General features: G+C 36.0%; 8 protein-coding genes across 13 annotated transcripts; 3 read left to right on the top strand and 5 right to left on the bottom strand.

Annotated features, from left to right (window-relative positions):
• Positions 1 to 5,650: 5,650 nt before the first annotated feature.
• On the bottom strand, positions 5,651 to 7,743 carry LOC119069363. The gene is made up of 2 exons (XM_037173436.1): positions 7,402 to 7,743; positions 5,651 to 7,321 (listed from the first exon to the last, which is right to left on the bottom strand). The coding sequence occupies exons 1-2, from the start codon at positions 7,564 to 7,566 to the stop codon at positions 5,783 to 5,785; spliced, it is 1,704 nt and encodes a 567-aa protein (XP_037029331.1). The 5' UTR covers positions 7,567 to 7,743; the 3' UTR covers positions 5,651 to 5,782.
• A 4,023-nt stretch (positions 7,744 to 11,766) lies between these two features.
• LOC119069051 (alpha-1,6-mannosyl-glycoprotein 2-beta-N-acetylglucosaminyltransferase) lies at positions 11,767 to 14,687 on the top strand. Its single transcript, XM_037172918.1, has 10 exons — positions 11,767 to 12,143; positions 12,345 to 12,427; positions 12,768 to 12,899; positions 12,964 to 13,080; positions 13,141 to 13,454; positions 13,528 to 13,616; positions 13,682 to 13,827; positions 13,895 to 14,061; positions 14,131 to 14,345; positions 14,415 to 14,687. Exons 2-10 carry the CDS (start codon positions 12,421 to 12,423, stop codon positions 14,659 to 14,661), a joined length of 1,434 nt encoding a protein of 477 aa, XP_037028813.1. The 5' UTR covers positions 11,767 to 12,143; positions 12,345 to 12,420; the 3' UTR covers positions 14,662 to 14,687.
• Positions 14,688 to 16,012: 1,325 nt separating this feature from the next.
• Positions 16,013 to 24,294, top strand: LOC119069053 (alpha-tocopherol transfer protein-like). 3 transcript variants are annotated; one of them, XM_037172923.1, is made up of 7 exons: positions 16,013 to 16,387; positions 22,635 to 22,806; positions 22,897 to 23,059; positions 23,133 to 23,194; positions 23,262 to 23,455; positions 23,511 to 23,721; positions 23,794 to 24,294. In XM_037172923.1, exons 2-7 carry the CDS (start codon positions 22,638 to 22,640, stop codon positions 23,994 to 23,996), a joined length of 1,002 nt encoding a protein of 333 aa, XP_037028818.1. In that variant the 5' UTR covers positions 16,013 to 16,387; positions 22,635 to 22,637; the 3' UTR covers positions 23,997 to 24,294. The 3 variants fall into 3 exon arrangements, with proteins under 3 accessions (XP_037028818.1, XP_037028817.1, XP_037028819.1); XM_037172922.1 differs by lacking the exon at positions 16,013 to 16,387 and adding an exon at positions 18,646 to 18,876 and having other exon boundaries at positions 23,794 to 24,291; XM_037172924.1 differs by lacking the exon at positions 16,013 to 16,387 and adding an exon at positions 22,278 to 22,568 and having other exon boundaries at positions 23,794 to 24,291.
• LOC119069052 lies at positions 24,195 to 30,488 on the bottom strand. Of its 2 annotated transcripts, none has more exons than XM_037172920.1 (8): positions 30,301 to 30,488; positions 29,072 to 29,142; positions 28,899 to 28,990; positions 27,964 to 28,055; positions 27,376 to 27,898; positions 26,202 to 27,313; positions 25,993 to 26,133; positions 24,195 to 24,498 (listed from the first exon to the last, which is right to left on the bottom strand). In XM_037172920.1, exons 2-8 carry the CDS (start codon positions 29,119 to 29,121, stop codon positions 24,352 to 24,354), a joined length of 2,157 nt encoding a protein of 718 aa, XP_037028815.1. In that variant the 5' UTR covers positions 29,122 to 29,142; positions 30,301 to 30,488; the 3' UTR covers positions 24,195 to 24,351. The 2 variants fall into 2 exon arrangements, with proteins under 2 accessions (XP_037028815.1, XP_037028814.1); XM_037172919.1 differs by having other exon boundaries at positions 29,912 to 30,301.
• A 5,831-nt stretch (positions 30,489 to 36,319) lies between these two features.
• On the bottom strand, positions 36,320 to 40,746 carry LOC119069054 (zinc finger protein 239-like). Of its 2 annotated transcripts, XM_037172927.1 has the most exons (5): positions 40,683 to 40,746; positions 40,411 to 40,558; positions 39,785 to 40,337; positions 38,013 to 38,241; positions 36,378 to 36,849 (listed from the first exon to the last, which is right to left on the bottom strand). In XM_037172927.1, the coding sequence occupies exons 2-5, from the start codon at positions 40,490 to 40,492 to the stop codon at positions 36,613 to 36,615; spliced, it is 1,101 nt and encodes a 366-aa protein (XP_037028822.1). In that variant the 5' UTR covers positions 40,493 to 40,558; positions 40,683 to 40,746; the 3' UTR covers positions 36,378 to 36,612. The 2 variants fall into 2 exon arrangements, with proteins under 2 accessions (XP_037028820.1, XP_037028822.1); XM_037172925.1 differs by having other exon boundaries at positions 36,320 to 36,849; positions 40,411 to 40,686.
• A 4,770-nt stretch (positions 40,747 to 45,516) lies between these two features.
• Positions 45,517 to 48,428, top strand: LOC119069056 (dorsal root ganglia homeobox protein). The gene is made up of 3 exons (XM_037172930.1): positions 45,517 to 45,913; positions 47,917 to 48,031; positions 48,096 to 48,428. The coding sequence occupies exons 1-3, from the start codon at positions 45,707 to 45,709 to the stop codon at positions 48,419 to 48,421; spliced, it is 648 nt and encodes a 215-aa protein (XP_037028825.1). The 5' UTR covers positions 45,517 to 45,706; the 3' UTR covers positions 48,422 to 48,428.
• On the bottom strand, positions 48,428 to 54,189 carry LOC119069055 (chitooligosaccharidolytic beta-N-acetylglucosaminidase). 2 transcript variants are annotated; one of them, XM_037172928.1, is made up of 11 exons: positions 53,908 to 54,189; positions 52,137 to 52,248; positions 51,882 to 52,064; positions 51,610 to 51,815; positions 51,308 to 51,419; positions 51,018 to 51,236; positions 50,830 to 50,948; positions 50,437 to 50,753; positions 50,221 to 50,351; positions 49,925 to 50,160; positions 48,428 to 48,660 (listed from the first exon to the last, which is right to left on the bottom strand). In XM_037172928.1, the coding sequence occupies exons 2-11, from the start codon at positions 52,211 to 52,213 to the stop codon at positions 48,479 to 48,481; spliced, it is 1,782 nt and encodes a 593-aa protein (XP_037028823.1). In that variant the 5' UTR covers positions 52,214 to 52,248; positions 53,908 to 54,189; the 3' UTR covers positions 48,428 to 48,478. The 2 variants fall into 2 exon arrangements, with proteins under 2 accessions (XP_037028823.1, XP_037028824.1); XM_037172929.1 differs by having other exon boundaries at positions 52,137 to 52,246; positions 53,904 to 54,189.
• Positions 54,190 to 67,204: 13,015 nt separating this feature from the next.
• On the bottom strand, positions 67,205 to 69,357 carry LOC119069058 (cytochrome P450 4d2-like). Its single transcript, XM_037172931.1, has 6 exons — positions 68,995 to 69,357; positions 68,440 to 68,896; positions 68,068 to 68,374; positions 67,768 to 68,008; positions 67,533 to 67,710; positions 67,205 to 67,465 (listed from the first exon to the last, which is right to left on the bottom strand). Exons 1-6 carry the CDS (start codon positions 69,152 to 69,154, stop codon positions 67,297 to 67,299), a joined length of 1,512 nt encoding a protein of 503 aa, XP_037028826.1. The 5' UTR covers positions 69,155 to 69,357; the 3' UTR covers positions 67,205 to 67,296.
• Positions 69,358 to 70,039: the final 682 nt, after the last annotated feature.

Genomic DNA, 70,039 nt, shown 5'->3' on the forward strand with positions numbered 1-70,039 from the left:
TGTGTAGGTTGTCCTTGAATTGTTTACAATACAAAGTGTTTTTGTTTGTACACCATCTGGTGATATTCAGCTGGTGCTCATTCTGCAAATAGGAAACTTTTAGCAATTGTAATAAGATCAAACGTAAGATTTATATCGTTACAAATGATCATCGAATGATTCGTCCTATGTTTGGGTTTAAGTTGTTTCCACATTTTCTTTGTTTGCTACTTGTGTTTTTATCAAATAATTATGATAACCAGGTAGTATTAGTCCTAATTGGAACAATTCGAAGGAATTCATAGTTGGCACCCCCATGTTTGCATTGCATCTTAATTCATTAATTTTTTTTTTAAATATGAAAAGCATTTTCAGCAATGAACTTGCGTGTGCGAGTTCACTTTTTACTTAGTTTAAAAGTGCATTCTTTTGGCACCGTGTGCCAGATTCCCCCATACCTTCTTGACGAAAAGTTCAGTCTCCGGACCGATCGCACCGAAAGTCTCGAAAGCGTGAATATGTACTGTTGTATTAGGTCAATATACTTGTGACGTACCTGCTTTCGTACCTTTCGTAGATTGCGAACTTCATACAGAACTGATATAATTATTGGATCTACTTCGTCTATATAAGAATTTTCAGCGGATTATTATAAAATCGTTTACCTCGTTAGTTTTAACAGGAAGATTTGCCTATGCATTAGTCAGACTTCATTTATTAGTTTTGTCGTCCCTCTCGTTTTCCGGTCTGTGCTTGTGCCACCTAAAAAAATGTATTTAAAAAAACACCTAAATTTGCTGCGCCTCCAGCTCCATACAATTATCATGAAAACTTGTTTGCGTTCAGAAAATAGAGTGCCATTTAGTTTAGCCGTTTAACGCGTTTAACTCTCAAGCAATTATTTATGCTAATTATTCTCAACCCTTGGCAGTAAATTAGATTAGTTAGATGAAGAGTAAAACATTACTCAAATCTCCTTGGAATTGTTTTAATAAATTGAATGGACATGGTAGGTTATATATTTAGAATCATAATGTCCAATGTACATTTTACTATTGGAATTAATGAATTCTGTTTTCTGAATTCTGTATTTTTGTATGGTTGTACTCGTTCTAGAGTAATCGAATCTGTATACCCATTGAGTCAAAATATCTTCTAGTTCTTCTTAATTCATTGATGATTCCCTCGATGATTCGAAAAAGAAAAGGTAGCTCACTTCGGTGATACTCGCTTCAAACTGACCTTCAAATTCATTAAAACAAAGCACTTCAAAGCACAAAGTAAAAGTTGTCCTCTTCATTTATTGATGTGTTTTTTTTTTATTGAAAATATAGTTTTCTGAACAACTTCTTTTGGACCAACTCTGAGTAAATATTAGTTTTGAGAAATGTATATTGCTAGTAACATAGAGATGAACGTTGTTTTAAAAATACAAAACAAATAAATGTACAACAAAGGTCTCTCATTGTAACGTTGACTAATTTATTTAAATAAATAATTTGTGACTTGTTACTGACTGAAAATGAAATATTAGTCGAGGTTCTTAACAGTTACAAATAAATTCTTATGAGATGAATCAACTCTAGCCGTAAACACCAACACATCGTATCTTACCTTTGACTTTAGTGATGTAACTGAGCAGTAAACCAAGCAAGTTACGTTTTCGAATTCTACGGTTTTCTCAAGGACCTTACGCCGATCGCAGGGGCAAAAAGTCTTCTGTTTCTTTTTTGTGTAGTATCAAAAGTAATAGAAAGAGACAATACAAAACGAGCCATCAGAACAGTCGGAGCGTTTGCTGCGACTGAGCCCCGTACAAACCCGTATATCTATTGCGTACGTGACCCTAGTGCGTCTGTCACCCTACTTTGACCGTAAGCCTATTGCGCCGGTTAATGTAGTTAAAGTAAAATTATTATGTAATGTGTACATCTTAGAAATTGCGCATAGCGCAATTACGAAGCCCCGAACGACGTTCCTTTCAAATGAAACATAAATTTCAAATCGCCCTAAAAATTTTATTTTTTTGAAGGGCCTAGTATCGGCCTCAGTCCGAGGACCCAAATTTAAAATTTTTTTCAACAACATTCTATTCGGCCTTTGATTACCTTCCAAATGAAACAAAAATTACGAAAAACGGATGAAATTTGCTCGAGTTATATGTAAAATACACATAGGGCCCTAGTAGCATTTCACTTCTAAGGCCCTAACTCACGGTCCACTCACCCGATTTTAAAAAACTTTTTTTTCCTGGAATGGTATTGACAATACCTATCATTTGCCGTGTCATTTACATTTCCATCGTTTATTTTGCCATAAATATCACCAAAAGACCTTAAATCACTTAGGTTGCCCTAACTCACGAAGGGCCGACCCGAATATACCCATCTACGAACCTAGCCTCACTATTTCGACTATGTTTCAGGGAAAAAAAAAATTTGAAATCGGATTTGATTTACTCAAGATATCGACGTGACGGACAGACGGACAAACAAAATTTTTATTGCAGATTCGTCATCTATGAACATAGGCAAACACTTTGCCCTTACCGTCTGCTTCGAATTCAATCAATTACACACGGCATCGTAATCCTATAAGCCCCTTTGTACTTCGTACGGGGCTAAAAATCAATGCAGAACTTTGAACGACTACCGTATGAATGTAAAAAATAAAATAAATAATGAACCCAATGCTCCTAGTCAAAAAGATTTTTAGCCCCGTACGAAGTACGAAGGGGCTTATAGGATTACGATGCCGTGTGTAATTGATGGAATTCGAAGCAGACGGTAAGGGCAAAGTGTTTGCCTATGTTTATAGATGACGAATCCGCAATAAAAATTTGGGCCGTCTGTCCGTCTGTCCGTCTGTCCGTCTGTCCGTCTGTCCGTCACGTCGATATCTTGAGTAAATCAAATCCGATTTCAAAATTTTTTTTTTCCCTGAAAGATAGTCAAAATAGTGAGGCTAAGTTCGAAGATGGGCATATTCGGGTCGGCCCTTCGTGAGTTAGGGCCACCTAAGTGATTTAAGGTCTTTTGGTGATATTTATGGCAAAATAAACGATGGAAATGTAAATGACACGGCAAATGATAGGTATTGTCAATACCAATCCAGGAAAAAAAAGTTTTTTTAAAATCGGGTGAGTGGACCGTGAGTTAGGGCCTTAGAAGTGAAAAGCTACTAGGGCCCTATGTGTATTTTACATAGAACTCAAGTAAATTTCATCCGTTTTTCGTAACTTTTGTTTCATTTGAAAGATAATCGAACACCGAATAGAATGTTGTTGAAAAAAATTAAATTTGGGTCCTTGGACTAAGGCCGCTACTAGGGCCCTATGTGTATTTTACATATAACTCGAGCAAATTTCATCCGTTTTTCGTAATTTTTGTTTCATTTGGAAGGTAATCAAAGGCCGAATAGAATGTTGTTGAAAAAAATTAAATTTGGGTCCTCGGACTAAGGCTGCTACTAGGGCCCTATGCGTATTTTACATACAACTCGAGTAAATTTCATCCGTTTTTCGTAATTTTTGTTTCATTTGAAAGATAATCGAACACCGAATAGAATGTTGTTGAAAAAAAAAATTGGGTCCTTGGACTAAGGCCGCTACTAGGGCCCTATGTGTATTTTACATATAACTCGAGCAAATTTCATCCATTTTTCGTAATTTTTGTTTCATTTGGAAGGTAATCAAAGGCCGAATAGAATGTTGTTGAAAAAAAATTAAATTTGGGTCCTCGGACTAAGGCCGCTACTAGGGCCCTATGTGTATTTTACATATAACTCGAGCAAATTTCATCCGTTTTTCGTATTTTTTGTTTCATTTGGAAGGTAATCAAAGGCCGAATAGAATGTAGTTGAAAAAAAAAAAATTGGATCCTCGGACTGAGGCCGATACTAGGCCCTATGTGTATTTATACTCAATAAATTAAAATTTTAGGGCTATTTGAAATTTTTGTTTTATTTGAAAGGAACGTCGTACGGGGCTTCGTAATTGCGCTATGCGCAATTTCTAAGATGTACACATTACATAATAATTTTACTTTAACTACTTTAACCGGCGCATAGGCTTACGGTCAAAGTAGGGTGACACACGCACTAGGGTCACGTACGCAATAGATATACGGGTTTGTACGGGGCTCAGTCGCAGCAAACGCTCCGACTGTTCTGATGGCTCGTTTTTGTAATGTGACTTGGAACACATTAAAAAGCTAGAAGCTTTTCTCATATTCAAATTCATTTCAGTCGAATAAAATTAGATCGATTTGTCCCTGACTGTGTTTTCTTCCATCGAAATTGCGATCGGCGTTACCTCATCATATACAACCTTGGGTATTCCATTTATACTGAGAAGTTTATGGCAAACTGCATTAACAGACAAAACAAACGTTGAAGAGTTTTCGTGTGAATTTAGTTCATTTGAGGCGAAGTCGAGGTCAATATACACACGAAAAATATATTGTCGATTTTTATCCCGAGTTAAGTAATGGAATTTACATACTACATGCGTCGAAAACTGTACTTTTCATGTTTCAAGCACTTCTTTCGATGTCCTCAGAATGTAAAATCTTCCGAAGCCCTCAGCATGCAAAATGCATTACATAACTTAGAATAAAAATGAAAAGTCTTGTTTTCGTGTGTTTTGCCTTGCCTCGGATCAACAAAATTCACCCTACTTTTCATCTTTTTATTCGTAGTTATGTAAAATACTATTACATGCTTTTGAAATCTCCACAAATTTCCATGTTTTCTGCAGTTATGTAATAGGTCACTTCTGACCCTAGGGAAAACGAAAACATGTAATATAGTACATTGTCAGTGAAGGAACTTGATATATTGTATCCAGATGAGTAAAAAAAATTCGAAAGGACGCATACTATGATCGCGTGTGCGAGATTCCCCGACACCCTTAAGCATGAGGTGCTTTTACTCATCTGGATATACGAGATATTAAATCATTTCAGTGTTAGTGCAGCGTTTTACTTTAAAAGCGAAAGAAAGACTTTTTTTACTAATTATGATTCAGCCTTGTTCTTTTTAAAGAAGAAGTCAATATAGAAATTAAAATCAAGACAGGAGTCAATTAATTTATTTAACTATTGACCTGTTTTCAAAAACAAACCGTGAAACGGCTCGAAATGTCAAATTCGTCGTTAAAAAATTCTAAATAAATTTTAATTGGAATAGTAGGTACAGTCGACGCTAGTGAAATTCGTCGGAACTAACAGTCATCTTCAAGAAAGTTTAAAATAGAAACTACGCTTCACGGTGCTTGGGAGTTTCTCATATTTCTTTTATCTTTCAAAAAGTTTTCTCACCTTCCGTAAAGACCAACACCAACGTACTTCAAGCATAATTGGTACTCTAAATATGCTACTAAGACTTGAGAGTGTATCACACAACTGCAAAACATTGTCAAAAACCATTTCGTACAAAATAGTACTCTATTGACAGCCAGCGCTGGAAAAAAAATGAGGCGCTGAAATCTTAGGCCACCAATTTAATTGGCGCTAAATGTGTAGAAATGTGCATTTGCCCAGGGGCGCTGAAAAGCTTAATCCACCACTGTCGACTATGATCACCTTTGCTTGGAGTGCGTTTTTCATTTTTCTTTTTCTTTCAGGAAGTCCCCTCATCTTCCGTAACTCTTCCTATTGAAAACAGATTTCGTTTTTTTTTCGTTTCAAATCAATATTCATTTATTCAAACTAAGAAAGCATCGTACGGTTACTCGTTTACGTTTACTAAACAAATCAACAAGAAAAAATTGGACGATGAAAAGTATGAAGTTATTTAAGAAAATTTAATTTTTATCTTCCGACACCTTTGAACGACCGTATCTCAGATCATATCGATCAATCTCATCTGAACTTTCTGGATGTTCTCGCTTGTATCCAATGCACCACATCATTTTGCGAATATCGCCTTCGCTTGCCAACATTGAATTGTTAGCACTGTCTCGTGCCGTTCGCTTCATCACAATGCGAACGAATGCAAATTTCTCGTCACCGATATAGCTGCTACGTCTATGAATTTGAACTTTGAGCGTACAGTCGTTAAACGTGAGTTCATTGTTGATGTAATCCTCAACGGTGTGTTTAAATTTGCTGAGGTCGTCTTTAGTGATGGAATCGGTGAGTTCGTACCAGATTTCCAAAAACGACAAATTCGTCAATTGTCGCAACATATCCATGTACAGTTCCTGGTCGAATTGCAATCGCGTAAATATTCGAATCGTCTGTATGGATGTCAAACCCAGCAGAAAGCTGTAGTTTACGTCCGTTTCCCAATTGTCCATGTTCAAAGAAAGTAATTTCGTGCAGTAAATAGGTATCATGTCAAGGACGTCATTGTGGTAGTGACCATCCGGAAACGAATTTAACCCTAAATGCTTGATGTTAGGATACAATGCCAATTGATCGGGTAGGCCGTGTTTCACATCCAACCAGATTTTGAAAAAGGCCTGGCTCACGTTAGTTAGTCGGTTTATAGTGCTCTCGTCAGCCACTGGATCTTCGTAGATCACAGTGTCGATCAGTTTGAAGAAACCGCTCAGCAGCTTGGAATGTCGACCGAATTCTTTGCTGAAACTATTCCAATCGGAGCCGACTTTGATACCAAGCGAATTAAATCCGAAGTGCAATTCGAGACCGTGTTCATAAAGAAAATTCTCGACTATTTTAACCGATCCCTTGACAAGTGGAATGCCAAAGAGAAACACTTTTAGATCTGGTCTTAGTTTTCGCACCAACTTATCGAGTCCGGTTCTCAAAAGATCGATCATTTCGTCACGACAGGTTGCAAAACGAACATTCACTGTTTTCAATCGATGGAAATTATTGCTGATGTAGACCAGCGTTTTGAAACTCATCAGATGACAGTCCAGCGTCTCTAATTCGCTTAGCATAGGAGCTTCGTGAGCCATTCTATAGAATTCGATTTCTGCATCAGATGGAAGTATATCAGTCGTGCTAAAGTGTGCCAACTTATTCGTTAAACTGCCCAGGCCCAAATGATGAAAATGAGCTGCGGTTGCCGTACACAAGTAGGCGTTTGACATAAGCAATTTCTTCAAATTGGGTGATTCGAAAATGCTTCGATTCGTAATCCGAACGTTATTCAGTTCCAGATGAATCAATGCTTTAAACTTCATGGTGCAGCTGAATTCCATTTGGTCAAGGCCAATGATCTTTAGCTTGCTGACGTTTGCGAGTCTTTGGACGATGAATTTGTTGTTGAAAAAACGTTCTAAACAAGGCACGTACACCGAATCCGCTTCGGTATAATCATCGTCAGTCATAGAAAACTTTCCTTTGCTGATCGGAGTTCGATCAAAAACGACCTGTGAAACGATCGAAACGGGAAAAGGGTAAATCATTAGCATTCAAACATGCCAGTGATGTGAATGATATTCTCACACACCAATTTCTTCAGCACAAAAGAGTCAACCACACGTCTGAATTGATGTGACACCAAACGACATATTGATTTCTCGTTGAAGTTCAAATGTTTCAAAGCTTCCTCAACGCAATTATCATTCATGATGATACTTTTCGAATCGGTCGTTGTTTCGTTATGGTTTTCCATGACTGAGAATTTCCATTCAGTGAGTCACACGTAAATAATTAAATTAAATTAAACAGAAGAACAATTCACTTGGAGCCGTTATAACAATCAATGTAGGATTGTAGGAAGTTTCGATAAAAATGCCGCCTATGATGATGACGATTTCAAGACACTTTTTAGATTGCCGAGCTTGGTATCACTGCACGTGCAATTCTTTTCATTTTTATTTCGTGGATAGTTGAGTTGGATGCGTGCTTTTAGCGCGGGATCATTTGTTTTCCCCTCGTGTGTGTTGTGTTACAAACAAGAGGCTGGGCACCACTTTATGTTTTGATCATTTTTTGTTCCTCGCGTAATTTATGTGAAAACATGTTCAAATTTGCAGTCAGTTCAGCCAATATGTGTGGAATTTTGAAGGATTAAATTATCGATTAGTTGCCTCAATATCCCCATACAAAGTATACAAAACATCCTCAAAGATTAAAGTCAATAAAGCTCTCAGACAAAGAAATTAATTTTCACTTTATATTTCCGTGCATTGTTTGAATTTCATTGCACATCCAAGGAAATCTGGTGAGAGGGTAGATAAGAAAGCGTATTGGAACATCTTTAGATGTTAGGGCCAGGTTGAGGCGCTTTACATGATAATGTAAACATTTATCTTGGTAATTTTCTAAGACTGCTCTTATGCCTCGACTTAGCGTTACCATATTTTCAAAAAATCCACTCTCTGAGTTCAAGACGTTCTCAAGCAATGACTAACTCGGTTTCGTGTTAATTTTTTTTTTTTTCAATTTTCCAACTATAATTGAATTGGAGAGAGTCTGCACCGTTTTCGAATCAACATTCGACAACGTCTACACACAACACGCTGATTTCATAAAATTGGACTTGAGCTGAGGAAGTTGATGACTGAATATTTTAGTGATAAACGAGTCGGTGGCATACGGGATTGCCCATTTTATATCTCCGAATCTACATTTCATATCTACAATTTTGCAATTTTGTATCTCAAGAAATATTATTGTTGGTTTTTCGTCTGGTCCATACAAAACTTTAAGGAACGTCTTCATTTGGTAATACCACATAAAGACGTATGATCAGTTTTGTTTGGATGAGTTGATTCTTTGTCATTCGTACTAAGGAGATAAAGGCAGACAATTTATTCATTGATTGAATATCCTGTTGCGTCCTTATACAGGACGTTTGGGATCACTAAAAAATACCCCAGCTGAAATGCCTATAGATGAATTGATAAAATATAGATAAAATACAACGAAAATAATAAAAGAAAGCAGCACAAACAGAGCTTTTGCTCTTTCTTACCCACTCATGGCTCACGCATTCACTTGAAATGTGCCGAATCCTGACATTTTGCTAAACCCTAAATGTCAGCCCTTCCAAGTGCTAAGTGTTAAGTGACTTTAACAAAGACGACTAAGCTGTTTCGGCCTCAGCATTCAGTGGCGGTCTGAGGATAGCGTGATCTACCCATCATCAGTTGTTTCCACTGATCCCTTCCCAAGACAGCGACATTAAAACTTTCGATTGAACAAGCGTTTGGAAGTTTACTTAGACATTTTTCATCTGCTGATAGAAATACGGGTAAATTTGGAACTCTGCTAAGAAATTCACAATCCAGACGCAGCCAAAAATCAAGCAAAAACGCATCGAGAAGAAAATCAATTTAACAAAAAATACTAAAGAATCTCACCATTCATCTTCATCCACACAAAATGCATTCATTGAAACTGAATCCATTCAAATCGCTTCATCCAAATTACTTTATCCAAATCGCACTTATCCTCATCCAAATTGCATTCATTCAAATCGTATTCGAGCAGATTCAACATTCACATTCCAATTCCAAAATCACCAAACGCATTGTACGACACGAAAACTTAATCCATAACTGGCAACTTTATGGAACGTCTTCATTTGGTCTTAGTAGTGGTAAGCCCACATAAAGACGTATGATCAGTTTTGTTTGGATGAGTTGAAAATCAGCTCAAGCAAATTCATGTTTAAGTTTCACTGACGTTAAATGTTATGCTATAATAATGATCAACAGTAAGTAGCTTCGAAACCCTAAACTTCGATAGAAAACAAAACAAAAAAATTGATTTGGACTGCAGTTGCTACACTGTCAGTTCTTTGTTTTTATTTGTGTGGATATTCGTAAGCGATAAAAAAACTAAAAATGTTGTATGATTGTGTATATCATCACCCATAGTTTAACCCATATTCTTAAAAGAAAAACATAGCTAACGCCGACCCGTACGAAACACCTGTTCGTATCAAAAGCCTTTACTGTGAAACTCTTCATTTCCCTTAATTCATTTTCTTCTCTACTGAAAAGCTTTTCGCCCTTTAAAATCACTTACATTCGCAAAATCACTCTTTGCCTTGTTATCATATACAAATAAATTGCCGGAGACAATATAGACAGCCCCGTACGAAGTCAACTTTCATAAATTCCTATTTAAACAGCTATGTACCGCTATATTTAACTATATTTCACTATAAATAAACATTTCACAGATGAATATGCTATTATATAGCTCTATATGCCTGTATATAGCTCAATATAGCTAGACATAGATGTCCATATATGGAATGACCAATGACTGAAGCACCTCACACACAAAACCAATTACGTCTATGTTAACAGAAACTAAGTACAATTTATCCCACTTTAAATCACATTTACTAAAATCCAATATGGCCGCTGGCAGCCATTTTGTTATGAGACCGAAAATAATACTCATGAAATTTGGTCAAAATTTACTTGAGATATTGACAAAATACTCCACGTTCACTGTACGGCCCAGTAGCCGGATAAGAGCTCACTCCAAGAGACCTAGCTCACGCTCAGGTAAACCTAATTTCATAAACTTTTTTCCCCTGATTGGTACGGTCAATACCTATCTAGTAAAGCGAAAGTAGTCGAAATCGGTTCAAATTTGGCCGACCTAGAAGCAAAAACTGCTTCGTGCCCTGTACCTGGTTCAGACCAAGGGCTCTAACTCACGAGTCAGTCATCCGATTTCTATAAAAAAAAATTTGTCGATCGGTATTGTAAATACCTTTTATTTGACGTGTCACAAGTGTAGCGTTTAAATGTCCGGAGATATCTTCGAAAAACCGTAAAGCACTTATTGGGCCCCAGCTCATCGGGACAACGTGGAAAAAAGAATTTTAGAAATCAGATGTGTTTTACTTAAGTTATCGTGCAGACAGACGGACGGACGGACATTTTTTTTCGCTGATTTGGCATCTATGGACAACCACAATATGTTTCCACTTACTCAGGGAGTCCAATTCGACATGTTACAAACGTATGCGTAAACCTATAAGATCCCAGTACTTCGTACGGGTCTAAAAACACCAACCTACTGGCAGTGGTGCAATGTAGTATTATATGCTAATTTGTTACGATTTATTTTTTTTTGTCGTACATCAGCTAATTCTTGCCCCCCTGCTGAACCACATAACTGAAGAGGCCATCTAAGGCTTGAAAATGTATTCAAAATTTAGATCTTAGTAACATTGTCGCAGTATCGTTCGGATCAAACGAATTGCGTTTCGAAATCTGAAAGGTAAACGTTCAATCCGCTGTTATTGCGCTGTTTATTGTTACTCGATATCACTATTCTAAATGAGAATTGAAAATTGCCATTGACGATATTACGAACTCATGATCGCAAGAACAATATTAGTTATTTCCAGCAAAATTGTTTCTTCTATCGAAACTAGTGACCTGAATCAATTTAAGGGAGAAACGACAACAGAAAAACCACACCACAAACAACGGTACAGTGAAAAACATTACTCAATTTATACCGGCGCAAATCTCTACCATTTTTCGATCCAAACAAACTGCTATGATTATAAGAAAATTGTATGTCTTTTTCATTTTTGGTTCGGTTTCCAAGGAAGCGAAACTCGCTACCGCGCGTGCATGCATAGAGAAGTTGAAAAAGAGAGTCTCGGCACGACTTTCATTGTGAAAATGTGTTTTCCATTCACAACATCGCCGCACAACTGTTATTGTTCGAATCATAGTGCTTAGCATACCGATAAAAAGACTGTCTTCAGTCGAAATTCATACTTTAAAAAAGAACAAAAGTTTTTAAAGAAAATGTTAATAAAAGTAGTCAAATGAAACGGAATACCCAAACATCGGTAAATGGAAAATACAATTGAAAATAGACAAAACAGTCAACAAACAACTATTTTTAACATTTTCGTATTCTATATTGAAGTTGAACTCTCTCATCGTTTTCGGGTTTTCTCATGTAACAAATAGTTCCGAAACCATTATCGTTGTTTTGTTAATTACTCATTTAGACCAAGTGCATAATTTTTGTCATTGTCATGTCATAATAGTTCGAGTTTAATGCGGCAACTATTTTCAACATAATTTTAGACGAATTATTGCTTTGAATTCTCCGCATTTTCCTTTTTGGATAAATCGATAAAACTTTTTTTTTTATTATTCAAGATCCTTCAGCATTATGTGTATAACGTTGTTCGGGTGTGCTGTTCAATAGTGGTCACTGTTGTTGTATAATGATGCATTTATGCAGAATTGTCACGTACTTATCTTTTTTCCCCATAAAAATATTCAGATCGATGCGGCACTATTTTTGCCGCTGATGAGAAGCACATAAACGGCACTTTGCCTACGTAATGAAATTTGTGAAACTTGAAATTGATTTGTGAAATAGAAATTTTGTTTTCGATATTATCACATATATCGTTACTGTGCGATAAGTAAAAATAATTTTTCTTTTCAGATATTGACGATCGTTGGTATCATTAAAATGTTAATTGTTCAGGTGCACAGTCGTTAACGGTTCATGACAACAAATTATGGCAGGTGAGTTATGTGTCGCATATTTTTAGTAATGCGTTTTGCCAGATGATGTGTCGGAAGTGACTGGTGATGGATACTGTTTAATGAAAAAAGGGGAAGTCAGTGCTGCTACAGTATGTGTATGGTGGTGTCGATATGTTTTATTGGGGCAAATTGTTTCATTCAATTAAATTGGCATCTGTCAGAGAAAATCAAGTCAGCAATCAACTGTAGATCGATAGGGGTCTAACCTTAAAATAATCTCAAATAATCCCTAGAAGTCAGTGACCCCTCTGTAAATTTAAATGTCCATCATGATCACACAATCTCACACGTACTAATAGCTAATTGATCAATTTTCCAGGCGGACGGATTTTAATCCCACTGCCGAACACCAGATATGCATTCCGAAGGAAAAATTCCGTATGCGCACGATTTGCCGTTGGTATATTTGTTATTTGTTTTGGACTATCGCAGTTGTATGTTTTAAATCAAAGTAATTCACCAACGCAATTTGCCAATGAAGCACAGTCTTGTTAATTTTGTTCCCATTTTATCAGCCGAAAAAAATACCAATACCGTTGTGGAGTTAAACTATTCAGCAGCAGCCATACTATCAATGGTTCCTTCCATGTATCATAAGTACTTGACGACAAAGACTCGGAATCAAACTTCAGGTAAATTGATCCACCCGAATAAAAAATTGATTTCTGATTTGTAGTCGATTTCGATTCTAGCTATAAACGGTACATCATCATCAAGTTACGTGGACTCGTATCGTCGACCAGGCATCGAACAAATGCGTCGCTTCATACGACGGTACAATGAACTGCAGTCGATTCTAAATGAAGATATTTTCGGTCCATTGGAAAATGATTCTGTACTGATTGTGGTTCAAGTTCACACGAGAATCAATTATTTACGTCATTTGATTGTTAGTTTGGCTCAGGCGAGAGACATATCACGATCGTTGATAATATTTTCGCATGATTACTACGACGAGGACATCAATGACTTGATTCAGTCGATTGATTTTTGTAAAGTGATGCAAGTGAGTAAATGGTTTCCATTGTTGAGCTTTCATGCACAGAACTTTCATTTTTGATTTTATTTTATTCTTGCAGATTTTCTACCCTCATTCGATACAGACTCATCCTCATGAATTTCCCGGAGTAGAGCCCGACGATTGTCCGAGAGACATTAAACGCGATCAGTGAGTCGGGAATATCATGTAACAATTGAGGCAATGGGAAATAATTTTTTTACTGACCCATTTAGAGCAATAATTCGAAAGTGCACAAACGCCAACTATCCGGATCTATACGGACATTATCGTGAAGCTTCATTTACTCAAACCAAACACCATTGGTGGTGGAAAGCCAACAGGGTATTCGATCAAATAGCGGCAACACAACATCACACAGGTAAATTTTTCAGACCTACCCGTCAAGACTGGTTCATACAATAATCTCATTGTTGTAACATTAACAGGCGCTGTTCTGTTTCTCGAAGAGGACCATTACGTGTCTGAGGATTTCATTTACCTATTAGAGCTTATGCAACGGAAAGCGAATGAGTTATGTGGAAAGTGCAATATATTGTCGTTAGGAACGTATTTGAAAACATTAAACTATTACACGTACAATAACAATCACAAGGTTGGTCTTGAATTTTTAATCGAAACGATTTTGAATTGTGCACTCGAATAAAAACGTTTCAATGAGCAGGTCGAAATTACGCCTTGGGTCAGCAGCAAGCACAACATGGGATTTTCCTTTAATCGATCGACATGGCGTGAAATAGTCCAATGCGCTAAATATTTCTGTACATATGATGACTACAATTGGGATTGGAGTTTACAACATGCTTCGCAGAACTGTCTTAAGCATAAATTACACGCAATGGTCGTTAAGGGACCGAGGGTGTTTCATATTGGCGAATGGTTAGTTCAAACCGATGAAATTTTTTGTTCGTACAAAAGTCTAATCTGACGATTTTTCTATTACATCAGTGGAGTGCATCATAGAAAACGAAACTGTGAATCAAATCAAGTGATATCGAAAGTCCAGCAGGTGCTAAAAATAGCTACTAGATCCGGACAATTATTTCCCAAAAGCCTAACGCTAACCGTAGCTAGTATATTAAAGAAAACGAAATCCCGCAAGGGTAACGGAGGTTGGGGTGATCGAAGAGACCACACGCTATGTCTCAATATGACAATTAGTACAGGGTTGATAAAATCGAAACAAAACTTGTAAAAAATAAATTTGAAAAAAAATTACAATTTTCATTTTTCCATCGTGTCTGCGAACAACAACAACAACAACAAGACGAATCATAATATACACATAAAAATTTAATCGGAGACCTTCGTGCATGTCTGCACTGATGTACTTCAGCCTGCCGCTCTATTTAATGACAAATCAATGTCTTACAATGATTCAGCTAAAAACCAAAAACTACTGTAAAGTCGGTTACTTTCGATTTGCATAAGCATTAGAGTGGATCACAATAAAAATGAAATTGTCGCACATATGCACGAGAAATGGAAGAGCCGATAAATTGAATTTGCATACTGGTCTATTACACCGCCGCCGTCGGTGTAATTCCATTTCTGAGCAGTACCTTGCAGACACTTACCTCTTCATAAGCTATTCATGAAAAAGTTTTAGAACTCGATAAAATCCTCAGAAAAATCCGAGAAAATCCCCAAAACTCAAGAAGAAAATCCTTTAAAAAAATGGAAATCCTTGAAAATCCAATCAAAAATAGAGCCCTCTTAAAACCATTGAAAACCCTCAGAAAATCGTCATAAAATCCTCGAAGGATATTATTTTTGAAAATCCCTTTTCAACAAAACTTACAAATATTTGCCCCTCGCCTTGACGTGAAGTGTCTATGTGAAACATCAGGCAGCTGAAACACCAGGTAATGTTTTCTTTCCGGTGGTATTATTTTCCACCGCTACTGGGCGGATTAAACGCAACTCTATCGCCCATATACCAATAATTTAGATTTTTTTATTGCAACGTAGGTCAATCGATCCACCCTGCACATTAGACTATCTCATTGTAATTTGATGATGCTCATTATATTCATAATGTGACGGTAGACTAGACGCATGTTAAATCGCCAAAAATTTTCTGGTGAGTGCCTTCTGGCCGACAATCATAAATTTTAGGTCACCACAAACAGAACCTTGAACATTTAACAGTATAAACAAACAAAAAATCAAAATTTTATAACCGTTTTCTGCCAAAAATTTCATTCGAAATGGTTGGTATGTTGCACCGATCAACAACCGAAAATATTAGAGAAAAAAAACATAATCTGAACAGCGACTCGGCGAACGGCTCTGAGAATGATTATGTATCTGAAAAGAATTTCAAGGTTAACTAATTAAGAAAAGTAATAAATTATTTCACTGAGAAGCTCCCCCTTCAAAGGCGCAGCGACAACAAACTCTAGAATGAATTTAGTTGTTGTGGTGTTGTTGCTGTTTGTTTGTTTTTTTTTTCTAAAGTAAATTTAATTCATTCAAACAGCACACACCGTCGAATCACAAAAAAGCTTAGGTATCAAAAAACATTTCAGAGTTACATTTAGTCTTATTTGGTAAGCTTCGCGAGCACCCATCGTAACGTTTATCCGATTATTTATTATTGTTTTTTCATTACATAAACATCATCGTATTGCACATAAAATGTGCTGATTTCTGCACAATATATTTTTTCTTTCATCAATTTTCTTTTTATTTAATCACAAAACTTATACTTTTAACATTGCATCTACAAATAATGCATAGTTTTCTGTTCCTGCGTTAGTGAAAGACAACTATTATATCTGCGTAAATTTGTGGTAATCGAATGCATATAAACTGCAACAACATTAAATAGTTTTAATAGTGAGAGTGACTTCAATGTGATAAGATATTGCTGGAGAAAAGATTTGTCGCTGGAGTAAAGAAATTTCTAAATATTAAACGTAAGTCGAAACAAGCATTTTTTTTCGTTTTTTTTAGGTGAATAATTAGCATAAATTGTGCGTGAGATTACAAATTTAAAACAAAAAACTATCACTTGTGATTTGGTTGTGCGCTTTCATCACCATCATAATTAAATGATTTAATTTACTCGATCGTCTGATAAGTGTTGTTTTGTAATTGCTGGTATGCGATTGGAAAATGCAGTTTTCCACACTCTTTTTTATAGGGTGGAAAAGCGAAGAAAATAGTTCGAAGAAATGTAGAAAACAGTACAAAAAAATAGATAAAGTCGATGCAAGCGGAGATCAAATAACGTAAAATAAAGAATTTTCTGGTTCACATAAATAGCTCAACCACGGGTACACCACTTAAGCATGAAAAATGTTACTAAATGAAAAAGCGATCTTAGGCAACGGCCTAGCGTCAAGTTGAAGTTTTTTAGAACAGAAGTCGTTGTTGTCTAAATTTCAATTCATTAAAAAGTTAAAAAAAACGAGTCGTTCTGTTTGAACGACATTTGCATAGGGTTGCAAAAAAAAAATCAAAAATGTACTAATCGGCAACAATAAAATGTGTACTAAGTTATTGTGACCTGCCCACCTACGGTAGAATATTGCGATTACACAATAGTGATTTACGAAACTGTAAATATTTGATACGTAAACCAAAAGAGTTTCAGGATCAGGAGGCAGACAAGTTATGGTTTAATCGGCTTCGATTCAATTTAATTTTATGGAATGATAAATGCGTGCGAACCCGTGCTATCATCTTGTCTTGTACAACAGATACCGAAGATAATACCAACGGTTTCCTCATATTTATAACTAACTCGTAGATTGACCATCGTCGGCTTACATTCTACTTTAGTATTTACGTTTGTGAGAGATAAAATTGGGCGACTTAAATTTATCACAATAAAGACGAGACGTATTATGCGTATTATGTCCGTATTATGTCATGAATTTGTGCCACCTGTTTCTGTGATTTTATAATTAAATTTATTGTATAACTGCAAGATGAGTAAATGTTTCAAATCAAAATCAATCAAATCAAAAGATTTACTATTCGCCACTGAGGATTTTTTCCGCACAGAAGTATTTTTACTCATCATTGTTTCAACGCTGAAAAGCGAACATTTTAAAACTTTATTCGCATTTGTATTAAACAACCCTTGACATTTAACCAGTTGAACACAATTCTAAATCGTCATTCTACATGTAGGTAGAGCAAGCATGTGGATATACTACTTTCGCATCATTATAATGATACTTATTATGAGTTAAAACAGAATTCAAACCCGTAAGAATTCTTAGAGTTCAATGACATTCGACTGAATAGTTTTCCGGTCTTCAAGGTTTACAATTGTACTCGAGGGACGTTTCTTCTGGGATGACCCGGATGACGACTGGAACTCTCCATTTTATAAATATTTTAAGGCACTCTACTAAATAGCCTCAGTACAAACATCATATACTTTGCGGATTGTTTGCATTGATGCTATTTACACTCAACCATTTAACAAAAAAATTGGTACCAATTTGATGAAAATATTGGTAAATTGAATCAGTTTTTAACGCTCAATGAAACACTATTTTCATTTTTGAATGTTTTTTTTTTCACTCGTAGGATTTGTAGTATTCTTGTGAAATTCAGAGAATTAATTTTCCGTAAATTAATACATATTTTCCGGAATAAAGAATGAATTCGACCCGAAATTAATTTACTGAAAAACTTATTTTTGTTCTAACCATTATGTCTGTACAACTGTTTTTCGGATCTAATGCGACTTTTTCAGCGACGTAGTTCTTTTTTAAATTTTGAATTTCAGTTTTAATTATTTACGAAAAACATTTCTCGTATCTGGTTGGGTTTCGAAAGGCTAACATTTTCTAGTTTTGTACAATAATATTTTGAACATCTGAAATTCTGCTTTAAAATATTTAAACAGCTTGAGCAAATGTAGACGACGATTGTACTTCAACAGCCGATGTACAGCTTAGTCTTGTCTTACTCTTGTATTTTGCTTGTTTTCATTTTGTTTTTCAGTGTTTTATTGGTCCATTTGATTTTTAAAATACTCAAATTTCTTTGTCGTCCACGTATGAAATCGATAATTGCCGCTGCATTTCCTATATAGGTGATTGTCCGAATTGCTTTCTTGATTATTTCGACAATTTTTCGTGTTTTCGACCTCTTCGCTCCACAAAGAATTAATTTTTTTAATTGAAATGATCGAAGAAGAAAATGAAAAAATTAAAATCCTAATTTAAAAAAGGCGGTACCTAGCCAAGAAAATGCATCGACAATTTTCGGTTCCATACGAAATTGGAGCTTAGCGACACGTATTAAACCGGGTTTCTCTAGTCATCGTTATAAATACTTTTCACGATACTAAGTCAGTAAACTTAGAATGGGGCAGCATCAGTCAAATCAATCTGTTAAAAGCGAAAAGTCTGCTTTCCAAGCTATGGTCATACAGAGCGTTCATGTAAGTAAACTTGCATGTAAATTCTTGTCGTTAATATTAAATGAGTAATAATAGCATCAATTTTGTCATTGAAAAGTGAGAATTACGATCGATGATGTACACACGCCAATTCTATTTTAATGGACCATTATTGTTCAACGCTCTATTCATGCTAATTACAAACATCAACCGAAACAAATTGATTTTGTTTTACGATTTTTAAGATAAAGAAAAAAAAACTTAAAAAAATGGTAAATTTATTGACAAACTGTAAAAAGCGTTAATTCGCACAAGGCAACTATAAAGAAACGTGAGGTCGAAGGAGATTAAATGTTTTGCTTGTTATTACGGAAGGTGTTAATGTTTCCTGTAACGCAATCAGAACTGATTGATTAGCTTTCATCTAGTTTCATTTCACTCTCATAATTATTCATCGTGACGTTTATCAAAGGTGACAAACAAAGAACTTACCACTCACCGGTCGTCTTTACTCAGACATTTTTACTTTAGTGTTTTAACACTATTAGAGCATAATGTAAACCTTCTCCACTACAAAAAAAAAAACTTCTCAATCAGTACAGAATGCAGGTACCTACATGTCTAAATTTATCATCAATCACATTGATTTCAATCATAATTTCAGAATTGTTCTCTCAACACCTACCAAAAATACCAAAAAAAACCTGTAGTACACGACCTTGATCGCAATTTTATTTTTGAATCCGAATTTTATTGGCAATGAACTTTAGGCGTAAATAAAAATGAATTCTATTTCGCTATTTGACCCGATACATGAATTAATAAATTTCATAAGAAAAAAACCACATCGATGCGAAGGTCGGGGTTTTGCTATGCCTTTCGTTAACGTTTTAGTCGATCGTTTGAATATTTTGTTGAACGATAACTGATCGTTAGATTCTGCTCCAGAGTGTTAATTTAACCGGTATTTCGGCAGTAAACGATCATTTCTCAATGTTCTCAACGCTTTAATGGCAAAAAAATGGTTTATATATCGGCCCGCGCATACATAATCCCAAAATAAAGTCGGAATAAATGCAAATTAAAAAAATCATAAAACTGGTTGAAATATTGGTGAAGAATGTTTATTTGGAGCCTAAGTAGACTTTTCAGATTACATTTGATTTTTTTTTTATTTTCAACAGGCAAGGAATTATAAGATCCAACAATTTCTATCCAGGGGTACAACATTACAATACGAACGTATTTTGATAACGCATGTGGAGTGAATAGTATGAATGGCATTAAACTTATAAGATTTGGTCTGCGCTCGGCTGTCCCAAAAATATTTTTTCTGCTATGCCAAAGAGGTTGAGCAGAATCCCGGGGTAGTCTACTGGAAAATTAGAGTCCCATAGAAATATTTAAACAGCATTACCAACACAGATTGTATGAATTGTGCAGACATGAACACCGTTAACTTTGTGTCAAAAATGAAGATTGGCTTAACTTCAATATTTAGGGCAATTATTTAGGATAAAGTCAATTGATAATGGAATGAATGTACAGATCAATATCATTAAATAATGCCGAAGAAACATTCAAATGGACATTGAAAAGGGCATAATTGAAAAAGTCCTTAACAGACACACAAAAAACTCTAACGGGTCCGAACACTATTTTGATAAAATTGCAACGAATGAATTAGTACAGTCTTAGTCTCAAAACTACATGCGGCAGTAAGGTTCAGCCAACCAAAAATAAAATTTTGCATAGCTTGTATTCCAGATTCCATAGCAACCACAATAGAATACTGAAATTATATTCTGGTGTAATTACGAGCCAATTTCGGGATTCAGCATTGTCAATTGGGCAAAAGGATGGTTAGAATTTAAGGACAAGACAGCCGTCTCGTGGTGATAGTTTTGAAGTTACTTCTTCGTAAAAAAATACTGCGGTCGAAAACCCACCCACAAGAACAGTCACAATATTTTGACTTTGCATTTCATAATGATAAAAGATAACTCTCACTGTTTCTATCAAAATATTAGGCACGCTGCCCTCCACGTAACGCACGTTTTCGTTTTCGAAATATCGTAGCATAAAATTAGCATTAAATAGTTTGATAATTTTTTACAATCAAGTCGAACGCCTCATATTAGTTTTTTTATTATTTATATTCTCTCATTGAATATCTGAATATCTGAAGCGCGTCGAAGCTTAATTATCGGATTATTTACCTCGTCATTTACTGTAAACATTTAAAACTGTAGAATTTTAAAGCAAAAAACGTTTCACGGACTTTTAAACATTTTACAACCTTAATTTACCGCTTCATTTCAATCATTTTGTACCTATTGAACGTGATAACTAAAATAGATTAAAATAATTGCCCTGTGTGTGTATATGATTGCTTCAGAATTGTACAATATCAGGGCAACATTTAAGTGCCTATCTAGAGCAATTTATTATTCTGTTACGATGATTGGGTGGATTTAGCAACAATTCCTTTTATTGATGATTGTATATGAATTCAGTATACCTGTAATTGGCATAAAAACACGAAGGTTTCCATCTGAGACAAACAAAAAGCTGTTATCCCCGCTCTCTCCATTCGACACGAATTTGTTTTCCATTTCTTTTTCTATCTTACTCACCTTACTCATTTCACATCGCCTAAGATACTCTGCAGAAAAAAAAAACTAAATTTGCAGACATGCAAAATATAGACGACCGGCCAATTTACTTTTACGAAAATAAACAGAAAACCGGTTGATACAGACCGATTCCAAAAAGACTATTTTTTGCTAGCGGCTTAGCTTGTTTACTTTGCTGCGTTGTGCCCGATGAAAATATAAAGAAAATGCAATTAGCAGACATGTCGGTGAAAACATATTTTATTAGAGTGCAAGCAGACGTGAACTCTGCCGGCCCATGGTATCGAGGAGCGGTTTATAAATGATTTGATTTGAAACAAATATTATGAATAAATTCCGCATTGAAATTCGATTGGAAATTCCGTGTGACCTGACCAGTGAACATTACGTTTGGATTAGTTGAAATTAGAATTTAAATAGTACTATGTGCAGCCTTCATCTGGCTAGTTCGACCCTGGTAGTATGCTTATTTGTGTGTCCATATACATATGTTGCTAAACGGTTATATAATGTGTACATGTCGACATGTTAGATATTTCTTTCGATTAAATCTTACCGTCGAGACTACTTTCTCTTTTCTTATATCACATTCTAATTCCAGTCAAAGTATTGAATTGAACGAAAACCATTGCAAAATCGCTCAGAATTGCATTATATGCAATGGGAAATTGTAGGATTAATAATATCGATGTGCTTGTGGGATGTTTATACCGCTTCAATAACAATTGAGTTGTAGAAATTATTGATCACTGATGCGATTATGATTTTGTGTGGTATTTAATGAACACAATGTATTGGATGTACAGTTCATTGGGTTTCCTTGTTTATGTTACGAATGTGATCGATGTGGTCACGTTTGATATAAACATTTTAATTTTATTTTTTTTAAATTTAAAACTCACATGGAATTAGCAATTAAAATCAGAGATCGATAATTATGAGTTTGTTCTTTTTTTTTTCTCGTCGTTGTTTTTAATGATTGACGATGAAGGTCTTATTACGCAAGATGCGTTTGATAAAAATTTTTCTACGAGTTGTATATCATTGATTCACCATCAGCCATGTATATATTTGTCATTGAAATATTATGAGTAACAAGTATCTTCTTTAGCATTTTTTTGTCATTATAATGTCGATTTGTAAAGCAAATCCATTCATTTGCAGAAAATGTCGAAGGGAGTCACACCGACCGATGACTACGTGTTCACGTTGTCCAATGAATTGAAAGAAATGGCCGAAAATGAATTGCGTGAAACAAATTCGACCCGTGATCATGCTTTGAAGGCTATGAGAGAATGGATTATGAGCAATCCCAGGATCTCGAATATCAGACTTGGTGAGGACACAAAGATCTTCTTTTTTTTTAACAAAGTTTTCGATGCACATGGGAAATGAACTCTAATCTTCTTCTCGTTCTTGATTTTAGATTCTAATTTTCTGTTACGATTTTTACGCTCAAAGAAATTCAGTGTTCCAATTACTCAGGAAAGTTTGGAAAGATATCTTTTGTTGCGACAATCATATGACGAGAAAATATTCCGGAACATGGATTACTTACTAAATCCGACGCAGGAGTTGATTACGAATGGGTAAGCAAGACCCGTTTCGATTAGACTGAGAAAAATCACTGAAGTTCACGGTGTTCATTCATTTATCCATTAGCTACATCTTGGCCTTGCCGAAACGGGACAAATTGGGGCGACGAATCGTTTTAACGCGTCCAGGTAAGTGTCAAAATTCAGTCAAATAACAATTGAAAGTCTAAGAATTCAATCGAAACTATTTGGCCAGGCGTTTTTGATCCCTACAAGTATGCAAACATTGATCTGCTAAAAATACATGGTCTCACTTACGAGGTGTTGATGGAAAATGAGGAAAATCAAATTCGAGGCTTCGTTCACATTGTTGACGGTTCCGGTGTCAATCTACCATATATGACCATATTCACACCGAAAGAAGCTGTTCGAATAGTTAAGAACGCCGAGGTAAGTAACCACCTCGTGACTGTAAGAATCAGACGAATTCAGCCGTTCCTTACAGAGAACGTTACCGATGCGACACAAGGAGATCAAAGCATTCAATGTACACGGATCGATTAAGTTTGCTGTTGATTTTGCGTTGGCCTTGGTGTCGGAGAAAATGAAAAATCGAATCAAAATCTACACTTCCGTTGAATCGGCCTTGAAAACCGTTGATGTTAATCTGCTGCCGAAGGAATACGGTGGCATTACTCCAATGGCAGATATGATAGGTATGTCAGACAGAACCGTAGAATCATAGAAAAACTTCTGCAAAAACTTTATCGTTCGTATCACTGTTGCAGCACTCTGGCAAAAAGAATTAAAAGCTTCGAGGGATGTGATTTTGATGAATGACAAAATGCAGGTTAATGTCGAAATGTATTCAGCTAAAGCGAGACAAGGAGCTGTTAGCGCACTAACCCAGCAAATGAACAACTGTGGCGCAGAACAGGATGCAAATCTGCAAGGTCTGCAGGGAAGTTTTCGAAAATTAGAAGTTGATTAAATTAGTTCTGTGTCTGTGTACGTCCAGCTTTAAATTTCAATAACGTTCTGTGTTTCAATAAAAAAAATGTTTCATTCAGTCGAAAGTTAAATAAATAATTTGGCCCAAGACTTACTACGTGAAACCTGAGATCGAACGAAATCCAACCGAACTGGGATGACCTGACACCCACATTTATATAATAGTAACAAACGCACGTTTTAACCAAATTTTATTTTTCATTTTATTTACCAAATATAATTTAAAGGGGACATCAGATACAGCTAGTTTTGACTATATCGTATGCTACATGCAATTATATAACAAACTAATAATATTGATGCGGGGAAGATGCACTTTTATTCGGTTGTTAACACTATCGTTTTGACATTGGTCGCGGCAGACAACTTATCTTTGAGGGTGGACGTAAACCGGACGGTTTCGCAATTCTCGACGGCTGTTGCTTTGGTTCATCATTGATCACATTATTACTGATGAATGTAGAATCTCCTGATGGTTGTGCCTTTAAAAATGGATGCAGGTCACATTAAGCATTCCTTAACGCTTTCGGTATTGGTTTTATGAAGAGGTCGAACAATGACGGAAACATTTAGGAAAGGAGAAGGACATAATGAGAAAGAGAGATAGAGAGTATTCAGTCAATATGTGAAAGCGGGGCATAGGAAATACCTATGGGAAAATGTATGTAACAATGTATTCTCGATTGTGACTGCCGATTGGGTAATGAAATCTGACTCGGGATGTGAAAGATGACAAAAGCGCTTCATGGAAATTAAATTACTGAAAGAAAACTCTCTAATAATTGGATCCATAGCTTCTCATGTACCCTGTTTGATTGATATGATCGATATGTATATGCCTGGCATATGTACAATGACAAATGAAAATGTAAGTCTTGACCCGATTCAATCATGTTAGACGACGGCAATTATTTTTAATTGATGAAAAAGACTTCTTCCACAATGATTTCACCACAACAGCAATAACTTTCATGGAAAGCCGTCACATTTCCCATACAAAAAAATAAATAAATAAATTGAAGGCAAACTGCAATTGCCTGGCCGACGTGAGCTATATATTGAGATATGGTTGTTATCAGCAAGCAGCCAGATGGAATATTGTCAATCATTTTATCAAAATAATGAAATTTCAAACGAGGCTGCTAAAAATAGCTTCCATCAAGATTCGTTCGTATGTCTAATCGATTCGTTATTAGTGAATACAAGAAAAATTCAAATTTAAACTTCATTTCAACTCGAATCAAGTCATTTTTGCGGCATTTTACTGTTAATTCAAACGGTGTGCTGATACATGTTACGTATGAATTACTGGCCGATGGCTTCAGTGCACGACATTTGTTAAGACGTTTGTTTTAGCACTTTTTTGTTGAGTGTTTCAACAAGGGTATGCCCAGTTTATATTGCAGCCACATGAAGTTGATTAATTTCTCTACGATGTAAACTTACTGGCATACAATACTATAGACCTATCCTCGTGAGTCTACTGCTCAGATTATTTTTCGTCGTGAAAGCTGTAACATATGACATGGCCGAATGGGAGACTAAGGCTTGATTTCCACTTACCAAAAGAATACCCCGTGTAATGGACAAAATTGATTTTTTTTTTGCTTCGTTTACTTGACTTCTCTCTCACTGAGTACGTTTTGTTGAGTGGAAACCGTACTTAATATACATGCGGGTATGGAAATAATGCGGTATCCTAGTAACTTGGTACGGACATTTTTTTCGTTCGCAAATAATGTCGATACCGGGAAATCGGGCCTTTGCTGAACATAACACTGGGAAATGTTTTAGATTTTTTGTTACCAGGAAATTTTTACTCGATTAGCGCGAAGAAAACATTATTTCCATGCCCGTATACGTGTGGGCTATTGGATTCAACATCGCGCTGAAGCAATGGCGATTCCATATGTTCGATTGTCCTCGTCAAAAGCGTTAAATAAAAGCGAAATGATGAAACAGAAAACGTTACTCACATTGTTCACTGCTTCGAATTTCTCGACATCCGTGTTGTAACTGTAGTATCCTGAAGACGGCCTAACTAATCCAGACAATTTATTCACATTCGGCCGTGAATTAAAAACTGGAATCGATTTTTGTATCACATTTTGAACATTCTGAAAGAAGAAAACAATTGAAAATTATACTGCAAAGCGTTCCGACTGTAGTCGGGGAATGTTCGTACATTTGGTTTCACATTCTTGGGCACAGCAGCTGGTCGAGTTCGTAACATCGACGTCTTAGGCAAACCACTTGTTTTATCTAAACTTTGCGTTGAACTGGATTTAGCAACATTAGCATCCGCTTTGAGCTTCTGAAATCCACGACTGTTCAGATTCTCCACAGACGATGATTTCATATATGAGTCGCGGGACGATACGGTGCTAATTTGTCGTGACTTAAGTCTGCTAACGGGTTCGATATGTTTCGGAGCGATTGTTGTTGTTTTAATGGGTGCCGGTTCGATAAATTGAGTTTGTGCATCGGTTATTACAACAGCATTCACAGCTGGCTTTTTGAAGAGTCTAATAGTCTTGAATCGATCTCGATTGTCGTATTTTACGGGCTGTTCATCTTCAATCTCGGGCGGTTGTTTATCCGCTGGATCTTCGATCGGTGGTTTCGGTGATTTCTCTATTAATACAGTTGAGTTGCATACGTCATTGTCAGCATTATCGTACTGATGATTCGAATTATTTCTTTGCGCCGATTGATTATTAAACGTTCGATTGCTATCTAAATGCACTGTTGTCGCCGAAATGCTTCGGTCACCTTTATCCGTAGAAGTGTTCAACGTTACGTTATCGAAGAGTCGACTTCGTTTCAGCAACCGTTCATCCGGTATGGATTTGTGTAACGACGACACCAGTGACTTATTGTCACCGCTGTGATTATTCATTTTCTCTCTCTGATGTTCCTGTTTTATTTCCAAATTTAACAGCGAATGTCGCTTCTTAATGTTGTCCAGAGATTCTTTCATAACTTCACGATTTTCCAGCCTCTTTGAGTTTCCCATGCGATCCAACAGAGTCTCAAAGTCTTCGTCGCATTTGTCGTCATCCAGGAAAATTGATTTTTCAAATTCTTCGAAATTGACCAACGAATTCTGTTGTTCGTCGTTGGACATTGAACCTTCCATATCGAGTGGCATATCTGCGATGAACGTATTCGAGTCGTCATCGTGATTTGGTATCTCCCCGAATAAAAATTTCTTTGGATTTATCGGGGACAAATTCGGTGGAGTCGCTGATCGGGCCGAGGTTTGGATTCGGCTAACTTTAGGTGTTGATTGGACCACTGAAATTTGTATTTTTTTTTAGTTAACTCGACTGACAACTTTTTACTTACAAAACACTTACTGTTCAAGTTATCGTATTTATCCAATTTCCGAGGCACCACGAATCCCGTATGAGCAATCTTTCCACTTATCTCATCGAACGTATCATCAAATTTCTTTTCAAACGTTGAATTCAATTTGAACTCCTTTTCGAAGGTTCTGTTTGCAGTCGGCACTGTGTGAGTACAATTCCGCTCGTCTTTCGGCGATATTGTTATGTCTCCAGACACACTACTTTTCCGCACCATCATAGTGTTCGATAGAAATTCATTGTGCGTTCCTATCCGTTTGGCTGTTGAATTGTGTGATGTATCAGTCGAACTGGAACTATGTGTATCATCTGCTCTCTTCAGATCCAGCTCATTGAATTGCAGAGTTATGTCGTTGGCATTATTGATGAAGTAGCTAACGTTGCTGAAATCACCGCTGGTTATTAAACTGGTTGCATCGTCTGATGCATACGAGCACAGCGAATTTGATGGCGACGAATCGATAATAAAATTTCGACATGACGATTGATTATTATCCACGGGAAATCCAACAGACTAGAGGGAGAAGTGTAAAATGAGAATTACCCAAAAAAAAATGACTTGTGACAAGTTGTCGTTACCTTCGGATAGTCCAGATCGGACAGGCCATTTGTGGTTGAGTTTAGTCTTTTCTTTTGTCTTGTAAATGTTCTGGTGTCAAAGTACCTTGTACCTAGAAGATTGAAGTGAATTGTAAGCTTCTGATGAATCAAGGGGAATTTATTCAGGCGACCGTCACATGGCAATGTACGAAAATAAAAATTGAGTGCAAATGGCCTAGTAAAATAAATGATTTTTCCGCAAGATTATCAGCTCTTGATCGATTCACAGATAAAATTGCGATGATGGAAATAACTGTTTGTAATCACAGCAACTGCCGGCGATAAATTAATTTTTACTCTAAACCAAATCCAAAGGAAATCATGGAATTAGGAGTCGTTGCAAGAAGATGTTGATTTGAGATTATCAATTGCTTTGACTACTGGTGAGTGCATGTCTAAAAGACTCATTTTAAAGTGGGAATGGCGCCTAATAGTAGCCAAGGTAAAAATAATTTTGTTGAAGAATTTTTTAGAACAATATCTTCGACTATGTCCGTGTCATACCAAAAAAACTTTTATTGGAAGAAGAGATTTCCTTACAGATTCGTCGGTTACATTTTCTTAGGCCGACCGATCGTATTTTGATGCACAAAGTTCACCCTTTCCCATTCGCTTTGCAATTATTATTTTTTTTTAAATGAATGAAGCACACACCTTTGTCTGACCCTCCTGAATCCACCTGGGAAGCCTACGTATTTTAAGCTCTTCAAAAAGAGGTCAAGTTCTGATTTATCAGGATTTTTTCAAAGGAAATCCATTCATCATTACCATGTTACAACAGTTGGTAAAGTAACGATTCACATGAACAGTAAAATGCAGAAAGTAAATCTCTTCTTTTTGTTCTAAAACATTTTGCCAAGTAAAGGTCGCGCTAAATAAACTTTGCCGGAATTAGAAATCAAAATAATATTTACATTCATTCTGAGCGTTAGTCGGAGCACTTTCATTATTTTTCCACTGTTGAACAATGTTCTGTATATCGTTGTAACATTCTTCCGAAGGCATACTGTAAACGACAAGAAGAAGAAAACCAAAAAAATCAATCCACAGAATTCGTCAATCGCACACACGCTCATCGATTACTTACTAAAAAGAATCTGTTAGCACCTCATCAATATCCAAAATATCATCATCCATTTTATTGAAATATGCAATCGTCTGGAATTGGTAAAGAAAAGAACAGTCATGAGATCACGGATTATGGTCGCTAATTCTCTATGTTGATCAAATGGCTATATATTATGAATCGACAAACGAAAATGAAAACATTTTTAATGACATCAATTAATGTTTTGTAATTTAGCTGGAACAACAAAATGATGTCATTATGATCAACCGCCACGAAATTTCCTATGAACAACACTGTCGGTCGATTAAGTATTTTATTTTTAGGGCCATATGCTTAAGAGCCTCTCTTAAGAGTTTCAACATCTGGAATGTTTATTAACAGCACACTCATGAGAATCTAGTTTTTCCGGTGTCATGATTGTACATGGTGGACACAATGTCTGAAAACTATTTTTCATTGGAGTTGTTTATGACAAGCATTCTATACTACGAAAGAAACCGAAACAAATTACGGTTGACATTGGACAAATTAATGTGCATCATCGTCAATTCTTGTACTTGTTATCAATGATCTAAACAGCACAATAAAGTTCGTTGATTGCGTGTCTGGTCGAAGACAATTGCAATTCCGATACGTTGCGGTGGTTTTGCAATTTTAATTTAACAGTGACATAAAATCGTTATCTAACTTTGATAACAGTTAGTATGGTTCTTGGAATCAACCGGATTCTCGCCAATCGTTGGTCTTCGACTTGAACTCAATATTATTTTAAGTCGAAGACATGATTCCTCGTCATATCCATTTACCATTCCAACAACAACTTAAGAGGTGTGCAAAAAAAAAAGAAACTTCACTTACACCAAACCATCGCAAAAGACTTGTCATTTAATGCATGTGGGTTAAGAAATTAAATGTTTCCTTGACTCGAAAATTAGTTAGTCTTGGAGAAAAGCAAACTAGTTTTTTTTTGTTCACTTCTGTATCTTAATTCGATGATTCATTTAATTTCAAATAAAAATCGATAAAACAAATGTTGCTGGCAATACAATTACATTTACTATTATGGTCAACAATTGAAATCTTTGTTCGGTACACTTTTGTTATGATTACAAACGATGCATTTTAATTGCCAAAAGCAGCGGAAGAGATAAAGTGAAAGATAAATTCCTTTTATACATTGTGTGACAAAGTATAGAGGATGGGACGAACTGCAACATTAGTTAAACATTGGAAATATTGGCACTCACTGTTCAAATTTCAAATTAAATTGGATGTGCAATCACATGTGACAGTTCGATAACTCGTTTGTATAACAAAAAAATAAAATTAGAAAATTAGAAATTAAAGATAGAAATTACTAAACACAGAACACAAAATACAATCTTTATGCTGCTGGAAAATGTCACCTAAAAATGTATAAAAATGAAATAACGACATACAATCCAACTGTCAAATTCGTATATATTTTTTTCCTTTAAATGTCCCAGCCGAAAGAACTGATTGGAGGTAAATTTGCAAAGTATATAAACACTGAAGGTAATGCAGACCCTCAGCGGATCAGAGAAATTGCGAATCCAAACTTTCAGGTGAATTCATTTTCGTATGTTGTCTAATTTAGACTTGTGCAACATGACGGCCCTAAATCCGTCCAATTCACCACTAAATACAACTTGACGCAAACGAATCTTATATGTGTGCAACATAACGCCGCTAAATAGTTCCAAATTTACCACTAGATGCAACTTGAAGCAAACGAATTCAATACGTGTGCAACATGACAGAGCTAAAATTCACCTGAAAGTTTGGATCCGTGTGTAACTGTGGATTTGCATTACCTTCAGTGTTAATATACTTTGGTAAATTTGCACGATTCATATTATATGTATAGTTATGTAAATAAACAGACCTGCCTATGCACAAAGTTTCATCTAATTTGACAGAATTGTTGGACTTATGAAATATTTTATTTGCATTTAAGGAAAGCAGATTTTATTCCGTCAATTGTAAAATTAGTAAAATTTCCGTTATAATCTTATATTTTGCTATCGGGACTTACAGTTTTTTACACTGGCGATACGTCTTGCTTCCGTGGATTTGTTTGGCTTTGTACGTTTTTTTTAAAGTAAACAACCAAACGAACTAAAATTTTCTTAAAATCTCATCTGTCCTACAGATGGGGTGGAGTGGAGATTGAAAATTTATGTAGATGGAATTGATGGAATTTTTATCATTTGCAACAAATTGTGGAAACCTTCCATTCATAAGGGTTTTTTATTTAAAAGCGAAAAAAAGGCTGCAAAGCGCAACCAGTAAAAAACGATCCATTCATTGTCGACTAAGTTTTGAACTTACATTTTTTTGTAGAAACACTTGTAGAAAAAGAGCTATGCGAGCTGCGGAAGTTGCGGGAAATTGTAATAAGATGTCGTACATATATACATAATTCTGATATGCTAAAATTATTTCTTGTCCTTTTCATTCTTCAACGTACTTTCAAATTATTAAAAATTTCGTCATTACAAGCTTCAACTTTTACAGCACCATATTTAGTATGGTCGCACACGTCATATTTTTTACTCCATTACAGATCCGATCAATGCCGGGTAAACATTGAAGAGCCCAAAAATAGAAAGCGTTGCCAAACCGAGCTGACTGTTGAAATTAAACAATGAAAATAAAAAGCATTTCCGTTGAACATGACCAAAAAAATTAAGACATTAAGACACTAATTTCACAAAAAATGTAATACAGCCACAAGGACACTTTAGTACCGACTGCCAAATTTAATTTTCTGAGGCCGTTAGATAAATTACATCTTGAAAGCTGGAGTGGTTTGAAAGAACTTGAAAAAGTACACCAAAGTACACCATTAAATTCGAAAACATTTTTTGATTAGGTCGCTTAACTAACTTTTTCAAATGTGTGAAAAAACCTCCATGTAGACCCAAGTTCAGAGGGTGAGTCTAATGTCTTGGCCCAACTTTTTGTTGGGTTTATCGGTGTACTTTGGTGTACTTTTTGGAGCTCTTTCAGAGTATACAAGCCGCAAAATTTTAAGTTTTAAATGGCTTCAGAAATCGAGCGTGCGTTTTTGTGATTTTTGTAACGGAAACATTACAAAATTACAAAAACGTTGCAAAATTCCACTACACCAAAAACGCGGATTTGATTTGTGAAGCCATAAGGAAAGTGACAACTTTTTAATTGGTGAACTTTGAAAGAGCATGGAAAAGTTTACCAAAGTTCACCTTTGAACCCAAAAAAAAGTTGGTCCGTCCAGGTGAACCCGGTCACTGAACCTTGCAAAAAACGTAATAAAATGCTAAATTCGCAAGGTTCAGTGACCGAGTTCACCTAGATGGACCAACTTTTTTTTGGGTTTTGGGTTTGGTCCGTCCAGGTGAACCCGGTCACTGAACCTTGCAAAAAACGTAATAAAATGCTAAATTCGCAAGGTTCAGTGACCGAGTTCACCTAGATGGACCAACTTTTTTTTTGGGTTCAAAGGTGAACTTTGGTGAACTTTTTTATGCTCTTTCAAAGTTCACCAATTAAAAAGTTATCACTTTCCTAATGGCTTCACAAATCAAAGATGCATTTTGTAATCTTGTGACATTACAAATGTAATCTTGTGACGTTTTTCGTTACAAAATATACCACGTCATACGCACGATTTGTGAAACTATTTTGAAAATGGAAATTTTGGGGCTGGTATATTCTGAAAGAGTATAAAAAAGTTCACCAAAGTTCACCATTCACTAGAAAAAAAATTGGTTCATGGCCTCAGGCTCACCCACTGAACATTGGGGCCCTACAGTTACAGTGCAAATTTCGCAATTTTCAGTGACTGATCCTAAGGCCATGGACCAACATTTTTTTGGGTTTAATGCTTCGCGTTGGTGCTTTTTTTCATACTCTCTCAAAGTACACCAAATTCAACGATGCAAGTTACCTGAAGGTCTCAGAATGGGAAGATTGGCTAACGGTAGATAGGTGCGCTTTTGGTCCCACTACATTTTAGTGAAATTAGTGGAATTTACTGAATTTTTCGTTTAAATTCAACTAAAATGTTGTTTATTTTCACATCTTAGGTTTTGTATGTCCTCAACTGGGTTTGCTTTTGTTGTATTCCTGATTTTGAATGGTAACGAGTAATTTCGCGCCGCGCGAGATTACACATATTATAGTGGAATTTCGCGCCCATACATTTTTCAATGGCTAACTTGATTTAGAGAATTTTTACGAGTACCTGGCGATAAATTAGCGGTAGATTCAGTTGAGTATCAGGCACATAAATTTTGGAGATGCGAATTTTATTCTAACACCCAAGAGCTTTGTATCAGGGATACCGGTATCCTTAGAAAGTGTGGATTTTCCTTTTACAAAACGTTAGTATACCGGTATCCCAACTGAGATACACGTATTTTGTATCAAGGATACCGGTATCCCGACATAGAAAATGTGGATTTTTCTTTTACAAAACGTTAGGATACCGGTATCCCAACTGAGATACACGTATTATGTATCAAGGATACCGGTATCCCGACATAGAACGTGTGGATTTTCCTTTTACAAAACGTTAGAATACCGGTATCCCAACTGAGATACACGTATTATGTATCAAGGATACCGGTATCCCGACATAGAACGTGTGGATTTTCCTTTTACAAAACGTTAGGATACCGGTATCCCAACTGAGATACACATATTTTGCATCAAGGATACCGGTATCCTTACTCAGAAAAAGTGGATTTTCCTTTTACAAAATGTTAGGATGCCTGCATCGCAACTGAGACGTTCCTTATGGGCGCGAAATTACACTAATAAAGTAGGAATTTCGCGTGGCGCGAGATTCCTACTTTAATAGTGTAATTTCGCGCATATACGGCGCGAAATTACTACTAGCCTGTTTACCCGGCGTGGGTCGGCATGTTCATCCAAGTTAATTTGATGCTCATAACGTAGACGGTTGCAGTATTTGAATTTTTAAAATTGAAAATAATATTAGGTAATGCATTGTGATAACTCTCAAGATTATGGTCATAAAATTTCGTTTACAGTATGACATTTTTTTGCAATTTCCCGCATCTTCCGTGGATGTCTCCAATGTTCAATCATTTTTTTAAAGTTTTTTGGACGGTTCGTTGTTGTCATCTAATTCTAACGTGTAAAATCTCTAAATTAACTGTTAAATCTCTCACATTTATTGCAAAATGTCCTCGAAAATGTTGAAGGCGCAACAGACTTTTCTTTGTATTTTAAGCTGCTTGAAAAACACGGGCAATTCCAATAGGTATAGAAGTTTCACAAGTTATTTTGATGACGTTAAAGATTACACTAAGCAAAAAAAAAATCGTTCTAAAATAAACCACTCTTTTACAGACCTATAGGGATCGGATCTTGTTGACGTTATCACCAATGCTGTCAGCAAATTTTCTTTAGCTGAATATGGCACTGTTGTAGTTTCCAGGGTAAACTACTACGTCGTCCCATGCACTATTGGAAAAAAATTGAATTTATCTACTGCAAGTTATATACTCATAATTTTCAGCAACAATCCAGTTAGCAATCTTAGTCGATTTACACAAAAGAAGATCAATGAAAGTATACACTATATGTATTATATGGTCTGGTCTAATGTCAAAATTTGTATGGAGCGGAGGAAATAGCGATTTTCATTGAAAGGTGAGTTTGTTTATATGAAATCGTTTATATGTACTTTCATTGACGAATAGGGCATGTTTTTTCTTGATGCTTTTTCCACTTGACAGCAATTTTTTTACAGCTGAATGTGGCGCTTTTTTAGTTTTCAGTTATAACTTTACGAAACTATTGCATTCAGCTATGAAAATAAAGGTGCCGCTTTTGTAGTTTTCAGTATAACCTATTACGGCGTGACATGCTCTATTGTCTTTGCGCACGACGCCTAAATGTATAAGGAAGGGTATACATTCATGGCTTCGGCTTGAGCTATAAATTTCAGAATTTATCTCGAAATTTAGGCACTCAGCATGAAAAGCTATACATACGTATTTGTTGTGGACGGTTGACTTTAGTTGCTTTCGCTTGTCGCACTCACTTCGATCGGGCTTCAACCTACAACTCGCGAAATTGCCTATAATCTACCGTCCGCAACAGATGCGTAAATAACTGTTACCCAAAATGTGAGCAATACAGCCACCAAAATCGAAATATCAAAACAGGGGCGGTTATTGATCACTATGACGATTGTTACTTGCGGGGTTGAAAAAAGTGTTTTCTTCTCGGTATCCAAATTCAATTTCACAGAAACCGAAATTTTTTCTAAAAATTTCCCTGATGTATACAAGTTTTTTGAAACCCCGTGCAACTACTGTACTGTGCGTGTTATATAGTTATTTTTCCGAGATCAGCACAACGTTTTTCACAATATCGTCTGATGTGTTATTATTTTCTCGCCTATGTTGTGAAAAATTTATATTTCAATCTGAAAAACAACTTGTAAAGTCTAGATGTGTGTTGATAATACGTTTGGCATCTGTAAAATATTTTACACTCGCCAAACCATGAAAACACTGAATATCACGCGTCAAAAATTATCGGAAACCACACTTTTTTAGTTCTCTCTCAGCAGACCTTGCAAACATGTCTAGGGATCCATGCGATGTTTTACTTAATGGTGGAGTTTGTTTATGTTATTCGTCAAAGAGAGAAATTTGATACGAAGGCGTAGCTGACTCTCCGTATCAACGAGTAGCGTGATGCACATCGAACGATCAACTCGTTCGGCTTTATATCGCGTATTTTCGGTTTCGTTTTTATTCTCATTCTTCTTCTATACATTCAAGTTCAACCTTGAACGGTGTGTATTATATTTGGTTTTGTTGTTGTGTATTCCATGGTGTGACGAGTGTAAAATTGTGTACATCACTTGGATTGAAACCACGAAATTACAGTATACGTGTGAATTCGTATACCACGAGAATAATTTTTGCATACGTATGTATGATTCGTCTCGACGAAACATACATACTCATGCAAAAATTATTCTCTCGGTATACGAATTCACACGTATACTGTAATTTCGTGGTTTCAATCCAAGTGATGCAAATAACTATGGTAGCGGTCAGCTATTTACATATCATGGTTATTTATGACATCGAGTGCAAAGTAGGTACTTTATTAGGCTCTACATGTGTAATTTTGATACGACGCCGATGCCGCCAAATGCCTTATCAGATTTGTCAAAATATTTCTAGAGAATTGCAAAGATTTTGAGAATTAAAATCAGATAAAAATCTAACTTTATTGAAACAAGTAAAAAATTGATAAAAAAAGTTCAGTAAACCGTCGTGATTATCCATGAGATATGTGATCCACCTGTTTATATCCTATAAATAGAAAGCTTTTGCCAATACGTACCGCGATGGTTTTCTTTAACAAAGTTTAATTGTGCGTGCGTTAGTTATTCCCTTCACCACTTTGTATTTTATACATAAATTTGAATGAACTTTTACAAACAAGCATTCCTTTATATGTGATCGACAACAGCTATACCTACGGCAAAAGTTCATTTAAACTTATTGCTGACTATCATTCTCCCGTTGTTCTTTATCATTCATTTCATTATTCCCTTCGTTCTTGTCCGTATCGCAGTGGATCAATAAGTGTGCATCCAAATTAGCTGCCTTGACGAAACCACTGCCACAGATGTAACACTTAAATTTTATGATACGCAAGTGAATGCGTTGATGGTTGTAAAAGTTAGACGATCGACCGAATTTTTTACCGCAAACTTTGCACTCCAATACTTTTCCCTAAAATCAAATTTATTGCTGGTCAATTCGAGGCACAAATAGTTATTTGCATCACTTGGATTGAAACCACGAATTTACAGTATACGTGTGAATTCGTATACCGAGAGAATAATTTTTGCATGAGTATGTTTGTGTCGTCGAGACGAAGTCGAGACGCAACATACATACGTATGCAAAAATAATTCGCGTGGGATACGAATTCACACACATACTGTGATTGAGTGGTTTCAATCCTGTGATGCACACAATTTTACACTCGTCACAACATGAAAACACTGAATATCACGGGTCAAAAGTTATCGGAAACCCAGGGGCGCCGACTTCTAAGGACAAGCGAGGCTCGGGCACCACTACTCGAATGATGAGCACCACTACATCTTTCCAGTTTTACTTGAAAGAGCACCACTACTCCCAGATTCGCTTGTTGTATGAGCACCACTACTCCCAAACACAAGTCGGCGCCCCTGCGGAAACCACACGTTTTTAGTTCTCTCTCAGCAGACCATGCAAACAGGTCTAGGGATCTAGGCGATGTTTTACTTAATGGTGGAGTTTGCCTATGTTATTCATCAAAGAGAGAAATTTGATACGAAGGCGGAGCTTACTCTCCGTATCAACGAGTAGTGTGATGTACATCGAACGATCAACTCGTTCGGCTTTATATCGCGTATTTTCGGTTTCGTTTTTATTCTCATTCTTCTTCTATACATTCAAGTTCAACCTTGAACGGTGTGTATTATATTTGGTTTTGTTGTTGTGTATTTCATGGTGTGACGAGTGTAAAATTGTGTACATCACTTGGATTGAAACCACGAAATTACAGTATACGTGTGAATTCGTATACCACGAGAATAATTTTTGCAGAATAAAAACGAAACCGAAAAAACGCGATATAAAGCCGAACGAGTTGATCGTTCGATGTGCATGTGCATCACGCTGCTCGTTGATACGGAGAGTAAGCTCCGCCTTCGTATCAAATTTCTCTCTTTGATGAATAACATAGACAAACTACACCATTAAGTAAATCATGCCTGGATCCCTAGATCTGTTTGCATGGTCTGCTGAGAGAGAACTAAAAAAGGGTGGTTTCCGATAACTTTTGACGCGTGATATTCAGTGTTTTCATGGTTTGGCGAGTGTAAAGAAATTATTCCTTTGTATACCGTTTCGTGCATGCCCATGTGGGACATGTATTTGATTTTTTGGTTAAATCTTTCATTGCAAATCTCGCACTTAAAGTCTTTGTGCGTTTTCTTGTGGGCATTGAAGCTGGCTGTTGTGTTCACGCGCAGACCGCAGATTTGGCATTCAAACGGCTTCAGACCGGAGTGCAGTCGATAGTGAATTTTCAGATTGTACGATTGACCGAACTTTTTACCGCAGACATCGCATCTGAAAGAAAGAGATTTTCGTTGTATAAATTCGGATGGTATGTGCTGCGGCTTGTTACAATGGAAACTTTGACCGGTGACTGTAGGTGGTCAGTATTAGTGTAGTTAATAAGGACCAAAAAATTTACAGCTCGGGTAGAGACAAACCAGTGATTGGATATTGTTTGGGATGTAAAAAGATGAGGTTTCGGAAGGGTAGCCCAAAAATCCCCTCCATACTTCCCCTCCTTTCAGCCCTTCAAACTTCAAATGCAGAGGCTTCTTGTATGAACTATTGTGAAGCGACGAATGAGCGTACAACATTGAGTGGGTACTCAAATGAAAGCTAAAAGATCAAAGTTTTTTTTTCTACAAAAAAATTTCCAGAATTTTCCGATTTCCTTGCAGTTTTTCCAACTTTTCTTAAAAACGAAGTTTTAAATTTGAGGTTAAAGTTAAATATTCTTTTTTAATTTGTTCGCAACAATATTTTTTTCTTCGCTATTATCGTTTAGCATCCCATTACCAAACGTTTTGCAAACAAAAAGTATTTTAATGTTCCGCAATTGAAGCACTTGTCGTAAATTTTCTCATCAAAAATTGGTACCCTTTTTTCGTCACTTTTTATTTTTTTTTATTTAGGTGTGATAGCTGTAGGGCTCAGAGTGCCTCAAAAACGAAAGAAAATAAGTTTTTAGATTTTGAAAAATGATTCCGGTCTCGAATTCGGCTAAAATATTGAAATTTTCCACCCTCGGCGAACTTTGTCGAACACTACAACCAGCAAAATCGACGCAGACTCCGTAAGATTACCCCTATCACACTGCTACGAAAATAAACCAGTTTACAACTTCTTTAGTGACATATATGCATATTGTGAAAGACCTTCAATCGAAATTGTCCATTCACCCACATTGAAAATTTCAATATTTTAGATCTAAAAACTTATTTTGTTTCGTTTTTGAGGCACTCTGAGCCCTACCCAACAGCTATCACACCTAAATAAAAAAAAAATAAAAAGTGACGAAAAAAGGGTACCAATTTTTGATGAGAAAATTTACGACAAGTGCTTCAATTGCGGAACATTAAAATACTTTTTGTTTGCAAAACGTTTGGTAGTGGGATGCTAAACGATAATAGCGAAGAAAAAAATATTGTTGCGAACAAATTAAAAAAAATATTTAACTTTAACCTCAAATTTAAAACTTCGTTTTTAAGAAAAGTTGGAAAAACTGCAAGGAAATCGGAAAATTCTGGAAATTTTTTTGTAGAAAAAAAAACTTTGATCTTTTAGCTTTCATTTGAGTACCCACTCAATGTTGTACGCTCATTCGTCGCTTCACAATAGTTCATACAAGAAGCCTCTGCATTTGAAGTTTGAAGGGCTGAAAGGAGGGGAAGTATGGAGGGGATTTTTGGGCTACCCTTCCGAAACCTCATCTTTTTACATCCCAAACAATATCCAATCACTGGTTTGTCTCTACCCGAGCTGTAAATTTTTTGGTCCTTATTAACTACACTACATAGTACTTTTGGTAACCATGACCGTGTCTGTGAGCACATACTTAAAAGGTTTTTCGCCGTTATGAACCTTGTAGTGACCCCGTAGGCATGCCAACGCACTGAACGTCTTATCACATATGTCGCATTTCAAGTTCAAATTCTCCGAATGAATCTTTTGATGAACCTTAAAATACTCCCAACTGGTAAACTCCTTTTCGCAGCTCGAACACTTGTATTTTAGTCGCTCGGACTTGGGCACTTTTAGGCCATGTTCTTCGTTCGTATTTTTCGGTTTATGTGTTCGCATATGCTTAATGAAATTCGGACGAAATCGAATTATCTTCTGGCATACGGTACACTTGTACGGCTTACACTTGGCTATGTGCTTGTCGTAGTTTTTGAAAGATTTCAAAACCGTCGTGCAAAGGCTACATTTCAGATTATTATCGTGACCGGATTTATGCTGGTTGTACTGGTCGATTGTTTGAAATGAAATCTTGCACACATTGCAGTAAGTATCCGAATTGTGAAATGATTGGTGTCTATTTTGTTCCTTATTCCTGGTCACTTTACAATCACCACGGCTGCTGCATAGATCTACTTGTTGATTCAATTCTAAACGAAGTAACAACAAAAAATTAATTTTAATTCAATCGCACACACAAAATTTGAGATCGCAATGAAAAACCTGTTTCGTTCAGCACGTCCTCCTCTTTTATTATTTCAATATCATGGTCAATTTGTGGTAAATTCTTGTTAAACTTTGCCATTTGATACAGATCCAAATCATTTTCGCAAATTTCATCTTTGATTATCACTTGCTCGGGTGATTGAATCTGAATAAGTTCGTCCATAGTTAGAAGATTGTGTTTTTGTGTGGATCACAGAAACAATTCAATTTTGTTCCAATTGAAACAACTACACTTTTACTCTCACTAACTGGTATTATAATAAACGTACCTGTGTTTTGAAGGTTGTTATTGTTTTATTCAAAAAAAAAATGTTGTCAATTCATAAAAACAATTAAATCCACTATTACGTTCAGTTCATTGTAGATGGCGGTTTTTGATCAATAGACGATCGTGCAATAAATTTTAAAAAAAAGATAATTCAAAATCAACATATTTGGATTCAGCAAAATGGTCAAAGTGTATAGTATTATAAATGATATCCATTTAGTCAGTTAGAGGCCAGAGGCCAAAACCACTTTCAAAAAAATTCATCGACGCTTCTGTGGCCAAAAAAACATGCACTTTTCGGACTGAAATTTCTATAGATGCATGAAACGTACAAGGTCGTGAGGGGTGTTATTAAATAGGTAATTGCACGTACTTTTAGGCCAAATAGGATATAATGGTGAAAAATTTTTTTGAATCGGACACACCATTTTTGTTTCCTGACGTTTATGGTGCTATCAATAGGGAATTTCAAGGTGATCATTTCGTAGAAGAAGTTTTTTTTTAAAACGACCTCTCCAACTCGGGGCGACTCTAAGAAAATTTGAATATTTCAAAATCATGACTTTTTCAGAAAATTTTTCCCCGAAATGACACGACCCGGCCGGTTTTGATCTAATGGTAGTTTGTAGAGAATTGACAGACGATTCTAATAAAAGTATCGTCGGGTCGAAAGTGTGCAGCTGTGAGTCAGGGTGAGGCATCAAAGTCCAATTTTATGGTTTTGTCAATGAGCGCCCCAACCGATTTTTCATTTTATTGGCTTAAAATGAAGGCTAGCACATCCCATTTAACATATCAAAAAATTGGGAGGGGGTTTTTCAATTTTTTCAACAAATCGTAAAAAACTTTCTTATGGGTGCCCACATTCCTGAGATTTTTTAATGGAAATGTATGGAAAGTTCGACTAAAAATGAAATTAATTGCTATATATTGATTGTTTCTAGTCTACCGAACAATTATATGCACTAACAAGAAATTTAACATTTTTACTTTGTGAATGTGGACAACTTTGACTGATTTTCTCACCATCGGGAAGATGGTCATGTCTAGCTCATCCACTGCTGGGTATAGCTTCATTTGCTACTATATCGCATAGCCTGAGACCGCACCTTTCCAAAAATACCAAACTTGCCCTACTCGCAATCTGGCTGGTATTCTTTACGATGTCAAATATGTGGGTAAGTCGACCTACTCGAAAGATTTTTGAGGCAGTTTTTTATTTCCAATTTTAACCGAAATAAATTTACAAATTATGTCAAATATGGTTGTTATGGACTCATTTAATGAAGTTTACACGCAAGGTGATTCATTCTGATACTTCTTGACAAAGTTCAGGTCTATAGACATAAAGATCTTTGAGTACTTCTGGTCACTGAATGACTACTGAAAGTGTAGTTTCTTCTACAAAGTTTTTCCTAGATAGGTAATGTGTCGGAAGAACGATGCGCACCCGGAAAACTCGACGTTAATTTTCCGGGTGAAACAGTCTAGGCCTCACCCACTATCGTTCCACATATAAATGAACCCAGTACTTTTGTGCTGCAAGCCTACAGAAGTGTTGGAAAAAAAGTTGGTGCCAAATTGCAGATTTTTTCCTTCTTTCCGGGGGCTCTTCAGCTGGAACAGCATCTAGAACGGTACTATGGCAGTCATTTTTTATCGGCAACTATTCTTTTACGTAGTCAATACAAAAACGCGTCGCTATGCCACGAATATATCAGATCCAGTGTTAGTAATATCAAGAGAAAAATTATTAAATTTTTCTCGGAGGATTTTAGTCAAATAAAGTGTTAGCGTATAGCAAATGACCTCAGGACTCCGGAGGAGTAATTAGTTTTTCAATCGGACCAATATTTGCTACGTGATAGGAGTTTGGAAAAACGATATGATCAAGTGGGAGCGAACGGTTTTCCAAGCTCATATCACGTAGCAAATATTGGTCCGATTGAAAAACTAATTACTGTCTTTCGATTTTGATTGCTGTGATTTAATTTAATTTTAATTCCGTATCAAACATATCAACATGCCAACAAATACTTCAATATTTTCGATAAATTAATTACAAAAAATCTTACTTCACTGGTTTAAACATAAAATTTGCCAGACCTCATCGCATCGCCTTGCTTTCATTGTTGTCGATAGCTGATGAAATGTTCGCTTTATGATAAGATTCCATCTGAGCTGTGATTAGTAGTCTCTATACTGAGAGTCTACTTGATCCTTCTAAACCTCTCACTTCACAAGCTTGAATATATTAACGGTTCTAAACACAGACCAAGATAGATAAAATAAATGATCCATGAAATGAAGCCCAAAAGCTGAATGTATGAAAAGAAAGCACAGCCGTGTCTCTGAAGCAAAAATTCACATTTTCTTAACACATTGTCTTTTCTTTGTGTAAATTCCGAAAAGAGCAAGAATGAATGTGTCAGACGAGCTCTGGGAGTTATGACAGCATTATTTGAACGAAAGGTCCCTTTGTTTATTGTGGAAATTTATCAAGCACAATAATTGAAACTTTTAATTTGCAAAATGTTTATTAGATTTGTCAATGCGCATGTCCGCAATGTTTTTTAGGGCTGAAATGTAGACAATGACTCTATTTATATTATACACCATTTATGAAAATGTTATTATTTACCTATTCACATCAACTCATAATTGTCGCCTATTGTTTTCTCAATTTTAATATTTTCCTCGAAGAACTTTGCGCTTGCGTTTGTGCTGTTCGAGGCGGAGCAATCAAAGCCAATAATAACTATTCAATGTGTTAAGGATAATTTGATTTGTTTCGGAAATAATCAGATATTCTGTTGTGAAAAATATAAACATGCCGCTGAAATTCTATTTCATGAGATGCGGTTTTGTCTCGCATTGATAAATGCTTCCATAACAATGGCATAAAGGAATTCTCAGTGAGAATTGAAGAACAGCAACAACACAAATTATGGATGAAATGTTTGAATTTGAGATAACAATGAATTGGAAATACTTACTCATAAACTTGAATGAGAGTTGAATTAAACTGTTGAAAACTGTAGGCGTATCGCAATAAAATCTTTAAATCTCTTACTTCGTTTGTGGCAAGTGCCACCTAGTTGATCCAGAATCTATTCCTTTATTCACTCAAACATACCTCATCACCTTTTCTTGTCGTCGTTGTCGATAACAAATGACTAAGCTTAAGAGTCAATTCGCCAATTTTTCGACCACTTGGAAAACAAGCTGTCTCCGATATTATTGAGTTATAGCTCATTCAATTCATCGTTCAATTCTAGCGAACGTCTGCCATTTTTTACAAAAAAAATCCAGTTTACGTGTAATGTGTGTACATGTCATATGATGTCAAGGGGTGGCGAATACATTTTTTTTTAGCAATATTTTGAGGAAGGGGAAACCCAAAAAATTAAAACTTTGTAGGATTGTTGGCGTCTCCACGGCCGACAATTTGAGCACACCCTTCCGCACTTACCACCCATGGCCAGCCATCAGTCAAAGTATGGTCAAGTTTCAAAGAGTGCTGTATCTCTGCAACATCATTGTTCTGAGGGACCGACCGACTACATATTTTTGTAGCTGACCTCAGCCACCATCACATATCAAAATTTGACCTCAGAAGTTTTGTGTTGCAGGATTTGCGGACCATTTGAAAAAAAATTGACCGTTACAAAATAGTTTTTCTTTATTAGTAACGTGTCTGGGGGACAATTCTAGCCCATAACCGATCGATTCCGAGGGACTCTTTCTGAAAAAACACTATTTTTTACATTTTGCTCATAGTCGGGAAGCCACTTTGACTGTAGGGAAGTGGTGTTGAGATGCAGAGTGAACATAGTCTATCTTTAAAATATTGCTAGGCACCGCAGAACTACATACATGCTGTACCTGTTGCAATTCAACGAATTGGAGAGGTTATGCGATCATGTGCATATCGAATATTTCACGTACGGCTTAGTATAAATCGGTCAAAAACCCTTAAAAGAGTAAAGAGTGACACAAGTCCTTGTGTTTACTTCCAAAACAACTGATATCGTTGTAGGTGACACTTTCTGCGCTTGTACGCAAAAATTGTGAAACAAAAAAATTACCGAAAAAATTCTATTACAATTACAATTTTTGCGTACAAGCGCGGAAAGCGCCTAATATAATTTTTGACAAAAAATCTATTACCTCATTTGTTTTAACATACATGCGTTTCAATTTATTTATTACCCGATTTTATCGCTGCATAGCTGTTTCACGTAGCCATTCGAAATTAATTTCCGATTGACCGTTTCACTACTCGTTCCTAATTCAATTTTACATTCTAAAGTTTGCACGTCTTTAGACGTTTTTAGATCGTTCCACGTGGAATAAACTGTTTTCGTCACTAAATTATGTACCAATCTTCCTTTTGCAATACAATCTTTTGATTGATATCATGGTCGAACATACCTACCACAAACTTACGTTTGCAAGTTTTTCAGTTTTTTTTTTGTGTGGAACAAAGGGCTTTGAGAACTGCTTCAAAGTTTAAATACAGTCACACTATATTATATTGGTATGTTGCTTTACTAAGCTAAACACAACAAAATGCACTCCATTATAAGTCCGTTATCCGTTATACACATAGCTTATAAAATGAGCAACACTTTTTTTCATTAAGGGAGGGATGTACAATTATTTTATTCGTTACTACAATGCTACTCGTAGTTGCGCAGTGTAAGTTTTTTTTGCTCGATGCACAACGGCATATTCAGAGGGGTATATGAACGAATGTCCTATGTGGTAATAAATAAATAAATTCAGAGATTTATTATCAATGAATTTCATTGAGTTTAGTTCCGTTTAAAACTTCACTGGTAACGGTTGTGACGAAGCGAAAGGTTCCACAAATTTATAAGAGTTTTTTTACAATTGTAGAGAACAACATGTGCGAATGTATCAAACATTAAAATTGCTAATTCAGTTCTAAAACTTTCCAAATTTTTAAGTATTAAGAAAAACCATAAATCAAATAACAAATACCTAAAAGTGGCTAATCAAATGGCAGGACCATTTCTGTCACCGCTTCCCGGCGACCTCTTATCGGAATATATGTTTGGACGACGTCGTCAGAGAAGAAATCGCACAACATTCACGCCACAACAATTACAAGAGCTGGAAGCTTTATTTCAAAAGACTCACTATCCGGATGTGTTTTTGCGAGAAGAAGTCGCGTTGCGAATTACATTAAGTGAGGCTAGAGTGCAGGTGAATTGTAGCAAATTATTTTATTGTTTAAACAATAATGATTGCGAATGGAAAAAATTGTGACTCGTATTTTGTGAAGAATGTGTGTTAAATATCGAATATCGATTTTACGAAAATCAAAGTCATGTGCGCTCATTATTATTTACAAAAATGAAACAAACCTGAAACTAACTGTGTTATTGTTCATTGCGGCGAAAATATAAATTGGAAAAAATCTGACTGATTGATCATTAGATGCTTGATTCATCAAGTAAGACCCGATCCTCATAATAAGACGAAACCAGCCTTAAACTGAAACTTTCGACAAGTTTCTCTGTCAACCATACAACCATACCTTACAATTATGCAGTTAGGTTCACATCATTCAAAATGTTCGTAGATGTACAATCTACCGTAAACTCTGCTCTTCATGTTCTAACTATTAACTTGTCGTAATAACAGCAACAAATGAACATAAGAGCAATTGGTTTAAAGAAGATATAAACGAGCATCATCTAATTTTAAAGACGGAGAAAATCAAAATTAAAAGATCTACTGGAAACGTACTACTTGTTGGGGGTCATTCAAGTAGTACGTACTCACTTGGGGTGAGGGGGGGTGTTCGACAAAAGGGTACGCTTCTAACAAATATGGGTCACATTTGACCCTTTTAGGCGTACGAGGGGGGAGGGGAGGGGGGGTGGTCAAAAATCGTCAATTTTGGGAGCACGTACTACTTGAATGACCCCTTGAGTCAGTCTGCCTTCATTTACTGCCAAACTTCGAAAAAAAAAGAAAACAAAATCGGAAGGTTATGTTTCGAGCCGAAGGCGAGGAATGCATCCCACACGACGAAACATAACATTTCCCAGCAAGACAGTACGGTAGTTAGTACTTTGTTGTCGTGCGGCCAGAAATCGGTTTTGAGTGAGCCAGGAATGACGCATTCTCTGCCCGCAAGACCTTACGCCTAAGTCAATCAGCAGTGAAAGATGTCATTTAAACATTTCCAAACTTGAAGCTGCAATTCACGTTTTATCATTTAAGTAATTTTTATCTCAGTATCACTTACAATTTCATTGTTTTTGGTGGATTAGTAATTAATTGCTTTCGTATGCTCTCTATCGACATAAAGCCAAAATTTGGGAATTAGGATGAATAATGTAATATCGTGTGGCAAGACTTTGTAGGATTAAGACTCAAAATAAGTCGCGCAAAGTGCAGCAGTGTTGTTGTTTTTTTAATAGCGAAAGCGTTTAGAACATTCGAATAAATAATGAATTGGTCAAATATGTTCAATGACGTTGAAAATAATTTCAGCGCCTGGAAACCGCACTTAATTCGTGATTTGTTTAAGTCGACTTATAGAAAATTTTTGTAAATCATTTTTGTGAGCTCTGTTCATTTATCTTACCAACGCACTTCAAGCATGAGTGGTACTCTGAATAGGATACTGAAACTTGTGTGTCACACTACTATAAAACACTGTACAAATCCATTTCATACAAAATAGTACTCTATTTGGAGTCGACAGTCGACAAATGATCACTCCAAATGCAAGTAAAAATAATGGAATTAAGCTCTTGTTCTTGAATTCCTTTCACAAAAAAACGAGTCTTTGAGCGTTCACTTCCTGGAAAGTCAAATAAGAATCATGCTTTGTATGATGTTAACATTTAAGCAATTTCTCTAAGAACTAGTTGACAAGGGCCGAAAAGTGTTATTGTGACACCAACGCACTTCAAGCATGAGTGATCATAGTGGTCAGCTGCAGAAAGTACTTTATTTTACATAAAAATATTTTTACACTTTTTTTGTTTGTATGACACACCATCCAGTTTCAGTACTCTATTAAGAGTACCACTAATGCTAGAAGTGCGTTGGTGACACCTTTTTCTAACTTATAATGGACTCAAACAAACAATATTTTGGTAAAAGTCGTACTCCACCAAGTCAATTTATAACTAAGAACGTTTTATGATCAGATATGATAAACGTTTTCGTGTCTCTCCTCTCTATCGTAGGTTTGGTTTCAAAATCGGAGAGCAAAGTGGCGAAAACAGGCCCGCTTACAATTGTTGCAAGATGCTTGGCGTATGCGTTGCTTAGGACTGTCTAACTCCCCACTTGTCATGAGTGGTACGTGAACGAAATAGGAAAAATGTCAACAAATTCCATCTAAACAAAAATTCTATTATTAAAGGACGATCGTCCGGACCACCGGAACAGACAACAACGAATTCACATCAAACACCAGAAGCCATCGAAAAGACATCCAATTCACATAAAGAAACTTTTACGTTGATGCATCCTGCGTTCCAGATGAATCCCAAACAAGACAAAACCAATTGCAATAGTGGCGATCGTTCGCAGTACGTTGACGATCACCTTCACAAACAAGTGTTGGAATCGTCTAGAATTCTACACGGCGAAAATATTGAACATGACGAAAGTGACGGTTCGGAATCGGAAGAGATTGATTTAACATCGAACGGTTGCATTGACTTTTCCAATAATAATAAAAGTTAAGCGACGAACAGAATTTTCAATTTGTGTTTTATTTAGCGAAAAAAAAAATTGTTCATTTTATGTACATTCACCTTCATTCAGTACACAATATCTTGGTGTGACTGCTTCCGCTCGAACTCCCCTATCAACCAGTCTTTCCCGATGCCGATAGAATCTTTGCTCTGCTATTGTTGCATCAGTGTCGGGATCGCTCCATAGTCGCTCAGCGACAGCTGCTGCTCTTGGCCACGTTCGTTCGTCTACAATTAAAAAAAAGCAAAATGGAAGTCGAACGAAAATATTTAATTGTAATAGGCACGCTTTCATTCTTGTTGTCTTGCGGTCAGAAAATGACTCATTAAAACAAGAACCACTTTTGGAGATTTTTTGTTTCGACGTGTCGGCTGCATACCAACTTCCCACCCGCCTCAAAAAAATGTCCTAGCGAAACAGTAATGTACTACTGTAATGTGCAAATCAAGCAAAATTTTCGTTAAACAAAATCTGTGAAAATTTGCATAAGAACTTGACGAATTATAAAATCCACAAAACTTAAAGAAGGAGGTGTAATTAGGTAGCAGTACGATGAAATCGATCGGCATTGGCTTCCACATTATTTGAATAAGTTTTTGTATTCCTAATGATTTTTGATGGGCTTTATTAGCGGTAAGGTTAGGACCGACATACAACTAATTTGTAAAAAGTCCAAAAATAATTTTTTTTCGACGAGTGTCGATTTCGTAATTTTTGGTCGGGAATTTTTGGTGATGCAATTTAAAAATTTACATTTCCTCTATGCGATGGAGGTCGAACCGTAACAGGTGAAATTGAGACGTTTTTCATAGTCTCTTCCATTGAGATTTGAGGTAATATCTTGTCTTATGTCAGTGGTTTCTTCATAGAATTAAAGCTTTTGTTGCGAAGAGATATATCGGCCGTACATATTTTTTGTGGATCACTGATATTAGTTAGAAAAGTTTACGTGGGTCTCAAAGTTTGATACGAAATGGAAGTGACGACGAGGTGTGAGTACATCAGGTGTTTTGTACTCGTAGTGGCTATTATTTGGTAGTTTTACCCTACACATTTAATCGCACTTTTAATATAAAACAGCGAAGATGTAACGTGTAATCAAATCATATTGAGTAGAAAGCAAATTACGCAGATAAAACCATCTGTGAGTATTTTCGGACCTATGTGTCGTCGGATGGCTGATAATAAGTGTATTGTATCGCATACGGTGTGTATGTATTAACGCTAGAGTGGTAATCGTTTTGAAAGAAACATTATATCACTAGAAATGGTGATTTTTGTATATAGTAGCCTCGTACTAATACTCGCACAAGTTCTCTTATGCGTCCACGGCTCTTATATACATACCTTTAGCAGTAATGTACTAATATCGTGTGTGAAACCGAGAAGACAATTATGAAGTTACTCTTATCGATCACAGATACTTCATGTGCCAGTTCACAATTTAATCCGGTCAAAAATATTTTCTGGTAATCAAAGCGAGTATTTTACCTATAGAATTGCGATCAATCAGTTCTGACCAAACGCATGCCTCGCCGCCAAGTACATTTCGGTCTCTTGGTATACGATTTTTGTATGCCATTTTCCATGTGTAGTATCTAGTCTGGCCCCAGAAACCATGATCGAAGTACCACGCATCTTTCGTTGACATTATCAGCTTATATCCCTTTGACAGTAATTTCTTCGGCAGTGAATCTGTTTGCGGCACCCATGTCTGGATGATGTAGCTACATAAAGTAAAGTTGAATTCGATCAATTTTAAATGCAAATATTCAAGAACAACCGACCGTTCATTATTCAAATAACTATCAATGTGCTCTGGATCGGTTAAGTGGGATGACCACAGGATGACCGGTTTACTACTTGAATTTGAAAACGAAATATGTTTCTCTTCGTCCCAAACCCGAAGGGATGCTGCCTAATAACCACACACACACACACACACAGACACACAAAACAGTTTATATTCATCCGAATTCGAGTTTTCAGAATCAGAATTATACCTGGAAATCTCCCCACAATTTCATAAAATCGTCGGTCGTCCTACCCATACCGTTGTTATACAAGTAATCAACAATTTCAGTGGATGCATTCCAGCACCCGAAATGAACCTCATCGCCACCCATGTGAATCGTTTCTTCCGAAGCCAATGATGTTATCAAATCGATGTAAATGCTGCGCAAAATTTCGTAAACATTTGAATTAATCGGATTCAATTGGCCACACGGGGGTTGAATACAGAATGATCGCCATGGTTGTTCGTTCACGCAAAGCGATAGATTGCCCAGATTATGGGACGGTCCCCATTGCCAGCCGTTTCCTGTTCAATTCAATTGAATATTTGTTGAAAATCTTTAAAGATAAATTTGTGGACTGCTACTTTTACTGCGACTTACCCGCATGAGACGGAGCATCAATTTCCATAATAACTCGTATACCACGATGCTTAGCGTACTTAACAATATGCCGAACATCCGACAGGGTGTAAATCTCGTCAGGTGAATAGGCTCCGAAACTATTATCAATTCGAGAAGCAAATCTTAATCCGTCGAGCCCACTTTAACAACATTAAGACCGCACTTACACTGTCATTTGTGGCACTCGTACTATTTCTAATGGAAAACTTTGCGTGTCCGTCGCATGCCAATGAAAAACATTTAGTTTGGAAGCACCCATTCCATCCAGTGTACGTTCTATATCAGCGATCGGTAGGAAGTTTCTAGCAGTATCGATCAATAATCCACGGTGGGCATACGTTGGACGATCTTTTATTTGTGCAGACGATACAATAATTAGAACGTTGCTGAAATGAGCATTAGAACGACGACAAGGTAGCATCAACTCAACAAAATCTTCAGCAAATCTTCATTTTACTTGAAGTTGGTCGATGGTCCATTTGTCACGGTGATGAGTTGGGATAACGTTTCCAATGCATGTCTAGCTCCGTATAATGTATGGGATGATATTTGCACAGTTGTTGTCTTATCTAAAAGGAAAAAATCTTAATTGATCTCGTTGCATTAGGGTCAAAAGAGCGCATGTAGATACTAGGTAAGTCAAGAGATATATTGCAAAGTGGATACTGCAGCCCGAGCAAAAAAATATCGATTTTCATGAACTAATTAGAAAGGTCTTATGACTATCCTGGTAACATTGTTTAAGAAAATGGGACTGACCTAACGTAGATATTACCAAACTGTAACTTTCATCTGTTTCCCAAGTTAATGTCTCGTCGAAGACATTTATCGAATATTCGATGATGACTTCATTATCACTCTCCACGACACAGTCTTTTTTCTCGCATTCACTAGCAATATTTTTCAGAAAAATTCCATTAATTGCGTCCAAATACTCTCGGCCATGGGTTCCTTGATGTTCAAAACTGTAACACAGATTGTAATCTGTAAGTAACAGTTATATTGATGAAAGAAGTTTAACTCATTCGTACCGAATATTATGCGGATTCAGACGAACGACACCGTTTTTGATAATTGTTGAACCAGTGGGTTTCGGCCATAGAGCTCCATATCGTCCGCAGGTCAAACGGCATGCATTCTGGCATTCAAATAGAGTATTATTGTTTGGTGGGTCAGTTCTGCGGATACACTTGCCCGCTTCGGTACATTTAAAGCTGATTTTGTCGAATTACAACAATGTATGGGAATAAATTTTCTTCAAAAGAAAATGTCCAAGCTATGCTTACCTAACAGCACTGACAATGCTATGAATACTGATTAACAGCAGGAGTGGTAAAACATTTGCCATTTGAATGTGGTTCATTATTTCAGTGCTACCAATGTGTCTCTACCTATTATCTGAGACAAAAAAGAACCACAACAAATTAAATGCCATTCATTAGTCAAGTAGAATTCACGTTTTATTTCTCGTGGATCTGCAATGCATTCTCTACAGTTAACGCTTAAAAATAAATTTGTTTGTTTTAATTCGATATTGTTTGAATCGACATTCGCCTAGATCACGGTGTTTAGATACAGTTATACCAATTTCAAATGACAGTAACCACTATACCAATACCCGTTAGAGAGTCTTTGAAAAGACTCTAATCTATCAACTATCCTTGATTCCTGTACTATACGGAAGGAATGTCGTACTTCTTGATTACATTGATTGCATCACTTCGAAAACTAAACAGCTTTTTCTAGGCCAAAATCACATCAAAATAACTGATTCAATGTCTTTAGCGCCTATGAATATCGAGTTCCAGGGTGTAATCAATAACATCATGTACGAGTGAATTGTTCTTTATATTATTTAATGCAACGAGTGTTTGACTCATCATGATCTGATTAATGCACAAGCAAATGAAAATCCATTTTGTTCTTGTACTATTTCCTGTTTTTTGTTTTGTTTCATTCGTGCAGAAAATGTTGCACTAAAAAAAATTGTAAAGTTATGATGGAAGAGAAGTCGATAAATAAAGATCATGTTCTGCGAGGCAGCTAAATAATTCATTCAAATAGAAGCTGTTACATTTCGGTCATTTCGACCTACACGAAAAATTTGATTTACTGTGCATCGAGCAACAAACACTCCTGAAATCACCAAAACGTGCTGGAAAAATGTAGTAAAAAAGCATTTAGCACAGATATATCGAGATAAGCAGATTTGTAACAGAGAGATAACGTACTAGCCCTATACCCTACACCCATTTTCCATCATTTCTCCCATTAGATACGTCATCTACCATTAACATTCTAAGCTCTTTGAAAGTTCATGAAATTTCATGAAATAAACGATTTTTGATCCGCACTTGAAAGTTTCATAGCTCCCTGCTAGGGGATATTTTGCGGAAATGGGTTCGATGTGTTCTTTTTCTTTAATTTGATCGAATTTTATTCGATAAAATACAAATAAACGCTTCAAGATTATTAGAATAATGCAAATTGCGGAGACTATGATTAACCAACTTCTGGAAAGGGTTTATTTTGCTATAGAAAACCCCATGTTAATACGAATGAAGTACAAGATTTTTTGTAACATAAAAGATGATTTTATCACATCATTTGGGTTTATAATTGGCTTTACTTTATTTTCAGTAATCCTCACTAGGTAATTTCCAACTTATGCTCTACGATATGCTCTATCAAAAATGTCATTCGAAATTGGCATACATTTGGATCATAAAATGCATAGACCGTATTAAAAAGGTAAATCAGATTATAAAAAAAACGAAATGACACCGGCACAATCTACACTACAATCTAAACAAAGAATCTATTTGAATTAAAAATTGGTTCGTATTAACCAGCTGAAATTGATTATAGAGTGGATCATGAAAAATCACTGTAATTAAAGTATTTATTATCCGTGACCGAATTGAACCGCGAGCAAATCAACTTTGAATAGCCATAAAATTGCATCGGTTCTTTCATTTGATAAATCATTTAAACAGTCAACCATAAATATTTGAAAACTCTTTTTTTTGCACAATCGGAGCCTCTCTTATCACTTACTTGAACAAGAGTATAATTTTCAGACCAAAAATTAAAATTTTATCTGCTGTGCGAAACGGTTGATAAGCCTATTTTAGTAGTAAGTACACCAGTGAAACACCAACCATCCGTACACAATTTATAAAAAAAAACAAGACCAAATACCACGCAACGCGCGCCAAATATAATAATTGTAATGCTGTCGCAACAAATATTCCAATCCAACTAAACTAATTCACTTGATTTTCTGAGACTAAATATAACCGCCATACCGATAACACATTATTTATAAACGATCGTGAAAGAATAATATTTTGTAACGATGCAGTCTAGTTTTGGTTTGATAGTTTTGTGTGCGGTTCATTTTATTTTTATTCTTGTTTCACGTTATTATATGCACTTACAATAGCTTAAATCTGCGTTAAATTTATATGACATGAATTTTTGATATGACGCTATTTTTCAGCTGATGATCGTGCAAAATCATCCAATAAAAAACCTACGTGAAATGTTCCATTTAGGTTGTCGCAGCAGAGACCAGTAATACTTAGATATTTTAAACGAGTTGGGCTACATTTTTCAAGGCTACAAAAATGGAGGCGAGGGGAGTTGATTACTGCATTTGTCTAGAATTGGTGGATTCATTGATCCTTCCAGGCTATACGCTTAAAGATTGGATAGTCATCAGTGTCCTTGTCGCTTTCCTTCAAATCAGATCATCTGACACAGTTTCCGTTTCTGATTCCGCTTTCTTTATGTTTATAAATCGACCCAACTCACTCGTGATTTACGTTCTACACAGACCATATGACAAATACTCAATTAATTTCTCGTATACAATCATTCTTTACTTAATTATTCATTAACATTAAGAAGAACCAACGAACCAGCCTCTTTCATCAATATTAACAATAAAGTTGAATGAGCTCTAACATCAGTTGAGACTTTTTGTCACAAAACATTGACACCCACAGTAACTTTTTTTTTAAAGAAAATAATTATACGAGAATGAACTTAATATGTCTAGCCGAAGCATAATTTGTATAATAAATTAAAAATGAAATATGGCCAGGGTGAAGGAACTTCTAGCTTAAACTAATAAATCTCCTACATTATGTGTTTCAGAGAAATTTAACAAAAAAAAAGTTTTGAAGAAAAAACGAAGAAATTTTATTTTCAAATTTTACTTATAAGGAAATTTAATTAATTGCCTTTTGAGTATTTATTTTTGTGTCCATTAAATTGTACCGTTAATTCACTTCTTTATGGAAATACTGACACACTTATCTATATTGTAGAACAGCAGGTGAGAATTGCATTTAATTAATTTTAATAAAATTAATTTAAGGAAGTGGCTTTTCGCTCGTACGGACGGATAGCTTCAGAGCAGGAACTAAAACTGAAGTTATTAAAATGGAATACCAGTATCAGAAAAGTTCAATTTTTTTAAATTTAAAATTGTGTTGTTTATGCCCATATCTGAGACCAATAGTACGTTTAAATGGAAATGGAAATGGAAATTCTGTGTGACAGGGACGATAGAGGGTTTAAAAATCTCTAGCATGAACTAACACATAGTCAATACGGAGAAGGGCGGATAATATTTTCGATAATTTAATTTGAAATAGGTAGTACTCCTCAATCCCCATTCTGTATGTTCTCATGTGATTTTTCGAGAATAATTAAAGGAAGTCAAAATATGACTTTTCTATTTATTCGTGTCGAAGTCTGAAGAAACTTTTAGGATAATCTAATTAGGCGCTTGGACATGTAACTGACACTCCACATTAGGAGAGTGTAAGAAATCATATTTATCTTCTGGTCAAAATATTTATATTTATATTTTAGTAAGTAACTGCTTCAAAATTGTTGTTTTGACTTATTTGATCATTCAAATCCCAAGCATCGATTCTAACAAACAAACAAGCATACAAAGGAAAACTCGAAGTTATACATGATGTGAATATAAAATACCAAATCAAACTGCACCTTAACCGAAAGAACAGAATCCAATAGTTTTCTATAGATCCAACAAAATTAACAACTGGAGCGTTAGATTTTCTTTCAATAATTTAACGTTCATTTAAAAACAAAGTCAAAAAGTTCTCTGACTTGAAGTCAATGACTTCCTACTGCGTAAATATTATCCCATCAAAAAAACTCTGAAATTTTAAACTGCACAAGTGAACCGTTTAGAAAAGATACGCAAAAAAGGTTTAATGTAAGGGGTCGAAAAAACTAAAGGGCTATAATAAAAACCATCGTTTTCGGCCCCGAAATATGAAATAGTTGTATAGTGTCTAAAACGGCCTATTACATTACAAGGGAAAACACGAGAATTGAGTTGGGAGCTCACAACATATAATAGTTGTATACATGTTACATGTGTCGAAGACAGTGTTTCAAGCACTTTAGTATACTTTCGACCATCACATAACTCGGGATAAAAATGAAAAGACTCCTTGTCGGCTACGCCTCGGATCAACAAAAGTCACACGAAAACTCTACTTTTCATATTTTTAAAATTTAAGAGAATGATGAAAAGTCGCGTTTTCGTGGGGTTGTTGACCTCGGCGGCGTCTCGGAACAACAAACGTCATACGAAAATTGGACTTAAAAGTCTTGTAACTCAGCTCATGTAGATGTGATTAATATTCTGTGAGGAAGGTGTGAACCAAGGTGTGAACGAAGTTCATACATCTTCTTTATGATGCCAAAGGGTTTAACTGTCGTCTAAGAACAACGCATCAACATATTTTGTGCAGGTCCTTTTCAAATTAGTTTACCCATCCACGTAGTTTTTTCTTTCTGCTGACATCATGAAATAAACAGAATCACCACTATTGTTGCCTCGTCATCTAAAAGTTGTCTAAGTGAATCATGTATAATAGGTGACCGCCAGTAGAACATTATTTCAAATTTATAAAAAAAAAAACAAACATCAAATGGTAAACGTTGCGGATGTTGATCAGATCATCATTTGTATAACGTAGAATTGCAAACGAAAAAAATGTATTTTTTTTAAATGTTCCACTGACAGTTGCCTCTTTTGCCATTATTGTTAAAGTTCTGTGGAAGTCTCGTTCGCAAAATGTAATTATAATGTTAAAGTTATTACGATTGCAAGGCTAAAAACGTTACATTCGGTTGGAGCAAAGTATGTAATGGACATACAAAGCTGCTTCTGCACCATTGTGTACTTGGCTGAACTAATTAAATTCTGTATGTAAGTGGTATATATATATGTAGATGAATCTGTGCACTTTTCTATATCTAAATCAGCTTTATAGGTAAAATGTGAAAGCTGTGATGCTCTCTTTCAGTAATCACTGTGGTATAGCATCAAAACATTGAAAACATGTAAATTAAATCAACTCCCTTATTTTAACTAACAGAATAAAATGTGTTGTAAAAACGAAACGAAGCTAAAGAATGGGGATAAAATAGAGTTATGGCTTAGATGGAAAATCTGAGGTATATTTATACTTTGATATGATGAGAGTACTTTACACACATATATAATCTGTTATTACGGTTGTCGGTGGTGGTGGCATTAAACATTATCGTAATCATGTTCCAATGTCTTTGTGTGTTGTAAATTCTTAGATTTTGGCAAATAGATTGGATATGGACAATGATGGCCTTATGATTTTACTGTGTATTCAACGCACTTCAAGCATGAGTGGTACTCTAAATAGGGTACTGAAACTGGACAGTGTATCGAACAAATTTTGGCACTGTAAAAAAATTCTGACACTTTCATACAAAGTAGTACTCTATTTGACAGCTGTCATTAATAACACTTTTGCTTGAAGTGCGTTGCTGTAACATATGTTTTTTTAAATCCTTCTTTAAACCAAATGTTTGACTAACTAGTGAACCAGACTCTGGACATGTATGATTAGTCGGACACCTGTTGTTCTTTCATTCATAAAAATCTCGGAGTAGGAATTTTCGACCACATAAAAAGAGTGCTCGCACACAATTTCAACTCTAAGAAATTTTGTAAAAGGTCAAATCAAATGTAAGGCAGTTGGACAGTGCTAGGAGAGAATTGCTACATTCAAATTGATTTTGCAACTTTGTGTGCCACGTTCTCCGACTCCCGACACCAAAATATCAATGATATGTCCGAAAGTTTGGAGAGATTCTTTTGAATTTCGACTGACCGAAATCGGCGCTATTTATTCCGGGACTTTTTTATATATGCCTAATGAGGCCTTGGTGCCTAGGCACCAAAACTAGTCTCAGATATTTTAAAAGTGGAAAAATGGTGTTCCGTAGTCCGGATTTCATTTCCGTAAGGTGGCGAGGACACGGGCGTGTATGGGTTCGTTGGAAAGCTGATGTCGAGTACTCCTGGGCAAATATTTTTCGGCCGAAATTGAAATTTTTTTTACCTCAAAAGTATTACTAAAAGACATCACTCTTCTTATTTTTAACTGTAAACTACATTTTTAACATTTTAACATTAACATTTTTTAAAAATTAGTGCTTTTTTACATCTAAAAATTTTTTGTATGGTAAAAGTCAATTTTTCATTGAGTCTTTTTCGAGGGATGCCGGGATGGCCATTTCATAATATTATCAAAAATGAAAGGGCGTAGCATAAACTACAATTATAGAAGTCGGCATCAAATGGCCATCTGGGCTACGGATGTTATGTACAATTCTTTGATGATAAACGGCCGAAAATATGCTGGACAGTCTTTTCTTAGCGAATTCGAGGTTTCGAGCACGCGTCCTTCGGTTATAACAAAATGGTTAAGTTTCTTTTCTTGACTCAATATCTCCTTCACCTCAGATCAACAAATCTCCCACAAAAAATCCATTGTCCTATTGGTGTAATCTGTTGATGAAACTTGCCATTAATTTTCTAAGCTGACCTTTTCCCTTAATTATACAAAATATAAAAAGGAAAATATTTTTGCCACTGAATATAGCAAGTTTTATTGATTAAATGGACTATTTAATAGCATTAAAACGAAAACATTTGCAATTTCAATAGAAGTTCAGTGATCTATTGATAGATTATCCACATATTTTTTTCCATTTAATATAAAGCCGAATAGAGATATGTAGTTCCAAACAAATTATAATTAAATATCTGATTGAAAGTGTATAATGAATTGAATTATTCCTGGCTATTTAAGGGTTCACTAGAAATGATACTCTTGCAATATAGCCGATTTACCTAACTGTTCCACAGAATTTTGTGTTAACTGTGAATCGAATGGCGATCAATGTAACATAATTCTACAAGTTAAAGGTTTTTCAGTAACTTCGTTTACAAATTGGATGGGAAGTCACGTTTACTTGAGATTATTGCATCGTCAAAATTCACCCTCAACAGAATTTTTCAACTTCTTAGTGTACTTCACATCATCTGTGAAAATGCACTTACCAGCCGCTAGCATGTAAAATGTCTTACGTCCTTGCTTGTAAGTTTGTTGTTTTGGCTTGTGGGATTACTTCACTCACCTTCGGCTCGTTCCGCAAAGCTCACACTTGCCAAAACAACAAACTTACAAGCAAGGACGTAACAAATTATTATCACCGATTATTTCATTACATCGTCCTGGCTCTTATTAGTGCACCTTACCGGTATGAGTCTGTGAGAAGCCAAATAATATAAACGAAAGAAAATAGCGCTAACTTAGTGTTCTCATCAAGATTTTGCTATTAGATCTGTTAACGACGGCAAGAATAAAATTAAACGTTGAGCTCGTAGATGTAGCAAAATATTTAAGGAAGTACAAGATTTTGTATCCAACAAATGAAAACGTTCTTAACAAACGAAGTACAAGATTCGATTGTATTAATGGTGATATGCTTGCCAGCCATCTGTGAAAGGTTAACCATGCTGAAACTGAAAACCAAACTGAAATTGCCAATCGACACGAGCCATAACAGAAACATGCTGATGATAACTGTAATCGCCGTTTATAAAGTATATCAGTTTGGACGTTCATTGTGGTGACATTATTGTTGTAAAACATTTTTAATCATTTTAATTTACTTTTCAATTCGAATCGTATGAATGGAATGAATGTTTTGTATATTTGCATTTAATCATAATTCCAAGAAGGGTGGTTGTTTTGTTCAAAAATTTCCTATAATATATATTAACCCATGTTTTAGCTATATATGAAATCAATGCAGTAAATGGATTCATATATATACAAACAAATGTGCGTTAACATATACCTACACCGAATATGATTTCATTTAAAAAATTGCTCTATTGTGGAACGGTTTCTTTTTTTTCGGATTTTTTTTTTAAATTCTATACATTTTGCCGCTGTCTATTGTCTGAAATTTTTATTGTAAAAAAACACTGTTTTCTCCACCTACCATTTTCGCATTGTTTTTCACTACAGCATTAAAATTAAAATCTTTAGTTTCTCATGCACATATGTTGCACAAAGACAATATATCATTCATTTTAAACATTGAAAAGACAAGCGACAAAATTTAATATGCATAAAATTATGCATCGCTAGAATTTTACAGAACATTTTGTGTTTTTCCTTTTGTTTGAACTTTTATCTTTTATAAATTTTAAAAGCTAAAAATAACTATGTGGATACACTATGCTACAGTGGATGAGACATGTTGCTGTTACGTAATGGAAATGTTAAACAACGACAACAACAACAAAAATAGTGGTAGAGGTAACGAATGGTAAAATGAAAAATCTCTTTAACGGGACAGAGTGCCAGTGTTCTTTGCACACCAACATCAAATGCTACTTTCTAAATTATAAATTACGGGGAATTGTAGTTTCAATTTCAGAAGTAGAAAAAAGTCTTCGGCAGACACAAAGTGGAAGAGGTGTAACTTTGAGCTCTTCGTACTAGCCAGTAGGTGAATGGTAATGCGATACATTTTATTGATAGAAGTGCTATCTACTTTCAATGAATTCATTAGTAAGAGTAATTTCATTCAGTCGGGGTGTTTTATAGAAGTAGAAATTTAGCAGTGCCTACAAACATCGTGTGCGATCAACAAAAAAAAGCCTAAAATCACAACAACGATCCAGTAAAAACTTCTAAACTTTGGATCAATAATTAATCGCTGGTTTGTTCGAATGGAAATGGAGATGTAAATCGGTTATCGTTGCATATGTTTAAAGGTAAAAACTTACACTGATTCTGCCTTTTTTACCTGAGGTCGAGACATCGGAATCTTAAATCTCTCGGACGCTAGTAACGCTAAACTATTTAAATAAGTGAATACTTTCTATCAATCTAAAATATTGATAACTTCCAGTGGAGGAGTGCACCAAGTAATATATATTGAAAAAATGTATTGTATGGGAAGGGAATACGTGCATCATGGGTAACGAGCTTGCATAAAATAAATTTACCAGATAATTCTACGTCTGATAAGTTTTGAAATGAAAATAGCTACTGTATGTAATCCTTAAAATTGTTGTCAATGTACAATGTGCAAATATGAAATTTTACATTCACAATAGCAAAATCAGTGCTCCAACTCTTTTAGTAATTTAATCCACATCAGAGTAATGTAACCTTTATGCTGCCTTTTTTAATCCTGAAGTTGTCTATTTACGGTACCAAGAAATGACGATTACGTTTTCAAGCATCAGCAATACTCTCTCTAGACCCTATTAGAGGCTACTCGACACTTTCACCACCTTAATAAAAGTTGTTTGTTTGCTAGAGAGAGTATTGACTTCAGATATTCGTCGTACTGGGGTCTTATAGGTTTACGCATACGTTTGTAACACGTCGAATTGGACTCCCTGAGTGAGGGGAAACCTATTGTGGTTGTCTAGAGATGCCAAATCAGTGAAAAAAAATGGCCGTCTGTCCGTCTGTCTGCACGAAAACTTGAGTAAAACGCATCCGATTTTGAAAATTCTTTTTTATCCCGTTTGGTAATGTCAAAAGACTGGCTAAGTTCGAAGATGAGTGATTTTGGATCGACCCCTCCCGAGCTGTGGCCCAATAAGTGCTTTACGGTTTTTCGAAGATATCTCCGGACATTCAAACGTTACACCTGTAAGTGATACGTCGAATAAAAGGTATTTACAATACCGATCGACAAAAAAAAAGTTTATGGAAATCGGATGACCGACTCGTGAGTTAGACCCCTTGGTGTGAAACAGGTCGGCCACATTTGAACATATTTCGTCTGTTTTAGCTTAATTAGATAGGTATCAGGGAAAAAAAAGTTTTTGAAATTATGTTCTCCGGAGCGTGAGCTAGGTCTCTTGGAGTGAGCTCTAATCTGGCTACTCGGCCGTACAGTGAACGTGGAGTATTTTGTCAATATCTCGAGTAAATTTTGACCGAATTAACGAATGTAAAGCGTCGGTAAAATTTCAGGTCTCCTAACAAAATGGCTGCCGGTGGCCATATTGGATTTTAATAAAAGTGATATATTATGTGTGTGGGGTGTTTCAGGCATTCCATATATGGACATCTATATACAGCTATATTGAGCTATATACAGGCATATAGAGCTATATAATAGCATATTCATCTGTGAAATGTTTATTTATAGGAAAATATAGTGAAATATAGGTAAATATAGCTGTTTAAATAGGAATTTATGAAAGTTGACTTCGTACGGGGCTGTCTATATTGCCTCCGGCAATTTATTTGTTGATGATAGCAAGGCAAAGAGTGGATAATGCAAGTGATTTTAAAGGGCGAATAGCTTTTCAGTAGAGAATGAAGTAAAAGAAATGAAGAGTTTCACAGTAAAGGCCTTTGATGCGAATAGGTGTTTCGTACGGGTCGGCGTTAGCTATGTTTAACGTTGCGAATTGGCAACGGACTATTAAAATATCTACAAGTAAGTGTTACATAGAAAGCGAATGAAGGAAAAATCATCTTGTACAGCCGCGTATTTGAACACGGGACCTCTCGATTATGAGTCGAGAGCTCTAGCGCCAAAGTCACGGGTTCAGACAAAATGATATTTACTTCGAACGCCTTTATGTTGTTTATCGTGCTAGATTGAATGTGTAGTGTTGTGTATGTGTGGTGTGTGAACATAGATATTACATTAGGCCTTGTGTAGTGTCGGATCGACAAATTTAACCGAATTTTACAGAATAATATCTTTAGATTAACGAGATTACCCACCCGAAGGCATAACATCTCGTCCTCTCTAAGAGGAGTAGATTGAGATACGCTCAATCAGCGCGTCAAATGACTACCTTTATATGCCGGTGTTTCATGCACCAGCATAGCCAAAGGTGGGGCAAGGGCCTATCACAACCCTTACTGCAATTCACCCGGGAGCAGTACCCCAGCGTATTAAACGCACTTGAACCACAGCCACCACGTTTCAGCCAAGGATAGGCTCCTCAACCATAGTTGGGACCAGGAGGATAGTGCAATCCTGGTGGGCTCCCAACACCCGTGGTACCGATTTAACCCTCGGGTAGGGTAGGTGGTATCGAAGACCACTTCGGATGGAAGCATGAACCGAATTTTACAATAGGACTACATTTATTAGCTCCGTTAAGTGCTGATGGGAATTGGGCTTTTTCTAAATGTACTCAAATTCAGGTCAATTAAACCGCCTTACTTTGCTGAATACTGTTGGGGACTGTCATGCGGACCGCCATTTTATTAGATAAGTGGGAACACACCACTTCCGATAATTTTACATATAAGATACACCACCAAAATCGTCAAGTGTCTGTATCGTATTACTTCCCCAAAGTTTAAATACAGTCTCTCGATTTATTTTACTGCTGCTTCACCGAAAGCTCGTGCTATGAGCCTTCCTGTTAGACTCAGCATACAAATAATTTTCATTAAAACGTTCAGCATTGATTTCTCACTGCAGATCTTTTCAGCTCGATAAATATTTTACCCCGGAGGTTTAAATAAAATCTTTTGATACTAACACATCACTGACCAGAACAGTCGTTATGGTGCTCACCCATTCAATGATCTCCATTTTGTCGGTCGCTTTAGTGTATGACAATCTAATGTAAGGACTTGACAGACATATGATAACTCTTTTATATTTCTAACCACATCTGGGAGCTAGACAACCAGAAAACTATAGGCCTGGATTGTAACACATTACCAGACAAATTGTTAACATCAGTTTTGTAATATCTCAGTGTAGGATCACACTAATTAAATTATTTTAATTTTCTGCAAAAAAAACTTCATTTTTTTTAATTTTCTCATTTTCTTTTATGTTTGGTACAACAAAGAAAAATAAATACAATAATGTTGTTGTGTAAGGTGGAATGTACGTCATAAAGAAGAGAAGAAAAAAAAACACAGAAAAAAAAATTGTATAAGCGAATGGAGAAAATTCACTTGCAAAATGCAAAAAAAAAATAGAATAATATTATGGGGGGGTGGTTGATATGAAATGAGGGAGTTATCCAATCATAAATGCGAATATTTTTAGTGGAAGTGGAACATTATAATAAATTTTCATTGTGTTTTACTTTGCAGTGTTTCGTATACTGGTAGTTATTCAAATTCTATGATAATGTTCCACGTATTGTTAAGTAAAATTAATCAAAACAGGGAGGTGGAGCTTTCCGAAATTAATTTCATTCTTTTGTTTTTAGACTCTTTTGTTATTCATTCATATAATAATAATACTCGCAGACTGATGAATTCATACATTCATATTTTTGAAAATTATTGTTACGAACTAGACGAGCAAACAATGTGCAGAAAGGTGCTATTATTATAGATAGGACGACTTTGTGGCATACAATTTATTGGCGTGTTTTTATTTAAATTAGTTTTGTAAAGTTGATGTTCAACACAACCATCATCTACACATAATATCAACTTTGTTAAGAATGCAACTATATTGTTTGTTGTTTGTGGAGTGTTTTTACTGTCACATTACGGACATATCGGTATAAGGGAATTCTAGATTAAACAGCTGATTCCTCATTGATTTAATATGTTGCTACAAAATGGTTCATAACACTTATTGACACATGTTTGGCCAAGAAGCTCTTGATGCCTCATCTTTGTGTAAATGTAGAAAAATGTAGTAGACGAGATGATCTACATTTTTAAGTATTTGCTCAAAAATGAGTCATCATAGCTTATTGGTAAAACCTCGATTATAGGAATGTCTCGTCCGCAAAAATTTGTCACTATTTCATGTACAAATGGCTATAGCTGGAAAGGCTCTATCTCATGTAACATCCTTTGATTTTCTATGTTCGAAGTATTGTTTTGTTCGATTAAACTGATGTTGTAGCATACTCTTAGACTCTTATACAGGATCGGAAATGACTACCAGAAAGATTGTAGTCAAACAAAGTTACCAACAAGCACTGAGTATAATTTTAGGCATCTGCCTATTCCGACACCAAATTTACATTTTCCGTTTCTTTTTTCATTCGTTAAAAGTCGAAAGAGTTGTATTTTCCGGTTTTGGAATGGAGACCAAGTTTGGCCCCTCATACAAAAATTAAAACTTTGATAAAATGTGACTAAAAGTATGTCGAAATGTGATAGCTAACTTAAAAGTTCATTCCAAATGGAATTCAGGACCGGAAATTTTTCAATATATTTTACGATTTGATCACCACTGACCGAAAATGTTTATTGATCTTGATCCTGATTTATAGGAGTTTAATGAAATTTTTGAAGTGTCATTCTAGGAGTTTTGGGAGATTTCAGGAGATTTCAGGAACATTTTGAAGTGTCATTTTAGGAGTTTTAGGAGGTTTTGGAAGGTGTAAGAGACCTGGCAATAAGCATAGGACATGTCGACTCAATGACTCTCAGGTCTCTGTTTAGCTTACAGGTCTTTTAACAGAATATTTTCAACGGACCTATAAAAAGGCCAAAAGGTTTTCTTCAATGATCGTGTATTACAAAGATGGTTTAAGGTATTATAGCTCACAACAGGTCAGGTAAAGCGGACATGAAGATGAGATTTAGTTTGACTATTTTTCAGATCTTTGCTTAGGTTGACCTGAAACGATCGAATTGAACAAAATGTTTATGGATTTTTCGGGATTTCAGCATCATAATGAAAGTTTGAAAAAACAATAAATAAGAGTTTCAGGTCAACTGGAAAAATATTAGGTCAAAGTTTCAGGTTTCAGCTAATTCATAGCCTTATCTTCTGATCTTAATAACTTCAATGGGTAAAACAAATTTATTCAAATCGTCTCTGTAATTAACAGATGAAGTATCTGTCAGCAAGGGGCTATTAATTGAAGTAAATCGAAACCGCAGTTTCCTATTTCATTACAATTGTTAAAAGTTTCCTATGTGCAGAATAAGCACCAGCTGAATATCACCAGCTGATCTACTAACACACACTTACCGTATGATAAACAATCAAAACACTTTCTGAACAATTTGTTTTTGTCCTTTATTTCGTTGTGTCTGTTCGTTATATATTTAACAGCATTTTACAGTATTTATAAATAAAATAATTCTGCCAAGTTCTTGGAAGGTGGAATTGTACCAAGAATCGATGCAACATTTCCACGCTGAATTGAGAGTGCTAACCGCTGGAACATAAAACTCATCGCTCTTTTCTCATGAGTAACTTCAGCGATCTTGCTTCCAATTGCTTTTATTAGTTTAATTGCTTCTTTGCCAAAAACACCGGACGTCTCTGTGGCTACTGGAATGAAAATAAATTGTTCTCGCAAATCGACGTAGTGTTCGTACTTCTTTTCTTCCGCGTGTTTTGCAGCCCAGCCTAATTCTTTTGAAGTTCGATTTATATACGATGATGCAAAAGTATTAGCACAAGTATAGTCCTATAACAGTGATTTTCCTTTGGTCCAAGGTAAAAGACTGAGGCCATCAGGTTTCTTCCCATCTGGTCTGGAACATCCTGGTGGTTCGAGTAAACAAGGAACTTCTGCTGATTTCAATCCTCGTTGCATTAAGTTTACTTCAATCATACGTGTTATTTATAGATGACGTTAACGTAGAAATGCACTGTGAGACTCACAGTGTGGGTAGGTTGTCTTTGAATTGTTTACAATGCAAATTGTTTTTGTTTGTACACCAGCTGGTGATATTCAGCTGGTGCTTATTCAGCACATAGGAAACTTTTAACAATTGTACTACACACATTTGGCTATAAAGAACCACTTTAGCTAGAGATCATTGCTGTCATTTTCCCTCGAAGAGTAAGGGTATTAATACACCACATGCCAATGCAATGGGACAATTCGATTAGTGGCTGAAATTTTCTTTTTTATCACCCGAATGCTCATCGGACTATAGTTTTAAATGGCCGAAATATATAATCGGCATAAAAACTGGAAGAATGTTCGTTCATGGAATCATACACAAACCAAGAAAAATAGTTTTATCGAAATTTGATTTTACTTCCAAATTCTACACCTATTTTACACCATTAAAATGCATGCCACTATAAAACGAGCGAACACAATTGAGGACTTTAATAAACACGACTCTTCAAACCAACTTCCACTCCATTCTTTGAACGTAAAACGATTTGCGGAAATATGACTGGAGCTACGCCTTTCGGAATGATTTCATAGTTTCGAAGCACTTGAACCACAATGGTTTTGATCAACAGCAAAGCGTACTTCTGACCAATGCAATTCCTACAGGAGCCGAAAATAGAGCATCCTTATATTCCGATCGAATACCGATAGAAAATGGTTTACTTACCTAGGTCCAGAAGAAAATGGAATAAAGGCCATCGGATCAATTGTCGACGATACACCTCCATTTGGATCGAAGCGGTCCGGAATAAATTCATTTGGTTCGGGAAATATGGATGGATTGCGAAAGGCGACAAAAAGTGTTAGGGCTAGACTAGAATCCGCAGGAATAATACGACCGTCGTCTGTTGATTGGAAAATTGTTAGGTGATCGGAAGATCCTCAGTTATTTTTTAGCTTACCCAAGCAAATATCTTCTTCAATATAACGAGCAATAGCAGGAATCGGTGGGTAAAGTCTCATGGTTTCCTTAATAACCCAATCCAAGTATGTAAGATCTTGAAGTTGTTGACTCGTGATGGATTCATTTTTATCCGATCCAAAAACGTTTTTAATTTCTTTGAACACCTTTTCCTGAATGTCCTTATGTTGGCCCAGTGCATATAAGACAAAGGCAATTGCAACTGGAGATGAGTTTCGTCCCTTAAATTGAAACGAAAATCAGGACCTCTTAAAGTGCAGGCGATCGGTTGAACACTTACGTTGAACGTTAACGTGTTTACTTGATCCAATATGGCATCGTTTCCCAACGAATTACCGTCTACGGTACCTTGCAACAACAAATCAACGAATACGATTTTCGAAGCCGATTCGCCGTCGCTGTTGTAATCTCCAGCTTTTTTCATCATCAAATGGTCGCGGCGCTTTAAGATGACTTTGTTCGAAAAGCTATTTATGACCTCGAGTGTTTTGTTGTACTTGGCCTTTCCAGGCCACGGCAACAAATTATACAAAAACTCATTTCTTGTCCAAAAGCTTGAAAAACGTGATCCTAATACATCCATGACCCTGTGCCATTGAATAGACATTATTGAATAATACGTTTATCTAAAGTAGTAGAAAACTAAACTTACTCAGTCATCGCTTTCACATACTCGCTACTTGAATCATTAAGGGCATCTATTCGTTCATCACACATAATTTCGCAGATGCTATCCAAAGCCGTTAAGTAACTTAGACCCAATACATCCACAGCATCACCATCCTTAGTCGACTTTAATTTCTCAACTAATGCCTCACCACGTCGACTGAATACATCAACAAAATATTCAAAGAATTTCGAATGGAACATCGGTGCCATTACTTTACGTTCAGCCCGCCATTTTTTGCCCGTACCAGTTAACAACCCTTCACCGATCCATGGCTTTAGAAAATTGTACAACGGACTCTTGGTAAGGACTTTGGTGCTGGTGCCCAGCACCGTTGAGATGATTTTCAGATCGCTTGTCCAAACGGTCACATCATTGTAGATTTTCGTTCTATAACTATACCCATAGGTTTGATGTGATTCGAGTATGAGGCTTATCACATCTGAAAATGAATGAACGTTTGGGTCATGAACTTGATCTGAATTCAGTTATACGATGATTGAGCAGAAATCGAATTTCAGAAATATGGAAACAATTTACCTTCGGCTGATTTGGCTGCGTAATTGAAAGCATTTCCCACAATCGGCTGTGCAACAGGCCCAGGAAACTTTTCAATCAAATCAAATTTACGTTTATTTTTTACATAGTCGTACAGCAAAGACAACACAACGAGCAGAAATGATATTATTATTACGAACATTTTCGTTTCTTTTTGTTATTCTCTCTAATTTAATTTAATTCGATGATGTAAATATATGACACCGAAACAACAGAACCGAAAAAAAATAAATGAAAAGATGGTACAAGGTCGTCGCGAGTCGGTATCTCAAATTATTCTGAGTTAATAAAATGATGGTCTATAACAAGCGTTGTGTATTTGACTTTTTCTTATTTGTGTAAGGTAAATGCAGGAGATTCACGCTGCGACAAAACAGACGATCTCGTGCTAACTAACGAAATAAATCCTTTACATTTCGTTGAAATAATTCCGTTATCATATAATACCGATCATATCAACCGATCATGTAATTATCTTTTGATAATTTTTAGCCCCGTACGAAGTACTGGGGGCTTATAAGATTAATATGCCGTTTGTAACATGTTGAATTGGAAGCAGACGGTAAGGGCAAAGCATTTGGTTATGTTAATAGATGACGAATCCGCAATAAAAAAAATGTCCGCCCGTCCGTCCGTCCGTCTGTGACCCCTCTAGCTTGAGCAAATCACAACCTTTTTTCAAAATTCTTTTTTTCCCCGATTGGTATCGACAAAAGTAAGGTCAAGTTCGAAAATGGACATGGTAGGGTCGGCCCTTCCAGAGCTAGGGCCCTATAGGTGTTTTTCAGTCTTTCGACGATATCTACCGAAAAACGCACGCAATAGCTGCTTGTGATATATCAAATGAAAGGTATTGACGAGTAGAACAAAGTTGCTGAACATTTTTTTTGGGTAAGATGCAACGCGGGCTTGTTGGGAGGGCTCAAAGGTCGTTACTCGGCCCTAAGTGTTTTTTGCACATAAATCGAGTACAGTGAACGACATCTCAAATGTCTCACTGTCATTTTTTTTTCAGAGAATGTCATTG

This window comes from Bradysia coprophila, assembly GCF_014529535.1.
Source record: "Bradysia coprophila strain Holo2 chromosome X unlocalized genomic scaffold, BU_Bcop_v1 contig_26, whole genome shotgun sequence".
Taxonomy (NCBI): domain Eukaryota; kingdom Metazoa; phylum Arthropoda; class Insecta; order Diptera; family Sciaridae; genus Bradysia; species Bradysia coprophila.

Coding starts and splice junctions, on each gene's coding strand:
- LOC119069051 (XM_037172918.1), top strand. Junction 13,081..13,140: donor GACTCGGAATCAAACTTCAG/GTAAATTGATCC, acceptor TTTCGATTCTAG/CTATAAACGGTACATCATCA. Junction 13,617..13,681: donor AGAGACATTAAACGCGATCA/GTGAGTCGGGAA, acceptor TGACCCATTTAG/AGCAATAATTCGAAAGTGCA.
- LOC119069053 (XM_037172922.1), top strand. CDS start 18,799: ATGGGGCAGCATCAGTCAAATCAATCTGTTAAAAGCGAAAAGTCTGCT. Junction 22,807..22,896: donor GATCTCGAATATCAGACTTG/GTGAGGACACAA, acceptor TCTTGATTTTAG/ATTCTAATTTTCTGTTACGA. Junction 23,456..23,510: donor GAATAGTTAAGAACGCCGAG/GTAAGTAACCAC, acceptor CGTTCCTTACAG/AGAACGTTACCGATGCGACA.
- LOC119069055 (XM_037172928.1), bottom strand. CDS start 52,213: ATGAACCACATTCAAATGGCAAATGTTTTACCACTCCTGCTGTTAATC. Junction 50,161..50,220: donor AGTTATTTGAATAATGAACG/GTCGGTTGTTCT, acceptor TACTTTATGTAG/CTACATCATCCAGACATGGG. Junction 48,661..49,924: donor GATTGATCGCAATTCTATAG/GTAAAATACTCG, acceptor TTTTAATTGTAG/ACGAACGAACGTGGCCAAGA.
- LOC119069058 (XM_037172931.1), bottom strand. CDS start 69,154: ATGTTCGTAATAATAATATCATTTCTGCTCGTTGTGTTGTCTTTGCTG. Junction 68,897..68,994: donor CGCAGCCAAATCAGCCGAAG/GTAAATTGTTTC, acceptor ATTCATTTTCAG/ATGTGATAAGCCTCATACTC. Junction 67,711..67,767: donor TGAAGAAGATATTTGCTTGG/GTAAGCTAAAAA, acceptor TCCAATCAACAG/ACGACGGTCGTATTATTCCT.
- LOC119069056 (XM_037172930.1), top strand. CDS start 45,707: ATGGCAGGACCATTTCTGTCACCGCTTCCCGGCGACCTCTTATCGGAA. Junction 45,914..47,916: donor TAAGTGAGGCTAGAGTGCAG/GTGAATTGTAGC, acceptor TCTCTATCGTAG/GTTTGGTTTCAAAATCGGAG. Junction 48,032..48,095: donor CTCCCCACTTGTCATGAGTG/GTACGTGAACGA, acceptor CTATTATTAAAG/GACGATCGTCCGGACCACCG.
- LOC119069363 (XM_037173436.1), bottom strand. CDS start 7,566: ATGGAAAACCATAACGAAACAACGACCGATTCGAAAAGTATCATCATG. Junction 7,322..7,401: donor CTTTTGTGCTGAAGAAATTG/GTGTGTGAGAAT, acceptor ATCGTTTCACAG/GTCGTTTTTGATCGAACTCC.
- LOC119069052 (XM_037172919.1), bottom strand. CDS start 29,938: ATGACAAGTCTTTTGCGATGGTTTGGT. Junction 28,991..29,071: donor GTGCTAACAGATTCTTTTTA/GTAAGTAATCGA, acceptor TGTCGTTTACAG/TATGCCTTCGGAAGAATGTT. Junction 27,314..27,375: donor TAAATACGATAACTTGAACA/GTAAGTGTTTTG, acceptor TACAAATTTCAG/TGGTCCAATCAACACCTAAA.
- LOC119069054 (XM_037172925.1), bottom strand. CDS start 40,576: ATGGACGAACTTATTCAGATTCAATCACCCGAGCAAGTGATAATCAAA. Junction 40,338..40,410: donor GGACGTGCTGAACGAAACAG/GTTTTTCATTGC, acceptor TACTTCGTTTAG/AATTGAATCAACAAGTAGAT. Junction 38,242..39,784: donor AACGGCGAAAAACCTTTTAA/GTATGTGCTCAC, acceptor TCTTTCTTTCAG/ATGCGATGTCTGCGGTAAAA.